The sequence below is a fragment of the Malus sylvestris genome, chromosome 12, assembly GCF_916048215.2.
Source record: "Malus sylvestris chromosome 12, drMalSylv7.2, whole genome shotgun sequence".
Taxonomy (NCBI): Eukaryota; Viridiplantae; Streptophyta; class Magnoliopsida; order Rosales; family Rosaceae; genus Malus; species Malus sylvestris.
In genome coordinates this window covers 14417767-14489855 of record NC_062271.1, presented here as the reverse complement: position 1 = coordinate 14489855, position 72089 = coordinate 14417767, and the positions used below count along the sequence as shown (strand labels likewise).

At 36.7% G+C, this 72089-nt stretch overlaps 4 protein-coding genes, 1 long non-coding RNA gene and 1 pseudogene across 7 annotated transcripts in view; 2 read left to right on the top strand and 4 right to left on the bottom strand.

Moving 5' to 3' along the window:
• The window catches only part of LOC126594320 (uncharacterized), a 2218-nt gene extending 1219 nt beyond the window's left edge, over positions 1 to 999 (bottom strand). The window contains exons 1-2 of one of the 2 annotated variants that reach the window (XM_050260563.1): positions 588 to 999; positions 169 to 293 (exon numbers count right to left, since the gene is read on the bottom strand). In XM_050260563.1, coding sequence (XP_050116520.1) covers positions 169 to 293; positions 588 to 930 — 468 coding nt within the window. In that variant the 5' untranslated portion in view covers positions 931 to 999. The remainder of the gene's footprint in view (positions 1 to 168; positions 294 to 587) is intronic. The other variant, XM_050260562.1, reaches the window with a different exon arrangement.
• A 15644-nt stretch (positions 1000 to 16643) lies between these two features.
• LOC126593690 (myb family transcription factor PHL7-like) lies at positions 16644 to 22543 on the top strand. The gene is made up of 6 exons (XM_050259797.1): positions 16644 to 17139; positions 20684 to 20760; positions 20847 to 20889; positions 20998 to 21055; positions 21220 to 21289; positions 21921 to 22543. Exons 1-6 carry the CDS (start codon positions 16926 to 16928, stop codon positions 22329 to 22331), a joined length of 873 nt encoding a protein of 290 aa, XP_050115754.1. The 5' UTR covers positions 16644 to 16925; the 3' UTR covers positions 22332 to 22543.
• Positions 22544 to 26227: 3684 nt separating this feature from the next.
• LOC126592064 (uncharacterized) lies at positions 26228 to 28711 on the bottom strand. Of its 2 annotated transcripts, none has more exons than XM_050257819.1 (2): positions 28342 to 28711; positions 26228 to 28161 (listed from the first exon to the last, which is right to left on the bottom strand). In XM_050257819.1, exons 1-2 carry the CDS (start codon positions 28654 to 28656, stop codon positions 26575 to 26577), a joined length of 1902 nt encoding a protein of 633 aa, XP_050113776.1. In that variant the 5' UTR covers positions 28657 to 28711; the 3' UTR covers positions 26228 to 26574. The 2 variants fall into 2 exon arrangements, with proteins under 2 accessions (XP_050113776.1, XP_050113777.1); XM_050257820.1 differs by having other exon boundaries at positions 26228 to 28155.
• Positions 28712 to 30565: 1854 nt separating this feature from the next.
• On the bottom strand, positions 30566 to 31222 carry LOC126592171 (uncharacterized mitochondrial protein AtMg00810-like). Its single transcript, XM_050257910.1, has one exon. The coding sequence runs from the start codon at positions 31220 to 31222 to the stop codon at positions 30566 to 30568; it is 657 nt and encodes a 218-aa protein (XP_050113867.1).
• An 11870-nt stretch (positions 31223 to 43092) lies between these two features.
• LOC126593767 (phytolongin Phyl2.2-like) lies at positions 43093 to 44092 on the top strand (annotated as a pseudogene).
• A 4594-nt stretch (positions 44093 to 48686) lies between these two features.
• On the bottom strand, positions 48687 to 50683 carry LOC126593921 (uncharacterized). Its single transcript, XR_007613059.1, has 4 exons — positions 50556 to 50683; positions 50318 to 50472; positions 49892 to 49958; positions 48687 to 48898 (listed from the first exon to the last, which is right to left on the bottom strand). It is a non-coding gene; the product is annotated as an uncharacterized LOC126593921 (long non-coding RNA).
• Positions 50684 to 72089: the final 21406 nt, after the last annotated feature.

The window sequence follows — 72089 nt, the reverse complement described above, 5'->3', positions numbered from 1 at the left end:
TCAACTTGGTACTTTTCAACTCGTGTCACATTGCTCTAGGAAATCATATAGATCGCCAAAATGAATGCATCCAGATACCAGGATAGATGATCTAGACATTTAGTTTACTCCAAACAACAAACAAATGGTAAAGGTATTTAAACTCGTATTGAAACGGCACGGGCTTACCCTAAACCTTGTTTCAGCCCCCCATATGACAAATGTTTCATTGCAAGAATGGTGCCTGTGATTCCCCCTTAAACCGCCAGGCCGGATTTCTCCGAGATGAAGCGATACACAGCTCAGAGCTCCACCTACAAAGGAGCACAATTATTCCGTCAACCTCCAAACTACCACCAAATGCAATTTGTGTGATGGGATCAGATTTGAGTTGGAAGTCCAAGTCAAAGAGAAAATCGATGCAAAAAAAATCGAAAACGAAAACGATGCAATTCATTTTCCTATAACAATATAACTTGATAAGAATGCGAATTCAACTATCAATCTACACAACCAACAAGCTAGAAATTCAATTGCATATTTGGTGAAAAATCGACTCTCTCGACGAACCCAGAAGCGAAAAGTGCAGAAAGAGAAAGGGGGTGTACCTGAAATGCGAGAATCTTTGGCGAGCGAGATGGGGTCGAGGAACCATCCCCTCTTGTCTTTGGCAATCGGGGAAGGAAACCCAGAACCGAACCTCACGAGATTGGCTCTGGAATCGCTCGATTGGCTCCATTTTTTATGGGCGTCGTCTCTGTTGATGGAAAAACGAGAAGGAGAAGAGGAGTGCTGGAGCCGGAGAGAGACCCACGTCAGGAAAAGGAAGATTGAGAGGAGGAAGGGGAAGGCGTGGGGTTTCTTGAGAAAGTGAGTGACTGAAGAGGATGTGAGGGTTTGGGCGTGGAAGGGGTTCTCTGAGCTCTGGGTGTTCCTTCGAGGGTTTGCCATCACTTTTTTCTCCTCTGTCTCTTCAGCCCCCTTAATTCACATCGACATTCTGATGCCCATCTGAATCATTGTCGCTGTATTGCTGCACATTAAATATCGGAAATATCGGTAATCTGAAAACAAGGAAATATCGATGGAAATATCGGGATAATATCGATATCGATAAAATTTACATGGAAACCACGGAAATTGTAAGAAATACTTGGAAATTTTTATTGAAACTTTGCAGGATGTTTATTTAGTCAATTATCTATTAGTTTATCACAAAAAATTGGAAGGAAATGCATTGCATGATGGATTTAACATTATCAAGTTGATTATATAGCGAGCTGACAAATATTGTGAGGGTAGAAAATATGTAGTAATTAATTAAAGAAGTCTAAACACACCATAATCATTTATATATAATGAATTAGTACAATATTTTACACTTTAGTATCATATAGAGTTCCTATGAGGTTCAAATTTTTCACTATCTTCATCATCTCTATGTGTAGAGTGAGTGTATTGTGAAGAGTAGTTATTAAATGATAAATCCCCAAAATAGTTTTGCATGTAATTGTTAACATGCCATCCATATGGATCCAAGATTGGTTGAGGTTGTCCATAAGCAAAATCATTTGAAGATTGAGTCTGGGATTGTTTCCATGAGTCGCTCGATTCCATCCCAACAGGAATGGGATATGAAAGGTAGGGAAATGGTTGGTTATGAGTATAACCATAGTTATTACTTCCCACTCCAACAGAGTCCGAAGTTCTAGATAATGAGTCATGTTCTTGACTTGACAAAATCCCTTTGCCTCTTTCTCTACGAGTATAGTCCTTCCCTATGGCACCAATTTCTGGTCCTGCCCGCCTACTGCCATGGTCATCATCATGTGTTGCATGCGTGAAGTTTGCCTCACCAGTAAAAGGGGTCATAAATTCGAGAGGTGGTCCATAATAGTTTCCATATCCACCACCACTACCTCCAGCTCCATTGTATCCTTCATCATTCCCACCTCCGGTGGTAGGTGAGTCTCCTAATCTTGTACTAGAGCTATCATTAGTATCAGCACGATGTTGTGGTTGTGTAGGATTGGAAGAAAGTAGAATTCCAGTGTTTCTTGGTCTTGGGCGCAAAAGTTCTTCCAAAGAGTCAGCACTGCTAGATCTCACCTCCTCCTCTAATACTCTTTCTACATTTATCCCTTCATTACGTGCTTCTTTAGCAACTTTGGGAGCTGGGTTGCCTTCATCATCATCTAAATGAAGAGGTCTAATTCATTGATAAAGTTGGTTACCCTCTGTATCATCATCTTCACCAACAATATCAAACACATCTAGTGGGTCACCACGGTCAACATGATCTATTTCTGCTTCCTTATCTCGAATTTGAAGCTTCATGTTGTAGTAGCAATAAACTAATTTTTCCAACCTACTATGAGCCAACCTATTTCTTTGCTTTGTGTGTATGGGTGCAAATGTGCTCCAATTTCTTTCACAAGCAGATGAGGAAGCTGTTTGTGATAATACTTTGATTGCTAACTTTCTCACAGTTGGTGCATCGGTCCTGTACATGATCCACCATTCAGCTACAATGAAAAATAATGTTGATAAGCCTAATAACTCGAACAAATTCTATTATAAACTTATAGTGAAATATGTTTACACTCACTAGGAAACATTGTTGTTCGAGTAGCAATTGATGTTGGTTCTCCAAAAGTTCTTCTTGCATCTTTGAACCATGTTAGCTGAATTCAATAAATCGTGTTAGTTTAATCCAACAAAGTAATTATTATAATTTAAGTAATTGTGTACCTCATTTACAAATTGGCCAACTGTTGGTGATGCAGGGTCTAATTTAGAGTATACATTATGTACAACACGTATAAGGGTACCATCATCTCCAACACCGGGTCTGTATTGGTATCGAGGATTCAAATAATATGCTGTTCAAAGAAACACATACTCTAATAAGAGAAATAATACTTATGCAACTAAAGAAATGAATTGCAAATTATGACATAATTTATACCTACTGCATGCAAATCGTGGTATAATGTTTTATACCATCAGTCTTCAATTATCTTTATGACCCACCTTGCACCATGTTTTCTTTCCAATTCATCCTTCACTACACGCATCAACTCATATACTGCCCTAGTAGGATACACTTCTGTGTCAACGATCCGTAAAACTTTGTAAAGAGGTTCAAACACTTGGCACACATGTTCTGATTGAGTCCAAAAAGCATGATCAAGCACTATACTTTCCACCATACGACCTGTATTTGAGCGGCTGAAATTGTGGTTGGCCCAATCGTCACTAGTGAATAGTTGCTTCAACCCTGCTTTCTTCTTAAGTAGGCTATCTAATGCAATATAGTTGGTGGCGAATCGAGTGGTAGCTGGACGAATAATTTCTCCTTTGCAAAATTCACGCATCTTTGCCAACAACCAACCGTGATTGTAAATATAATCTGTGATCGTTCTAGCTCTTTTAACCACACTTGCAACATTCTCTCTCTTCCCCATTGCCTCAAACATGAGATCAATACAATGTGCTGCACATGATGTCCAAAACACATTATGATGCTTCATTAACTTTTTTCCAGCTTTGACAAATGCAGAACCGTTGTCGGTCACGACTTGGACAACATTATGCTCTCTCACCTCCATGATTACATCCCTCAATAATTTGTAAATATACTTGTAGTTCTTTATATGGTCTGAAGCATCAACAGACTTCAAAAAAATTGTCTTTCCCTTGAAGTATACCATGAAGTTTATGATAGACAATCTGGTCGGGCCAGTCCATCCGTCACACATGATTGTGCAACCATTAGTTTCCCACTTTGACCTCAACTTGTTAACATACTCACCAATGTCTTTATACTCCATATCCAAATATTTGTTTCTTATCTCATAGGGAGTGGGAGGTTGTACTCCAACACCGGCCTGTTGACATCTCACTACCATATTTTTGAAATGATGTGATGATGCTTTCTCAGCAGGGACATTTTCATAGATAAAGAACTTGCTAATTAGACGCCCCATTCCCTCCTTCACATTACCTCCAGTGAAATAACTCCAAACACTCTTTTGACGTGCTTTGGATGACTTATATAAACTTGGGGCTATTGGTGGTGTTGGTTGTGATTCTCTAAGACTGCCTCCCCGTCTCAGTTGTGCACCACCACTTGTCCCGGAACCTTGTGCTCTATTAGGAATTTTATGAAGGTGTTCTCTTTCCCATGCTGACTGTTCGGAGGCACGTAATGCTTGTTTCAAACTGCGTCGTTCTTCAGGTCCCATGTCATCATCACATTCGTCCTCATCGTCATCATCATCACTGTCAACCGCTTGGCCAATGACTTCTCCTCGTAGCCCAGCTCGAATATTTTCCATTCCATGTGTTATTTTTTCCTTCGACTGTTTTTTATTTTTTAATAATGTGCTAATGAATGCCTTCACTTCTGGGGGGACATTATCTCATCGTTGGACATTTTTTGCTGGATCTAATCTACTAAGATGGTACTTAAGTCGTGTCACTCCGCCACTCTTCATTACTCGACCACGATATTTGCAAATTGTGCCATGTTTGTTTCCGTCTATTGGGTCTCCATGTTCCCAAGCTGGATCACGTTTAGTAACTCCACTGGACATCTTAAACGTACCTATATTTATTTTTCATGAAAATTAGACAATTATTTTTTGATAAAATAAGAGAACCTAAATAATAAAGTTATTCTACAGAAGAATTAAATACGAAGTAAAGAAAATGATTGTAAAAATTTAAGTAATTATACAAATAATATGGAATAATAAACCCTAATATTAATGAATAATAATCCAAATTGATAAAAAAATAATCCTAATATAAAACATGGTGATGAATAATAATCCAATTTGATAATAATCCAATTTAATGAATAATCCAATTTGATAATAATCCAATTTAATGAATAATAATCCAATTTGATAATAAAAAAAACCTAATATTAATGAATAATAATCCAATTTGATAATAAAACCTAATATTAATGAATAATAATCCAATTTGATAATAAAAACCCTAATATTAATGAATAATAATCCAATTTGATAATAAAACCTAATATTAATAAAATAATAAATAACATTAAACATATTAAAATTATCCTAGGGAATAATTATACAACATTACTTAATTACTTAAAAAAATTAACATGTAATTGTTAACATTACTTAATTACTTACAAAAAGTAACATGCAAGTATTAATTACTTAAAAAAATTAACATACGAGTCCACACAAATTTATTTGTTGTTGTATAAATTACAATAATATAAATATAAGTTTGTAAAACTTACCTTAAATATGGAACCCTTTGTGTTTAAGCTTTGGAATGGATCTGGAATGGCTTTGAAAATGGTAAGGGAAGAAGAAGAAACGAAAATGCTTTGAATGCCTCCGATACTCCACCTCTGATAAGGTGAAAGAATATAATAGACAATGGCACACTGTTCTGCATGTGAAAGAATATCACAGACTCACAGTGGCACACGGTTTCATTATAAAAGCAGTATTATTTGATGTCCATGGTCTCAAATTGCAGAAAGTTATTGACATATTGTGAAATCAGTCAAGCCGCGTGAGTCAGATCTCAGATGAGATGACCCAACCACACACACACACAGACATGACACCACACACGCACACTCACCTCACACGCATACAGTCTCTCTCTCAGACTCTCGAACCTTCTCTCTTCTCTGACTCTGAGCTCCCTTATCCCCCTTCTCCATTCTCCCACAACAAGCACAGATCTCCCACATCTCTCGATCCTTCTCCCACACACACACACACGCACAGAGACCCAAGGTCTCTCGATCCTTCTCCCACTCCCACACACACGCACAGAGACCCACATCGGCAGATCGGCTTCTGCTTCTCCCTCGTCGCCGCCGTCTCTCTCCTTTCTCTCTGCACCGAGGGTCCGAGACCCACATACACACACGCACACCCATCATCATCAGCAACTTCGTCTTTCTCCCTCTCATTCTCGTCTCTGCAACTCGGCGAACTCCGGCGAGGCCGTGGGTGTCGACTCACTTTCCGAACACCTCCGACCGTTTCACGGCAAACTTCATATATAAAAAAGTTCATCTCGTCTTCTATTTCATTTTCATACCTAGATCGGAGTCTAGGGTCCTGTTTTACAGTCGGCCGGAGCTTCTACAGCTCCGGTGTTCTTCTCCGAGTATTCCCATTCCGATATTATCGATAATTTCGATAATATCGATAATATCGCGATATTATCCCGAAAACCATTTGGATAGTGAAAAAAATTTCGGTTCCCCTAAAAACCGATAATATCGACATTTCGAACCATGGCTGCACTTGACATTTCTTATTATATTTTTTTTTTTTTGGAATTTTTGTATATTGTGAAGTGACTAGTCACCAAGTAGAGGCTGCCCCACAAATTTGATTCCAAAAACAAAGTTTTGTATTCTTGCTTAGGACAATCCACACACATTTATTTTTACTTCTCAAACACGGCTTGTTAATTTATATTTTTTAATTTTCTTCAATAGGTGGCCAAATATTGAGGGGGGTTTATGGGAGGTAAAAAGAGGATTGGATAGCACCACCCTAGTCATGTCACACTAGAAATATAAACAAAGAGAGCTTTAATCTTACAACTTTAGATCTAATAACAGTTGGTTAAGTTGTCAATAATTTGGTGATATAAATGATGGGTCATGCTAACCTTTAATCAAACTTGTCGCTCATGAGATTCAAACATAAGACTTTTTCTGTGAGAAAAGAAACGAAAGTCACTTGACTGCAGTATTAAGTGACCAAAATAAAGTTAAAACAAAATTGCAATCTCTAAAATGTAGTACTAAAGTGACCACAACAAAGTTATAACAAAATCGCAATCTAATATAATGGTTGCTGCTTAGTATTACAAGTCTAGTGATATCATTTTCACTTTTAAATGAAGTCATAACTTCGACCTTTGTGCATGATGAGTTTGATACTAATTTATTTTTTAGTCTTTAGTTTAGATATATCATTGTATCAAAAAAATATATAAAAAAATCCTTCAATGATACGTAATATTGGAGTGACAGTTTAATATATACTAAAACTCATTTTACACTAAATCACTATTCAAAAGCACATTGGAGTGACAATTTTACCCTTCTAATTTTCTGTTACTTCAAGTATGTCTGTCTATTTACAAATTATATATGCTGATTTTTTTTTCTTCCCCTTCTCTCTTCGCTCCTCTTTGTGACACTTGAAAAATCTCAAACCTCAAATGAACCAAAACCAAACCCTCTCCTAAAACTCTTCATTTCTCCCTTCTCTATCCTCTCTCTCGCTCTTCTCTTTGAGACTCACTGAGTACAAAATGGCAGCTAGCAACAACTTCGACGATTCCAACAAGGGCGACCTCTAGGTTGGTATGAAACGGCTCTTCATCACCTCAAGTATCTTCTACACCTATTGCGTGTGAAGATATGCTTCAAATTTGTGATTTCTAGTTCAAACCCTAACTACTCTATTTTCTGATGAATTTATAGAGAACCGACGAGCTCAATTCCAAACAGGTTCCGTCAACTTAGGCGAGTTGGTGATGTGAATTTATATCTTAGGTAAATGCTCAATTCCTTTTTATTTGTTCTTTAAATTAGTTCATAAGAATATTGATTTCGAATTGAATTATATCTTAGGTTGATATTAATATTTCGACCATATTCAGCCAGTTAATAGCTGAAACTTAAAATAGAATATCTAATAGTTGCGCAACACTTAAGGCTATACAACGTTGAAGTCACATCTAAAAAGATAATTCTTGATTATGTCACTTAGCATTACAATCTAGTGATGTTCATCTCTATTCTACTTGAAAGTATGAGATCTTTAAGTTTGATTCATGTAAATGGATATTTATACCTACTTGCTACTTGGTAAGAGGATGATCTTAAGTTCTAGTCCCACAAATCACGAGTTCAAGACACACTAACTCATTGTGCCTTAATCAAACTCTTCCACTATCAGTGCACATATATATTTGCTTGATAATTGGTTATTTTCATATAAACCTAAACAAAAGCGTAAAACTGGCGAGCTAAAGAAAGGGAAAAATCCCATCGTCACGAGCTGAGCTTGTGATTGTTGTATGTGAACTAGGTTGCAGTTTTACAAATCTGGTATTGTTGACTCTGAAAGTTACAAAACTTACGTGGTGCACAGGCCAAGTAACTAATTTGATAACTATTTTCTTATGTGGTTGATTGCTATGCGGGCGTGCAAACTCGTTACTGAGCTAGATCGTGTAAATAATATGAATGTGGTCATGTGATGATTAAATGCGTTGTTGACTTCTGCACCGAGCGACTTTGGCCTAAGAAGGAACACTATCAGCCTAGGGTTCTTTAAGCTAAAGACAAGGTTATGAAAATCACTATGAAGTTCTAGATCTTTTGTACTAGGTCTGGTAGTCTCGACTCTATTGGTGAGAATATAGGTGCACCGAATTGGTATCAAGCTGTAAGGATAAAGATACTTAAGGAAATGAATGTCTTTATGGTAAAAGTTGTTCGGCTATTTGAATGCATAACTCTGAATATGACTTGGGAGTAACCAAACATAGAACACTCTATTTGCCAAGAATACTAATGAGTAACCTCCTCAGGTGAAAGAATCAAAGACTTTTCGCCAGCTGAGATTTAGGATAGATAACCAATCGAAAAATGAGAGCTTGATGTTTAACCAAATCGTCAAGAGTCCTAAATTGAGCTGATTTGATGACTCTAGTGTTTAACCAAACTGTCACCTTCACCAGTTGCCTCTAGAAAATTTTGTTTAGCCAAACTATAATCATTCGTTGGCTGCAAAAAAATTTTGCAAGCAGAAGGGATGCGTCAGAAATGTGTTAAAAATGTCGTAAAATTCTTTTGGCGATGACCTTATAATGACGATGGACGTGTTGCAACAAACTTATATTGCAAATGTTTGGACAACTATATACAACGAGACATGACCGTGGCAAATGCTATTTGCAACAACATTGCAACATTATTTGAACCTTCGTTAATAATAGATGCCATGAGTAATAAAAAATCAAACGTTATATTTGATGCCATATACAAATTAGAAACAAATTATTATTAATAATGAACAATATGTAAGTTATGTGAATATATATAAACTAGATATGAATTGTTATATATAATGAACTATAAATTATGTAAATTATAATACATTGTATTATCATATACAAGTACCAACAAAACTACGAAAGCAACATTTCCCTGTTATTTAAAGTTAGTTGAATGGTCGTATACATTATACATCGATAACATTTTTGTCCCAAACTTGCAATAAGTGACATTTTTGGAACCATAAATAGGACTGAAACAAGCTCGAACACAAATTAACTTTGTATTTAGATCAACATATTTACAGAACTCAACATCCTCCACTAAAGCAGCATCTGTCGGAAGTTTCAGCAATCCCTTTAATTTCCTGTTCAACAATTCACTATCAACAATGAGTAGGTACAAATGTTCATAACCACATGCAAACAAAATGACACAAACTGATCAATTTTTGCCAAACTTTTTGAGTCTCACACAAAGTATGAGTTATCAAACTGTAGAGGTTCCTTAGTCAAGGACCATAAAAATCAGATTTATCTGAATGTGCCCTTCCTTATAAAACGAGAGCAAATGACATAGAGTAAACATGTCTATCTAATACAAAGAAGACCATTTATAGATCTAAACAAGGAGGAAGAATTACCAGTGTATGTTATCATTATGCAAGCAAACTATTTTACCACTCTATAAAGCTCATGACACCATATAATATTTAACTAACACTTGAAATATAGTAAAGATAACATTACTATTAAACTCATGCCATCAAAGCTACAATTGCAAATTGTATTGCATGGAAACTTATTCTATGTATATAAAATAGAAGAGATTAGAATAAAAGAATGGATTACCAAATGAAATCCTTGAAATGGTGCTCTTCATTATTTTGCAGTAGAAAAAGCAAAAAACAAGAACAAAATATAACAGAGATGCTATTAGCGAGGTTTTAATCTAGTCTAAACAAAAAAATTTATGAATCACTAAAATGGAAATGCATAATATTTTTGAATTATAATCCAACTAAAATACTAGCACATGAGAAATGTTATAACAGGAAAAAATAAAACTTGAAGAAGATTCTTAGGTATTGGAATAAACCTCGTTTAGCATATGGAAGTCATCTTTCCTTGGGAGAAATTTTAGAATCCTAAAAAATAGTACAAAAAACAAGTGAAAACTTGAAAACAGTGATAAGACACTAGCTATCTTTTTTTTTTTTTTTAATAAGTGATCATTGGCCACAACATACCTTCCTGCTTGGAGAAAGATCAATGGCAGGGCTTCCAATGACTTGATGTGAAATTTTACTAACACATAAATTAAACCCTATTAAACATGTAATTGTAGTATTAAGCAAGTAGGGATCGTTCTAACCGAGGATTAACTAGGGATGCTAATCAACACAAATAAGACTCAAAAACACTAAACTAGGCTCTATAAATTTAAAACTGACTTAAATGACTCAAAACAGTAACAAACAATCGAAAAGACTCAATTCTAGACCTAACAAGTGATTTTGACGAAAATAAACTTAACTTGACTCAAAAGATTAAAAGAAAACAGATTATGACTCAACTAACAAGACTTAATGAATGGAGGATTGTTTTTGACGAATTTAAAACTTAAAACAAGAAACTTTGAAGAAACAAACAATGAAAACAAATTTAAGGTGAATTGAAAAGGGTGAAAGGCTAGTTAGAGGGTCATTCTCCACACATGACATATGCATACAAACCAATTTCTAGTTATTATTCCTTTAGACTATGAATAACAACACCCCAAGTTAACCATGATAGCACAAATTAACCATCAGATTTTTCTTAACTCATTGAATTGAATGGAATACGCATCGCAACCAAATTATCCTTATCAAGTTCCCTAACTATGAAAAGCTTGATAAAAAGACATATTAAAGGTCATTAAGTTCTTTGAAAACCATAAGCATTGACAAACCATTCGTAACTATGAAAAGTATGATACTCCTGCCTAGAATTTACTTAACACAATCATGACTAGTGACTTCCACTACTTGTGAATATAAGTTCATAACGATTAGGTGAAACTCCCTTATACTCTAGCATCAAATTCATGCATGCAAATTAAGTATGCATCTTCAATCAACATACATAAACAAGTTTGATAACTCAAATAAGCAAATCACATTCAAGACTCAAGAAACAATAACTAGATGTAATCAATTCATATAAAACTTATAATCATGGCTTCGAATTCACCTCAACTATAAAGAAATTAGTTCCACATGTCTTTAGAAATTGAAAACAACATTAAAACCAACATTTAAACAAATCTAAGGGTGGAAAGAACCAGGAATGTCCCAGCAACTCCAATGGCAGATTTCGAACCCTCCTTGGATTGCAAGCCACGACACAAAACTCCTTCTTCTCCTTCCTTCCTTGCAAGCACACACAAATCTCCAAGAATTCTCCAAGAAACCTGCAGCACTCCCTCATTTTTCTCCGAAGTGTATCTGAATATATGGGTGCGTAACTTCTGAAATAGGCACACAAGTTTGTATATATAGGGCTGGGCACGACATAAGGCTGAGTAGGGATAGGATTGTGTAACCAAAACCCAAGTGGAATGGGTTAAAACAACCAAAAACCAAGGGGAATTAGGTTAGAAAGGTGCGGCAGGAATTAAAGCTTCTAGAAAGGATGTTTCAGAACAGATTTCTGAACCTAAAGGGACAAGGATACACGACATGGGTTTTAGGGACGGATTACAATTCCTAAATCTCTAAGGGGAAGGCATATATGCGGCACATAAGGGATAAGGGGGGCTCTAAAATATGTATTTTAAATGCATAAGTATCCCTTATAAATGGCTAGAATTAAGGCACAAACTGATTTGGATAAGATAAGATAGGATAAGGCTAGATTAGGAAAGGATAAGATAAGATTTGTTTGGATAATGTTTTAGATAAGGTTAGATAATGTTCATTCTTTGTAGCTGATTCCTTATCTTCAAAACTTCCAATTTTGATTCTCCAACTCTCTCGCACATTCCTAGACATCTTTGGTCTTCAAATTCGTCCATCCATCTTGCTCAACTCATAAGCTATCCATTTGATGCCCAAAGCTGCTTCAAAATGCTCCAAATTGCACTTTCTTGTCAACTTTGTCATTTGGACCTACAAACACGAAAATAACTTAAATCACTATAATGAAAATGCAAGAAAACAAGCTAACTAAGTCGCATATATATGCTCCTATCAAATTCTCCCACACTTAGCTTTTGCTAGTCCTCTAGCAAAACGAAACAAACAAAACATAACCTAGACCTTCCAACATTTGTCTCAGGGATTTCCAATGAAACATGACATGTTAAAAATCACTACTCCCACATATTTTAGTTATCCTTACCCTCGAGCACACACGTAATCGCAGTCACCACTCACTAGCTTGCATTTAATCAATTAAAACAACATTTTGAATGTAGTAACATGCCTTAGAGAATTCCGTCAATTTCTCACCAGATATACTCTCTATTTTCACACAAATTTTCTAACTACACTCCCTATACTAGGTATATGTGAGAAAATTGATGTAAACATGTAGACTAGCACTCACATATGTCATAATCAAAGAAGGCACTTTCTGGAATTATTAATGCATGTATATATATGATCTAGTGAGAATGCCACCACTTAGAAGTGAGAACCAGGGATACCATATGCTCATACCAATCCCAAACTCCACATTATTGAACACACAACACTCAAGATTGAAGCCTAAGGGTTGTAACGGGCTAGGGGGTATTGGCTAACAAAGAAAGGTAAGGATAAACAAATATTCTTATAGAGATAGTAAGCAAAACAATGAAATCAACACTTAGAATTTAACTTTTGATTGCAGTAACTAACTTCAAACACCAAGGGGAGTTCATACATACTTAGGGTCAATTCAAACTTTTTGGACTATTTCTTCAACAACCAATACTTGTGAGTCCTTTCTCACTTATTTCACAACTTTTTTTTTTCTTTTCTTCTCTTTCCTTTCTTTTTCTTCTTTTCACGATTTTTTTCTATATTTTTTTCTTTTTCTTTTCTCGTGCCCTACTCATTATTTGGCACATAAAATGTACAACTCAATAGATTTGCAACGAAATACCTTCCCCCACATTTATTTTCCGCAATATGTTGATCAAAAGGAATTCCCTCTAAGTTATACTTCATTATCCTTTAAGAACAAGGGTATGGGTAGTCCTATTCTAGGTTAGGTAAGGATAATGTGGCTAACAAGGAAAATAGGCTAAATAAGGCTCAAAGGGGTTAAACCTAAAAAACATATGCATGGGATTAAGGCTTTTTGGCTTTGGTGGTAACTAAAACTTCATCTTGTTATATGTTATGCACTCAATCTCATGCTTTGAATGAAACGGACATAAGTTCTAGTATTTGGAACTAAAATGAGGAAAATGCATTCTATGTAGCAACCAAGCAAAGAATGATGAGATCATGCAATGACTTTAGAAAACAATAACATCACAGATTAATAACTCTCCAAACAAAGTTTAGGCTTAAGTCTCTCAGGGTTGTAGCGTTAGTTTGAGTTTCTTCCTTCAAGGCATGTTACAAAAACTAATTTTTTTCCTTTGTGATTACATGTGAATTCGTTAATGACAATTACAACCAAGTATAAACCAAAGAGCATATCAAACTTTCATCCATGTTTGTAATTTTTCTTTAACGGTCATGTAATTAAAAACCAAATCCTCATCATTGTGTTGGAAGGTACCCTAAGACACAAACAAACACACAAAAACGACTCTTTTTGGGTTTTTCAAAACTTTTTCTATTTTTTTTCAAATTTTCGTATTTTTCTTTCAAAACACACTAAAACACTTCAAAACACACTAAAAACACTTAAAAACAGTGAGAAACAACTCTAGAGGGGATAGGTGATAAAAACCCATGAATTTTTAACAAAAACATTTGTTTACCCCCCCCCACTTAAACCAAACATTGTCTTCAATGTTTTAAACATAAACTCACACATAAGCAAGCAAACGACACAGCTAACAAACATGACAAGCATGGCAAAGTAAAAGCAATAACAAGTAGGGTGTAGGAACGCAAATCTGGTTGTGATGCCGAAGCTTCCTAGTTCTTCTTTATTTGCATGGGTTGCCTCTCAAGTAGCGCTTGCTTTAACGTCTTCCAACCGGACGATACCTTATTTTAAGCTTCATTGGAGCCCACGGCCAGGAGGGGTATGTCCTCCACGACATGCTCCTCAAAGTGGTCATAATATGGCTTCAAATGATGTCCATTCACTTTGAAATCGTTTCCGATCTTTAAACTTTGAATTTGGACTGCACCATAAGGAAAGACATTAGTAACAACAAACGGGCCCATCCATTTAGAACGTAACTTACCTGGAAACAATCGAAGGCAGGAATTGAATAGTAACACTTTCTGCCTCACGACAAATGTCTTGGTACGAATCATCTTGTCATGGAATGCCTTCGACTTCTCTTTGTAAATAAGAGCGTTCTCGTACACCTCGTTCCGAATTTCTTCAAGTTCATTCAATTGAAGCTTCCTATGAATTCCAACAGCATCAAGGTCCAAGTTGTCAGAACAAATTGACCATATGGTTGGTGTAATTGAGAGTCAAAATACAACTTTAAACATGGTAAAGGGTTTACAAAATAGTAGCATTGCTGAAGTGATGAAGATAGTTTCATCTTTGCCTGGTGCAGGGCCTGAGATCTCCTTATGACTATTTGCAACTTGATTATTTCTAAAACAAGAGATGAGAGAAATGTTCTTAATTATAGAAGATCTGAACATCAAGCTTCAATTGCTTATCTATGAGCAAGATGAAAATTAGGTGCCCTGTAATGCATTTAGTTTGCAATGTTTTATATTTTGTGGTAGACAATATAATCTAAAATATCTTGGAACTTGAGTTTATATTTTGATTTGTCATTTGGGATGGTTACTTGGATTTCTTTGTGTTTTACTTGGGATTATAATTGGATGGTTGTTATTTTGATTCTCTATTTAAGAATATTATTTTTTTCATGCATGTACTCCTCCTATTTGCAGGAAAATGATGAGATTTTATTTTTTTCAAAATTGCAGATCTCTTTCAAGATATAGACATCTTGCAAGATGAGGAATAGTTAAACCAAACTGAATGCCTTTGTGTTCGTATTATAAAACATTATTATCAAACATATATCCACAAAACACCTTGTATGGATTCTTCTCAAACATGATATAAGTGGTTGATGGAAATATTACGAGGAAATGAGAGGAGTTGTCATAGGATGTTCAAAAAGGACAAAGTGGTATTTATGAGATTGTGTAGTGACTTGCAAAACAAGTATGGATTGAAAGGTTCAAGGAGAACGTGTCCTAGTGAAATGTTAAGAATGTTTTTGTTTATTCTAGGACAAGGTGAAAGAATAGGTTAGCACAATAACGATTTCAACACTTCGGCAAGACTGTAAGCATATACTTTAGTCAGTTACTTGATATTGTATATATTAAGACTATTGATGTTATCAAACTGCTGGATCTTGAGTTTAATGGTGTTCTTGCAGAGATATTGAGGGACTCTAGATATGTGCCCCACTTTAAGGTAAAAAAATAATAAATAGATATGATACTTCTTGCTTTGTCTTATGAATTAAATTATATTTATTGAAAATTGTGTTATAATAATTATTTGCAGAATTGTATTGGTACTATTGGTGGTGTACATGTTCAAGCCATAATACCTTCTAGAGATCAAGTACCATATATTGAGAGGAAATGGACACCAACTCAAAATGTAATGGCCGAATGTAATTTTGACATGCAATTCATCTTTGCATGTGAGGTTGGGAATGAATTGCACATGATACAAGGATATTCTTATATGTATTACGAAATAGTGCTTTAAAGTTTTCTAAGCCTCAAAATGGTAATGTCTCAAACTTGTGCATATGTCTCAAATTTTGCATTTGATTAGGCATTTTTTAGAGTTTTTTTTTAATTTTTAATTTTTAAATTTTTTATCATAGTAGCATGCTTTGAACATTACAGGAAAATATTATCTTGTGGATAGACACATTTTAAAAAATAAGCACATCAATATCAAACTAGCCCTTAATTTCTAGATACTGCTTGATTTGTTCAAAATCTTCAGATATGAAAATTAGGTCTCCTAAGGGCCAAAGCATCCCCATTTCCCCTTAAACATGCAAATTGAGCCTTTTCATAACGGTCCTTACGAATATCGACGTCCTTCTAAGCGCTTATGCAGACATCAACCAATACGTCTCTTATTCTTGGTAGCATTCGTGCAACATTTTATTTTATTTTTTAAAAAGGAACCAGTCGGTGGTTTTACCATGTTTGTATATTTTTTTGGGGTCGGAAAGACTCACACAAGTATTTCAACCTCCGTCCTGTTATCATCGTGCGATTTACTAACGGCAAAAATTAAAACTAGAACATGTGATGTGAAATACGGGTAAAATTTATCCCAAATCACTGGACCACTCCGTGATGATTGATGCAGAATTTGATAGAAGCAAGTTGTAACACCACTTATTACCAAAAGCTTTGGGTGGCCGGGTGGCGTGGCTTTTGACCTTATTTGTGTATCGTCCAAACACGCCGTTTACCAAATTGCAGGCCTCCAATCGCGTCCAGTCCAATTACAGACAGACAAAGCTTACCATTTCCGACTCCCTCAACAGAATTTTATCACTCGTCTATTCGATTGATAGAATTCCCACTCGGAGGGAACCTCAATTTTCTGCACCGCCGGCACCTTCACTCTCTTCCCCCCTCTCTCCGTCTCCGATTGGGTGTTGGTAATTGGGCAGAATCTTTAACATGTATCACGCCAAGAAGTTTTCAACGGCGAGCTTGGTCCCACACAAGCCCCAGAGCTCCCAAGAGCTTGCGAACGTCGGGGTTGTCAGCGGCGGTTCCTCCGTGAAAAGCCCAACGCCTTCCGGCGGTGGAAGCGGGAAGCAACGGCTCCGCTGGACTTCAGATCTCCACGACCGCTTCGTCGATGCCATTACTCAGCTTGGCGGACCAGACAGTGCGTATTTTCTTTTCAGTACCGGTTTTTTCAATTTATTTACTTATTCATTATATTTATGTCCTCTGATTCCCTTGCAATTTTGACATGGCCTTCCTTCAAATTGAACCAGTTTCCTCTAATTTTTACATGATTAATTTAATTGTGCTTTTTGTTGATCCTTTTAATTCTGTACCAATTGGTTTAGAGGGGGCTTCATTTATTTATAAATTAAAAGGTTATAATCAAGATGCTCGGCGAACGAAATGAAGAAATTGTTGGAATCATTCATAGAAATCGTTGATCGAATGTTTCCAAATTTTTCTAATGTTTATGAGTGCACCTATGTGGTTGAGATGGCTTTGGTTTGTTTTTACAAGAATTTTTATTAATTCGGTCTTTGTTTGTTTTCTTTCTGCCTTCTTTGTAGTTGATTTCTAAAAAAAAAAAAAAAGATAATAGAGAAATTGTTTTGTCAAGTTTAACCTCGAAAATGTATTGAACTTTTAGTATGACCACAAGAATTTGTACTCCTTTTCTATCCGTATCAAGAATTCATGCTCTTTTTTTTTTTTTTTATCCAAATCATGTTCAGACTCAGCTACTTAGGGCCTTTTTGATTGTCACTACATTTTTGGTTTTCAGTTATTGTCTTATTAGTTAAAGATAGAGAAGGGCGGGGGGACTGGATGGAAATATAGGGGAAGAGGGAGCAGAGGGGGTTGAGGAGGGACGGAGGAAGGATAAATGTTAATGGAATGTTACACTCGGAAACAACTCCTTTAAGGTATTAGTAACCATTTGGGTACTGACTTTTGTCATCATACTGTTTCATTGTTGGTCTCCTCCTTGATGACAATGGTTTTTGTCTGTCTCTAAAAAACACTTACGATGGTCTGGTGCAAGGTTGAAGGAATCCCTTGCACTGGATGCACCCAATATTTTCCCCACTCAAGTTCTATGCGGAAAAAGAGTGGCTAGTGTGAACTCCACTTTTGTCTTATGGGCGGAAATAACCAGTACAGTGATCATCCATGGGACTTCAGTGATTACTTCCTTCTGGCTGGATCTGAGTAAGATAATCTCTTCATTTAACTGTATCTGTCTGCAGTTATTCCAACGACGTGATGTGTGCACTCTTGGATTTGTCAGTTTAACACCATGAGTGTTATTACCCATTGTCATGGTATAAGAGCTGGATACATTCTACACCTTTCTGACTGAGAGAGATTATGTTTTGTTTTACTGATTTCCAATGACAAAGTGCAGGGCTGTTCACCCTACAGATTCTTTTAATGATTTCTTTTCTAGTCTTGCTCATCTCTAAGCTTACATTTCCTCACCAGGGTCGGGCTTCTCATAAAATCATGGTTATAATCTGGGACGGAGTTGCACTATTGATGGAGCAATCTGCTTAGGAAACTTCGTTTGTTTGACCAGTTATGAATGATTGGCCACATGTCTAGGGAGCATCGTCATTTTTTTGTTTTTTATCATGGCCTCCACTTGCCCCCTCAATGTCCTGCACTTGTTAGTTGTCTGATAGATATTATTAAGAAAGGAACAATACTTACCTGTATCTTGGTGCTCTAGTGGCTCCCCTCATAGTCGGGTTTCTTGGAAAAACTACTAAACTTTTAGTTGTACAAGACTCACGATCTAGAGGTTCTCAGTAAAGGTCTGTTTCAGCCTCTTTATTTTTCTTCTGTCTTGTTTGGGCCCGGGGAGGATTCTGCAACCACTTCCCCGTTGATCTTACTTATTCTTTTGGCGGTTCCTCTTTAAGTATAGCACAACCATCTGCTCTTGTGAGCACTTTGGCATGCCTTTAAGATTAGTACAGGAAAGAAGAAAAAACCACTCTTGAGCAGTGACCCCTGCTATAAGTTCCTGTTGCACTTTCCATCGGACTGTTGCATGGGAGACAGGGTGATGCAAGGTTCCAACTAACTGGCACTGTCAAATGATTCTTACAGAAGTGGACTCTTTGTTCACTAATTTTGTGAAGTTCTATTTTTAATCAATTCTGTTTCTTATAAAGTAAAAGGACATATTCACATTGTTCGTTCTTTGTGAATATCATAACTGAATCTTTTTACTTGTCTCTAACTCTAGAAACCCTAGGTTAGATTAAAGTCAGTGTTTAGGGAGTGGTATTAATTTAGGTTTTGACAGCATATTTTATTTTTCACTATGTGGTAGTTAGAGCTTTTGTTAATTTCTAGAACGTTTGTAGTGAATATCTTGTCCACTATGATGTACTTCTTGTAAAAAGAAAATAAAAATGTAAAAACACTAGAAGCTATACTTTGAACGCGTGTTTGTAACATTTCCACTTTTTTTTTTTATTTAATGCCCAAAGGAAATAGTAATTTTTTTTTTGTTTTCATTTCAAAAAAGCTCAAACATAAGCTCTCATCTGTATATTGTTGTTCTTCTATTAGATGAAGGAAACACAGAAAACTTTTTGGTGACTATTTTTAGTAACTGTTTTTCCGTGAAAGAAGCATATCTGGAGATATCCATTTTTGTAAACTCTAGTGAAGTCTCCTAGTCTGGATCAGTGGTGCTCTGACTTCTATTGCATTGACAGTGCTTTTGGTTGAAGTAGAAGGCCATAGTCTTCTACTGAATTAATTTCTGTATCTTCTGGCCTTCCGTTGATGCCAAGTTTTGAAATTATCCGGTGGAAAATTTGCTCAGGCATGGATTGAAGAAGAGCCAAGGAAGATGTGTTCAATGATTAGTTCCTTTGTTTCTTCCCTTCACATATAATCTTCTACTATATTCTATGGATAACCATCTATACTACTTGTATAGGTGGGGAATATCAACTAATAACCATCTGATCAGTCCACCTGCAAATTGAAATTATGATGCTGTACTGTAAAAGATATTCATTTGGATAGTTAATCGTATAACCAACCCTGTCAAGGACTTCTAGGACTAGTGAGGCTCTTAACTTTTTCACTGGGATGAGGGTTAGTGTTGCTTTCGGTTAATTTATTTAAAGGAATTCTGATTGTTATTGGTATGTTGAATATTTTCCTACACTAGAGTGTAATGATTCTGTGTTTTCTTCAAAAAGTCAATGTTCGATTCCTTATCCACGATTTGCACATTTCTTTTGAGTTAATAAATCGAAAACAATTGAAAAAAAAGGAAATTCTCTTCTAGCTTTTATTCCCCCTATTTTCTTGGCAGGGTGGTTTATAAATTTCATCTACTTTCTCTATGTTTCATTAAATAATTCACTGCTTGGTCTGAACTTTTGGTTAATGATTCATTTGTGCTTAAATTATTTATTTTTGTTGAAGTGGATGTATTTTAGTTTATATGTGATAGCTAGTGGTGCTTTGCAAACCCAGGAAGAAACGTAGGACCGGATTGAATTGTCCAATCCTTTATTTGTGGCATGTAGTCCAATGGACAAATTAGTCCCACAGTACAGGGATTTGATGAATTTTTTTTTTCCATATCTGGTCCCACCCAAACTAGTGTTTCTAATCACATTCATTACCTAATTAATATTTCACAAATGTTTGTTTTTTGCAATTTTACATAGGGGCAACACCTAAAGGTGTTCTGAGAGTGATGGGTGTTCCAGGACTAACTATTTATCATGTGAAGAGCCATTTACAGGTGCGGGTCACCTTGCTATACTATATTACATATTCAGGGACATTTAATGTTCTTATTTTTAACTACGCAATTATTCTTTTGTATAGAAATACCGACTTGCAAAGTACCTGCCAGAGTCTCCAGCTGATGGTAAAGGCGTCTATCTCCTATATATGTTATTTTAGCAATAGAAAACTTGTTTTTACCTTATAAAAATATGAGTTAATTTGAATTTGGAGTACTGTTTCTGACTGATAGGTTCTAAGGATGAGAAGAAGGGTTCTGGAGACAGCCTATCTTGCTCAGATTCTTCTCCGTGGGTACCTTTTCCTTTACCTTTTATTGGTTAAACCTCTGTACGAGGACCACATTTTGTCTCTTAAGCTTTCATGACCAATATCATTATCCCTCTTCACTTGCATAATCATTTGTCTCATGCATATGCATCTAACGTTCCAAAAAAAACATTCAATTGTTCAGTGGAGTGCAAATTAATGAGGCATTAAGGATGCAAATGGAAGTTCAGAAGCGTCTTCATGAACAGCTTGAGGTAAGGTCTCTTTCTCTCACTTCACCTTAAATTGCTGGAAGAGAGATGTAGTCTGCCCTGCAATATCTTTATTGGAAGGAAAGCTCATAGAAAGAAAATTGTTTCTGACAGACGCAGAAAAAGAATTACTCAAGCGCTAAAAGGAAAGTTTTCAAGTTTATGCTGAAAATTATTTTGCAAAAATTGAAAATAGTTAATCCAGCAATTACATAGCCTAGAGGTCAAGGTTTTTGTATGGCATTTTTCTTCTCCGGGGCCTGAGTTTGGCTCTGGCTTTGGGAATATGGATTGGGTAATAATTGTTTTTCAATAAAAATAATGTTGTAGAGATGGGAAAATCGGTGGGTGGATGTTCTGCAAATGCCCATCTTTTTTCTGTGTTCTTCAATTTTTGTTCTTAGATCCGACCATAGTGTTGCTTGTTCATTTCTGCAGTAGAGCATGATTCAGGAACTGTTTCCTGATCTCCTATCCTCTCAGAATCAAGTGCAGGCACTTAATATGATGAAAACTTGTAATGAGCTGTTCATGTATGCGATTTAGGGGGATGGTTATTGTCATTTTGTTCTGGTCAGTGTCTACTCATTGGTGGCTTTACAAAGAATTCACTAATGTCTGAAAATCAATTCAGGTTCAAAGACAGTTGCAAATGAGAATAGAAGCTCAGGGTAAATACTTGCAGAAGATCATCGAGGAGCAGCAAAAGTTTGGTGGTTCACTCAAAGCATCAGAAGCGTTACCATCAGCTGAGGAAAAGCAGAAGCCAGCTCATTTGGAGACAATGGGCGATGCATCGGCCGCACCCTCATCTCCCCGAAAGAAACAAAGGGTGGATGAAGGGCTGGCAGACGGTTGCGCCACATCTAATCTGCCTCTAAAAGCTGACCAGAAGAACGAATTTGTGGGTCAGTGGGATCGAGAAGTGTATGGAAGTGACGGTGGATATGGATTTGGCTTGCAAACAGAGTTTAAAGAAAGAGATGGCGGTGCTGCACAGAAAGCACCTATGGAGTTAGATCCCTTGTGTGGTTCAAAACAATAGGAAGGAATCACCATTGTTGGTAGTCTTTGATGAAGCAGTCTTTGTGCAATTAATTAGAAACCATGTTATGTATACCACGTAAATATACATGCGATCGACTTGTAATTATACAATGTATGAATTTTCCTTAGTGTACAAGTAGCATGTAAACTCCAACTCCCCAGAAAATATGTTTGTTGTTAGTTTAAGTACACTCATCGACGTTGTTCCTACTGTCATGGTTTTGTGCCTGAAGTGAGTGATTTTTATGATGATGTTCTGCAAATATTCACGAAGACATCGTTGCATTCAACTTTGAAAGTATGCGCGTGCTACTATTGATAGAAATCTCTCCGACAGTTTGACTCTCTCTACCCGTCGGTTGATGAGGATCGGAACAACACAGATAGCGGTTACGGTGCTCGGAACAACTTTCATATCTGATAGGAGCATATATATGCGACTTTGTTAGTTTACTCCTTTGCATTTGCTTAGTTCCTATTTATAAGAGTGTTTTAAGCTATTTTTGTGTGTTTGTAGGTCCATGTAGACATCGAAATTTCGATGAAATAAATGTTGATCAATAATTAGAATTTCAACGTTCACGTGTCACATAAATTTTACACATAGCATGTGACTCAACAAAAAATCGAGAATCATCAGAAAAGTCATCAAACATGACACGTGTCAACGCTTGACAGAAATGATTTATTTCATCTGATTATTTAAACCCAAAAATCAAATTTTGGAATTCTATAAATAGGAAGCCAAGGCATTCATTTGGGACACCAATTCATAACCAATTCACCTCACACCAAAACCTTGAAGCTTTGAAACTCCAAAGTTCCTAAGCAAATCCCAAAGGATCAACAAAACTCTCTTTGTTCTTTGTCAAATTTCATTCAAGATCAAGCCCCAACGGACCTTTGAAGGAACTCTCACCAATTCAAGATCAAGCCCCGACGGCCCTTGAAGAAAGCGTTCATCGTTCATCATTCATTCATCTTAAGATCAAGCCCCAACGACCCTTTGGATCAACAACATCAACAAATCCACATATCCAACCGTTCTTCAAGATAAAGCCCAAAAGCCCTTGAAGATCCATTCATCAACTGTTCATCAAGATCAAGCCCCAAAGGCCCTTAAAGATTCGTTCATCAACAGTTCTTCAAGATCAAGCCCAAAAGCCTTGAAGATCCGTTCATCCATCAAACCTTCAAGATCAAGCCCAAACCTTGAAGAAACTTCCCTCAACCTTCAAGATTAAGCCCCCAATGGCCCTTGAAGAAAACTTTCAACCGTTCATCCAAGATCGAGCCTCGATGGCCCTTGGATCAGCATCACAATCCACAAATCAACACCTTATGGAGATCGAATCAGAGGATCAAATTTGAGAGAGATTGTAACCCCTAAATCATTAATACAAAATATTATTTTATACACGTGCTCTTGTTTCGTTTGTTTCAGGAAAATTTCGTGTTTACAGTCCAATTGACAAAGGTGACAAAAAATGGCAATTTGGAACATTTTGGAGCAGTTTTAGATTTGGAATGGATAGCATACGTATGGAGCAAGTTGGATGGACGTTTTTGAAGTTTAAATGAGGCTAGGAATGTGCTACAAATCTGAAGAAATTAAATCAAGACTTGGAAGATAAGGAATGAGCTAAAAAGAAGGAAACCTAAACCAACCTTATCTAATCCTATCCTATCCTTATCCAAACTTACCTTATCTTATCCAGTTTTGTTTTATCTCAACCTTATTTTATCTTATCTTATTATATTCTAATCCTACCTTACCTTATCTCCAGCTGCAAGGGGGATTCCTTATCACATTCAACCACTTCTAATCTGATTTAAGGAGTCCTAAAACACTACAAACAACTCAATCCTTTTCCACCACAAAGTAGACCGTGCCCTAGCCCTATAAATACAAGTTATTGCCGTAGCTTTTAGGGGAAGTTTAGAGAGAAAATTAGTGAGAGTGCTGCAGGTTTTTGGAGGAGAGAAGGAGATTTTGAGCCGTGCTTGCAAGGAGAAGAGGAGCCAATTCTGCCATCTAGAGGAGGAGCCGAATTTGCCATTGCTGAAGTGTCTTAGAGTTCTTTCTATCCTTATTTGATTTCAATGTTTAATTTAGATTTTTTTTTATTTAGTTATGAAGACCATGCGTAACTAAATGTTTTTTTAGGTAGAGATGAATTCAAAGCCATGATCATATGTTTCGTATGAATTGATTACATTCAGTTATTGTTTCATAAACCGTGAATGCAATTTACTTATCTGTTTTATTAAGAACTTGTTCTTGTGTGTTGATTCAGGGTGCACACTTAATTTGCATGCAGGGATTTGATGCTAGAATACAAGGGAATTTCACCTTATCGTTATGAACTTATATTTACAAGTAATAAAAGTCACTAGTCATGATTGTGTTAAGTAAATTCCTGGCAGGAGTATCATGCAGTTCATAGTTACGAATGCCTTGTCAATGCTTATAATTTTCACACAACTTAATGATCTTTGATATGTATCTCTATCATGCTGTTCATATAGGGAACTTGATAAGAATAATTTGATTGCGTCGCTGAGTCTAATTCAATGAAATAAGGAAAATCTGAGAGTTAATTAGTGCAGTTCACGATTAATTTGGGGCATTGTCATTCATGGTTTATAGGAATAATAATTGGAAATTGATTTGTATGCATATGTGTCATGTGTGGAGAAGAATCTTCTAGCTAGCCTTTCACCCAATTTTCGTACCAAACTTAATTTGTTTCTTCAATTTACTTGTTTTAAGTTAGAATTCGTCCAAAAACCTTCCCCCTTATGTTTAGTGTCAGTTTAGCTTAGTTTTCAGTTTTTAAGTCTAATTAGTGTTGATTAGCATCCCTCCTAATCCCTAGCCTATAACGATCTCTACTTACGCATACTACAATTATCTAAAAGAGAGTTTAATTTGTGTGTTAGTTTTTACCACATCAATATCGGACTGGCAATCATATTTTCCCTCATAAAGGAAAACTAATGAAAATGGCTTGAAAACTTTGAGTTTTAACGATAAAGATAAAATAAAAAGTAAAGTGAATAGTATCAGGATTGACTTTTTAGTGTAAAAATGTGATTTTTTGTTAAAGTGAACAGTACCGGAAGTTTTTTATTAAAATTCCCTTGTCATAATTACTGCGGGGTGGTGCAATTTAGCCCTGATCTACTCGATGGTGGTTACGATGGATGCTAGGTTTTGCAGATCTATGTGATCTTAAAGGGTTGTATTGCTCGGATTTGTAGAGCAGTTCGAGATGAGCCGAAATAAGGTGCAACAACTTAGTTCAACTCGTTCTAAATCTAAATAAGGTGCAGCAACTCAATCTGAGATTGTTGCGGGAGTTTGTAGTTTTAGGTGCGGGTTAATAATCCAAATTCCAAATGCCCCTTGTTAAGGAAAAAACAAAAAAGGGTATGTTTTTATACTTGGTGTCCACTCTCAATTGGCTACAAACAAACATAGACAGTGCCCAAAGGGTACCATTTGACATGTTCTCAACCAAGCTAGATTGATTGCTAGTTATTATCTTATCTTATATGATTTATTATTATTCAAACCAATAAAAATGAACAGAAAAACAAATACAGAGCAACTTTAGATTTCCTGCTAAATTTAGTCTTTCTCTTTAATTCATTGCGTACATGGTCCAAACCCTACCTTCTCTCTACAATATAGATTAGAGTAGTATTGCATTTTTTATTATTATCGAAACCAATAAAAATGAATAAAAAAAAAAAAATCAAATGCAGAACAAGTGTAGATTGCATGTTGGATTGAGTCGTTCTCTTCAATCTACTGGGTCCAAATCCTACTCCCTCTCTAGAGTAGTAATATAACATTACTTGCATAAAAAAACCAAGAAGAAGAGCTACTTACACAAAAACAAAAAGAATGAATTATTATGGCATCCAGGAAAAACACACATGCACCCACAACCACAAGACAAAAAAAAGAAAGACTTTCTCTCGAATTAAACAAAGGAAAAGTGAATAACGTGAAGAAAAGAATACAGACGAGAGAGATGCTGGCTGGCTTTAGGAACTTTGGATTGGAGGAGTGGATCCATATAGATGGCGTGCGTTATCTTTATGCATGCAACGCATGTAATATCCGAGCTACGATGATGACGGTGAACCCGTTTCATGTAAATCCTTCTAAGATGGCGGTTGAAAAGGAAAAGACAACCGATCGAGCTGCTGCAACTCCATGCTGTGCCTTCTTATTGTCTAGCTAAGGCTGCGGACCTACTTCCCACATGCATCGTACCTCTGGAGTTGTTTGAACACACTGATAGACTTGTAGGTTCCACTCCTACACCCCTATGTCGACTCTGACAGTAGTCATGATCAGCAGGAGCAGCAGGCATGGCCATTAGTCTCACTGGGTTGGGCCCCACACTGACGGCCTTCTCCCGCCGACAGCTCAACAACCCCATATTATTGTTATTACTTCCCAGTGAAGGCGGCCGTCGTTTGCTGCTCGTCATTACCTTAGTTCCCAAGTCAGCATCATCATGGTGATCATGGTGGTCGTGATCGTATTGGTCGGATCGATCAAAGCCCTCTGCCGTAGTGACGCTCCAGTCGATGCTGGCCTCACTTGGTTCGTAACAGTATTGATCGGTCGATAACGATGCCATAGGCGGGTCATGTTGACGACGATCTAAGCTTGTTCGATGGGAATTGTTATTAGCACTCAAACGTCGAGCAGCAGTGAAGCTAACTGCATCCTCAACCAATGAAAAAGAATCCCGGCGAGTGCGGTAGTAATTTTCAAACATGGATGACGATGGTGGAGGGTAGGTGGGCATATCGGCATTAGTTGCTTGCAGCGTTTGAGTAGTACTGGTTGAGAAGCTTTCGATTTCGAACAAGTCAGAGCTTGCATCGCTTCCCACATCCTCATCTTTATTATTAACATCACCAATTAGTCGGCCGCATTGAACATGATCAGTAGTACTGTTTGATGGGTTCCGGATTGAAGTTGTTGCCGATGGCAAGGAAGTTCCCCCGTCCCCATTGAATTTTAGTATCGGAAAGCTAAATCCGCCACCAGAAGCAGCAGTACTAATACAGCTAGTCGTAGTAGTGGTAGAGTTTGCGGCTGGTTGCACATTGATGGTTGTATTGCTGACTTGGCGTTCCCAATTCCGACGACGTTCATCACCCCAGAGCACATGGCGATTGTCGTCACGAGGCCTTGCAATCGAAGAGTTGTTCAAATTGGCAGCTGTAATAACACTAGTAGTTGGAGCAGCTGGTGGTATCTCATCCTTGGTGAGAATTAATTGGGCCGGCATGTTATAAATATCTCCGCCTCCAACTCTGACTATTGATGATGATGATGACATGCTTGATTTCTTTTCCTGAGCAACAACTTGTACTGATTTCTTGCCCGAGCAGGGGCATCTCGCTGACCTCCTCGGAAAAGCAGTAAGCCATCTTGGACTCAATGACATTGTCTTGGACCATCCTCTTAATTTCTTCTTATTAGTAATCTGATGGTCATCGTGATGAGGACGAGGAGGATGATTTGTACTAGTCCGGCTGCGCAAAGGCACCATGAATGCGACATTACTATTGGTGGCGGTGGTAGTGCAGCGAGGATTGGATAGGAGGCCAGTCTGGCTGTTCCAACTGGCTTCGGAGGAAGCAGTTGGGGTGGCACTGGCAGAAACGACATGGAAAGAACGAGCTCGGAGACGCAGAGGGTAGTTAATAGCAGCATCATCAACTGAAGATACTGAGGGAGAGCCAGCAGCCCAAGAGAATCTCGAAACGCCAGACAGCCCATCAGAAACCTGCACCTACCAATATTCCATACATCCATCGTCACTCAATCATCACATTAAATCCACAAGCATGTGTTATTAATTAAGATACTGCCATTACTTCTCCTTCTTATACAAGCAATAGAAGGAATAGGGAATCAAACTTATGATCTCGAGTGCAGAGGTAAATGCTCTTAACCTGTATTGGCGACCTACCTTATGGCTTTGGCCATCAATGTGGTTGTTGATGCTTAGTTGGTTGAAGTATTTGTGGGCGTCAAAAATGCTGATTTCTTGATCAGCAGTAACACTGATACTAGTAGTACTCGAATATCGATCCACGTCTACATGAAGCTGCTGCTGCTTAATGGTGTTGTCGTTGTAGTAGTATCGCGGTTGTTGATCAACATTTGCGGTTGCAGTTGCAGCGTGATCTGTATCTTTGTCTCTGAGCATGATGATGGTGCTGCTGCTGCTGCTGCTTCCTGATACCGATCTGACACCTCCTCTCGTTACTCTCCATCTCTCCATTATTTTCTTTCCTCTTTTTCTATTTAATTTCGTCAGGAATATTATTGCCTCTCTGCTTCCGTACTTGCTATATAATTATACATATATATATATATATATGTGTGTGTGTGTGTGTGTGTGTTTGTGTATGTATGTATGTATGTATATTCTGGACTGAAGGCCCCTCGCAGTTGAGTACAAAAATGTCCAATCGATCACTCATCTCACAATATCATCAACTCAATCATGAAGCTCTTTTCAAAAACGTCATTTTTCAGTTTTTACCCAAATACTTGCTGTTTGTATCTGAATTTCTTTCTATTTAAGGATTAAACCTGTTTAATTTTACTTAAATTCGTCAGTTATTTTGTTTCCTCGTCATTGTTTGGTGTGATTAATGACTTTAATACTTTTCTAAACTTTCAGGCATTCTAAAGTTTGGAGTTGCATATGATTTTGAAACAAATTAACTGACAACTTTTGTCATTAATAAACTTGATACAGAATTCGACTTCCAAACGTGTCCTTCGTCTGCTGATAATAACAAGGGGATTGAGAATGGAAAGAATCGTTTTGACAAACAACCGTCTTTTTTTACAGGCTATAGATATTCTAGATTAAATTCATCTTAAACTATAGAGAGAGGGAGGGTTAGAACTCTACACAGTGAATTAAGGAAGTTCTTATCCATCAGGATAATCCGCCACTTATATTTAATGAACAACCATTAGACGTAAATTAATGCCAGAGCTAACCAGGAGTGTGAAAACATTTGCAAAAAGAATGTCTCCAAATCCTAACCCATACAGGGTACATAAAATCGTTAGTATTTTTTTTTCGGGTTGTTTTTCCTTTCTTTTTCTTGAGCAAAAGATATTGTAGGAGAGGGGGTGGGTTTAGGCTCACAATAGGTCAGCAATAATGTGGTTCAAATTCGCTTTTGGCAAGAATTGAACCAAAGGCCTCTCACTTACAAGTGAAGAGGAATACCACTAGACCGTAGTACTAAGTGACATTTTTTTGGTGCTTAATCCAGTATGTAATGTTTCTCGGATAAATTTTAGGCAGGGCATATGTGTGTATTTCTATTTTTCTTGGCACGCATGTTCTTAAGAAGATACCAAATGCAACTTATGTAAGACGCCAGCTTATTTTCTTCCAGTTCAATAGTTTTTTTTAAGAGAGAAGGTCTTAACAAGTTCGAGATCTCCAGTTCCATAAGAAACTACTAGTTACCCATGTCAGTATAATCTTCACAAACACAGAATCCCCATTGAAATCTTGTTGGACCTCTCATTAGCAATCTAAACACACATACGCAGTAGGCATTAGCCCGGGGGCCAGTTCATTTGCCGTCCTCCAAGAAGATGGATGTGAAGGTGATAAACCGATTGACCTGCAGGAAGACATTGCTCTATATTATGTTGTTGAAGTTTTGGTTTAAGTTTTCTTTTATTTCTGATAATGTGAATGTACAAGGATACACATATATAAAAGAAAAGAGAAGAAGAGAAGAACCAGTTACATCCAATGGTCCTTAGGCTATACCCTAGAGACCAGCTATACTCCTTAATTGAAGGAGATTACACCAAACACTAGATATCAGCCATACTCCTTAATTGAAGGAAACCAACTACAAGACTAAGAAGAGATTTACACATAATCTGTTAGGAAACACAGAAGGTGCCGTGCAGCCTATGTTGTACCTATGATTTCTGGAATTGCATAATCAGTCCTATGCAGCATCAGTCAATACTCCCCCTCAAGCTGGATCGAGGAGTATAGTCGATCCAAGCTTGCCGAGAAGACGTTGAAAATGTGCAGATGAGAGAGCCTTAGTGAACATGTCTGCCAATTGATCATAACTGCGAGTAAAGACCGTTTGGATGAGTTGTGACTGAACTTGAGCCCGGATGAAGTGACAGTCAACTTACTTGGTTCTTTCATGAAAAACTGGGTTTTCAGCAATGTGCATGGCTGCTTGATTATCACACATGAGAGACATAGGAGTTGTACTCGAGAACCCTAAGTCAAACAAGAGACTTTTAAGCCAAATCAATTCACATGCAGTGGCAACCATTGCTTGATACTCAGCTTCATCACTGGAGCGGGCAATGACTTGTTGTTTCTTACTATTCCAAGTAACAATGTTGCCTCCAACAAATGTGCAATAACCAGTGGTGGATTTTCTGCCGATTGCACTGCCTGCCCAGTCAGCATCAGTGTATGCATGAATCTTAGTGGAATGGTTATTACGCATGAGGATACCTCTATCAATGGACCCTTTGAGATAGCATAGAATCCATTTAAAAATATTTAGATGTTCTAATGTGGGTGCATGCATGAATTGACTAACTAAACTCACAGCAAAGGTAATGTCTGGACGGGTGATAGTAGGATAGATAAGCTTGTTAACCAATCTTTGATAATAGGTGACATTCTTGAGTGCCTCGCCATGAATGGTAAGCTTAAGTTTACTCTCAATTGGGGTGACAACTGGCTTGCAATTGGTGAACTTAGCTTCCTCGAGTAGATCTATGACATACTTACGTTGGTTGAGAAACAAACCCCGTTGAGAGGTTGCCATCTCAATGCTAAGAAAATACTTCAACTTTCCAAGATCCTTGATGGCAAATGTTTGATGTAAGGAGGCTTTCAAGCTCCAATTTCAGATGCATTGTCACCTGTGATAATAAGATCATCTACATAAATAAGGACCACCAACTTCCCACGGGTTCCATTCCGTACAAACAAGGAAGAATTGGCATTACTTTTAAGAAAACCTTCCCTTTCCAACATTGAACTAAGCTTGGCATACCAAGCTCTTGGTGATTGCTTCAAACCGTAGATAGTCTTGTGCAGTTTGCACACCATGCCATCCTTTGCTAGAGAGTAACATGGAGGAATTTGCATGTAAACTTCCTCCTGAAGCTCTCCATGAAGGAAAACATTTTTAACATCCATCTGGTATAACGACCAACCACAATTGACGAAAACTGAAAGTAGCACACACACTGTGTTCATTTTTGCCATTGAAGTGAAGGTTTCTTTGTAATCAATCCCAAGGGTTTGGGTGAAACTACGAGCAACAAGCCGAGCTTTGTGTCGTTCTATTGAGCCATCAGCCTTGAGTTTAGTTTTGTAAACCCAATGACTCCCAACTGCCTTTTTTCCTGAAGGTAATTGAAGGATACTCCAAGTACAATTTTCCTCCAAAGCTTGAAGTTCTTCAGACATGGCTTTCCTCTAGTGAGGGATGAGATTGGCCTCTTGAAAAGTGTTAGGCTCTACAAGATTTGAGACTGCAATAAGAAATGCCACATGAGATTTTGAAAAACTGTGATTACTTATTGCTTCAGAGATGGGATGTCTAGAAGCATAAGTAACGTAGTCTACAAACTTGGCAGGAGCCTTCCTTTCCCGAGGTGGATTCCTTTTAACATCTTGAGAAGGTTGGTGAATGAAGGGTTGAGGTGTAGCCTCAAGATCACCATTTCCTTGTGAGTTGGGTTGAGAAACTGTTGAAGTTGTCGTTTCCAACATGACCTCTTGCTCTTGACTGCCATTGCCTTTTAAGGAATCATCATGATGCAAAAACTCAGTGTATATAGGCAATGGAAACAAGTCCCACAAAAGCTCCCCCTTACATGAAGTAGAATCCTTTTTAAAGAATGGAGTTTCTTCCTCAAAGTGAACATATCTGGATACAACACACTTGTTAGTGACATGATTAAAACATTTATATCCTTTTTGGGTGGAGGAGTACCCCATAAACACGCATTTGACTACCCTAACATCCAATTTGTCACGATGCTGAGTTTGCACATGTACAAAACAAGTGCTACCGAAAACTTTCAAGTGTGAAAGGTTTATTGGTCTGTCTTTAAGGGTTTCATATGGTGATCTGAAACCTAGAACACGAATAGGAAGCCTATTGATCAAATAGGTGGCTGTAAGGATTGCATATGACCAAAACGTTTTGTGTACATTAATATGCACCATGAGTGCTTGAGTCTCTTAAGTAGATCTCTATTCTTCCTCTCGGCTATCCCATTTTGTTGTGGGGTTCCCACACAACTTGTTTGGTGAATAATTCCTTGTGAACTTAAGTATTGAGTCATGATATTGATAAGAACTCAGTGCCATTGTTTGATCTTAAGGTTTTAACAGTTGAGTGAAATTGTGTTACAACCAACTTATGAAAATCTTTAAAAATAGTTGGAACTTCACTTTTAGATTTCATGAGATAAAGGAAAGTGATTTGAGTGTAATCATCCACAAATATAAGAAAATGCTTGTAACCCTCTATTGATTCAAAAGTAGGACCCCATACATCAGTGTGTACCATTTCAAATGGTGTACTAGACTTGGACATTGAAGAACCAAAAGGTAGCCTGGCAGATTTAGAAAAATGGCATGTATCAAACTTAAAAGATGGGTGACAAAACATGGGAAATAGTTTTGACAAAACAACTTCGGATGGATGACCTAGTCTTTGATGCCAAAGTTGTTGATCATTGGGTTTACTTTAGTTTGCTTGAAGAGCTTTAGGAAGATGGGACTTCTTGCAAAAATAATATAGGCCATTTAGCCTTCACCAATCATCTTCTTGGTGATACAATCATGAAATACCACATTAGTTGGTGAGAAAGTGGCAATACATTTTAAAGTAAAGGTGAGTTGCCATATGAAGAGTAATTTAAAAGGACACGATGGAACATATAGAGCACTAGACTCGATGTTTTTTGACATCAAATTTAATTTTCCTTTGCCCATCATCGAAATATTTTTTCCATTTGCAATGGACACTTGAGAAGGTTTTGAAAAAAGATGAAAGTCATGCAAGTTTGAAACTTTATTTGTCATGTGATCAGTGGCACCTGAGTCGATTATCCAACAATTAAGTTCAACACTAGTTTGAAGTGCAGTCAAGTCCAACAATCAAGTTCAACACTAGTTTGAAGTCCAACAATCAGTGGCACCTGAAGCTTTATCAGGATGAACATGGTCATGGTCAGCAAGGACCCCAACAAACTGGCCAAGAAGTGCAATGTGGTTATCATTGTCCACCTTAGGAGTTGGTACAACCTCTCCATGCCCTTTGCTTTGAAGATATGTTGCAAACTTGTTGACAAGAGATAAGAGGTTGGCAGTGAAGTCAACTGAGCCATGGTTGAGCAAGCTCGAGGCATGATTTGCAACATGTTGTGCTTTGTAGGAGGTTATCTGTGATTGACCTAATATTCTTATTGAACTTAGGTTTCAACTTTGGATGTAATTCCCAACACCTTTCTTCCACATGTCCTATAGCATTGCAGTATTTGCACTTTAAGTGTGGATTCCTCCACTTGTACACTTTGTTGTCAGTTTGCCTATAGTTTGCGGCATACCCTCGAGCCTCAGGTAGTTTGTGGTTTGACTCTTGGTTCATCACCCTTCTTCTTACTTCTTCACGTTGCACAGTAGCACAAATATTTTGAAAAGATGACAGTTCCATGCTCATTAAAATGTGACTTTTGAGATCTTCATACTCGGAGCTTAAGCTTCCTAGCAACTGATATATCTTATCTTCCTCAGCACATTTGAGAAGAATAGATGGATTAGTGGTATGAGGAAGATACACATCCAGCTCATTTCACATGGTTTTAAGGACATCAGGATGTTGAACAAAGGTCATTCCTTCTTGTTGAATACATGTAATATCTTTTTTCAACTGGAACACACAAGCATAATTATTCTGATTCCCATATATGTCCTTCACAGACTTCCATAGATCTTGTGAGGATTCAGCGTAGCTAAAGATCTCAGCCATATTCTTCTCCATGTTGTTGAGTAACAAAGACATGACCAGTTGGTCCTTGCAAAACCATGCTTCATGTGCTTGAGTGGAAGGCTCAGGTGCTTTAACTTCTTCATTGATAAACCTTAGCTTTCCTCTTCCACCAAGAGCAAGAGACACTGCTCTAGACCATGGGAGATAGTTGAATTCATTCAACAAAACTGAGCAGAAACACTGATTTGTATTTATCTCAGTGTTTGGAACAAAATTGGGAGAAACTTATAAGTTTTCTCCTTCAAGATTCACTGAGTTTTCTTTAACCATTACTGGAGCTTGAAGATGAACAACAATGGAAAAAAATTGGGCAGAGACAGGTCCAGGATGACACTGCTCTGATACCATGTTGAAGTTTTGGTTTAAGTTTTCTTGTATTTCTGATAATGTGAATGTACAAGGATACACATATATAAAAGAAAACAGAAGAAGAGAAGAACCAGTTACATCCAACAGTCCTTAGGCTAAACCCTAGAGACCAGCTATACTCTTTAATTGAAGGAGATTATACCAAACACTAGATATCAGCCATACTCCTTAATTGAAGGAAACCAACTACAAGATTAAGAAGAGATTTACACATAATCTGTCAGGAAACACAAAAGGTGCCGTGCAGCCCATGTTGTACCCATGATTTCTGGAATTGCATAATTAATCCTATGCAGCATCAATCTTATGCAGTATCAGTCATTATATGTTTATAAAGATACATCAAGTAAAACACCAACAATTAGAAGGTATAGTACTTAATGGTATGTCATCAATCCCAAGTATATAGAGTAAGAAAGAACACGCACATCCATTTGGTCCATTGTTAATCACAATCTTGAAGCCGTCATCAAGACCCTTCTGCGTGGCAGCGTACAGAAGTTGACCAAGAATCTCAGTGTGTCTCTCCTCTACCTGGAAAACAAAAAAGAACCAATAAAACATTAAATTCCTTCAATAAGTCGATTATCAACCAACAAATTACAAGGCTAAACGAGCATACGTTCATACAAAAATTACTTCTTCTTGTAAAAGGGAACTCCAAAATGAAACGTTGATAGATGGCCACAAAACATCCCATTTCACACAACATTTCAGGTAAGCTTAGAGCATGTTTGGTATTCTACTTGAATCCAACTTTTTAAATTAAAAAACAATTTTCAAGTTTTAGGTCTTAAAAACTTGTTTGGTAGGACTATTTTCAAAAACTGAACTCAAGACTAACTCAAAAATATAGTCTATTATCTAAAAACAAAAAAAATGAGTTTTTAGAGTTTTTAAACTTAAACTCACTCATTTCTTTTCTCTCCCTCATCCCCTCTCACTCCAAAGCTATATCTCTCTTTTCTTCTTTCTCTCTCCCCCTTCTCTTTTTCTTTTTTTCTTTTTTACCCCTTTCTTCTCTCATCCAATCCGCTCTCTTCATTCTCTCCGTTCTTTCTCTCACTCATCTTCCTCTCTATCTCCTCCGATCCTCCCACTTCTTTCTTTTTCCTCCAATCATCTCTTACTTTCTTTCCTCCTCTCTCCTCTTTCTCTCTTGACCCCACTCTTTTTGGATCTCTTTGTCTAGTTTAAGTTGTAAGATTTAAATTTTTTAAATTGCATACCAAACAAGTTTTTGAGTCTTAAAGAAAATTGTTTTCAAGAAAATTTCCTAAGAAATGTTTTGAGAAATTATAAAAATTTTCAAATAGGATACCAAACAAGCCCTTATGTTTTCAGTAAATTTAAACCTTGCTAATGGTGTTTCCCGCCCGTAAATAACTTTATACAGATAAAGCATACACTGATTGGAGAGGGAGTGATGCTGCAAGCAGCTTACTGCAGTCAAAGTTTATATCATATTCTATTGTTTCCCCTTTTCGTTTGAGGAACATATTACTGCTAAAATCATTACAAGATAACATTATTTTATAAAAACAATCACTCACATACGAACACCATAATAATGCAAGAAATATATGAATAGTGAGGGGGGCATAGTTCAAACTATTCTACAAGTACAATGCACCACATGATTAAGTGTGAGGCAGCTTACACGATATTTTTTTATCAATTGCTTCGGAGCCTTACATTCACTGTCTTTGAATCTTTTTATATCACCGGATCAATATCTTTAAGTGTATCAACAACTCGTATAGAAAGGCCTACATCGAGCGTTGACAACTGCAAAGTGAAAGAATTTACCCCTCATAGTAAAGGTCTAGCTATATCATTGGGAAAAACTCCAGCAAGATCATAAGAAAAGAATATTAAACCTATCACAATCGTCATCCAATCATAATTTTTGGTCAAATTCTCCATGCATGAATCCAAGAAAGATCTGTTATCGTCACAGAAATCCCATTTTCAAGGACCAGTGCCGAAAGACACAATAAGAATAGAAATATCTAAGAAAGTTTCCCTATGCTGGGGCAGGTAGCCCATAGGAAGCCGTATGTATGTCATGCTTTTGCACTAGACTATAATGAGTAAAAGTCATAGCTATGGTTTATCTTGAACATTGGAGGGCAATGCATAGTGAAAGAAATCAAAGTTTATGTGATTTCTCACTCCATGGGACGATGCTCTGATACAATGATTATAATCGCAAGGAATTTTACGTTACCACAATTGACATACTGATGTAAAAGCTAGGGGGATTGAATGCACACATGGTTTAGTCAAAAGTGAAAAAGAAGAAAGACTAAAAATAGTAGTATTGTCATTTTTTTTTTTGTTGTTGTTGTCCAATGACATGTTATTCAATGTACATTAATTTCCCTTGTAGACTTCTGCACGTAAATGGCTAGAGCATGCAGTGTATGATCAAACAACACAAAAACAATAGTGAAAATAATAATACCAATATCCCTACTCTTTCTACCTGCAACCCCTTGGGTGATACAATTGCAAAATAAAAATGCCATACATTGCACCTGTTCCACTTCTATCTCTAACAAATGTTATCTCTCTCTCACTTTATAACATGTTATCAGCACGACTCTCTAACCAGTTTTCATTTCCTTCGCTGAAAAATGTTTCCAATAAAGATATTATTGTTCATCTTCCTTCTTTGTCTCACCTGCTTTATGTTTCCATGGCAAGAGCTGCTAGCACAATGCCTTCTCCTAGTCCTCAATTTAATAATTACTTATATTTTTTTATTTCTTATTTGGTGTAGCTTCTAATTACTAATTTGTACTGCAATTTTAGATGGTACAGTATAATTGCGCATTAAGAATTGCATATTTAATTTTACTGCAATTTTTTATGGTGCGGTATAATTGCTCATCCTAAACTACGTATTTAATTTCCTGGTGCTTGAATGGTGTGGTATAATCGCTCATTATACACTATATTATTTGGGGTGTGATATTCACACACCCCATTTTACTTCTCACACACCTTTCTAATTTTCGGCCGTCGGATCGGATGAATTGAAGAAGATCAACGGACAGAAATTAACAAGGGTGTGTGAGAAGTAATTTGAGGTGTGTGGATAGCACACCCCTATTATTTAAATAAGAGTGGTGCGGTACAATTGCCTTCCTCATTAATTTTCTTTCTTTATGGTAGTAGTACTCAATACTGATGGCAGTGCCTATGTAGAGAGTATTACTACCTACCTAATAGTTTTTTTAATTACTGTCTAAATTATATAAATCTCGAGCCTAAAGTTTCGAGCTAATTATTTTCACCTAAAGATCAAAAATGAAAAGTTTGTAAGAACCAGAAGTTCTAACACTATATTCCTCTATAAATTGCACATTCTTACACATCTCATGTTTCTTTCAAAAAGAAAAAATGGCAGCAAAGCTTGATTTTAGTGCCCTTGATATCATGGGAAAAACTACCTTACCTGGGTTATGGATGCCAAGATCCATCTGGAGGTAGGAAATCTTGGAGACACCATCAAGGAAAGAAACACTGCTCCTTTCAAGATCAGACAAAAGTTGTGATCTTTATTTGTCGCCAACTCGATGAAGGATTAAAGAGTGAATACCTAACGGTTGAAAACCCGCTGGCTCTCTGGAATGCATTGAAGAATAGATATAAGCACCAGAAAATGGTGATTCTCCCAAGAACTCGTTCTGATTGGACACACATGAGAATCTAGGGTTTTAAGACGGTTACTGAGTATAACTCTTCAATGTTCAGAATTAGTTTCCAAATGAAACTTTGTGGGAGACTATAACTGAGCAAGATATGCTGAAAAAGACTTTTAGTACTTTTCATGCAATGCCGCCTTTTATTGAATTGAAATACAAACTTTAAACGACAAGTTCATACAATGAAGCAAGAGTACATTAAACATAAAAATGATTTAAGCGGATTGATATACTTCATTCTCGCCCCTTTCCGCAACAAAGTCTGAAATATCCAGATGAGTTGAGTTCAATTGACCTGATAATCGACCACTGGATCAAATATATCCATTGGATTAACATGGTTGATGAAATTGGTTTCGGCCATTTTTTCTTTGATGGAGGCTTGATATAGATCTACAAGATGTTTCGGGGTACGGTACAACAAATTTGCCACCACACCTATGGCAAACTCCTTCATGATTTCTAGGAGTGTTATTCATATGAGTTTTACCCTTATGGCGGTTTACATTTTTTAGCTCGAGTTTGAAATATGCCTTAAACCCTGGTTGTAAAACTAGACACCATGATTCTTGCTCTTCTCATTTCATCGGCCTCGCTTGCAGCCACGTCCTCGTTTGTAATTATTCCATGAGAAGAGGTGGTGTTCGCTTCAAGGAAGCAGTATTCATTTCAAGGAAGCATCATTCACTTCTGGGAATGGCACCGACCAGTTGGTTGGGACTGATGATTTTTCATTAAGAGCTCATTGTTCTGTTCATCCACAAGAAGCACTGATATCAGCTAGTTGTACTTTGTAAAGCCTTACTCTCTATAATGCTGTTGCAAGAGCATATTGGAGGCTTGAAAAATACTGAAAGTCTTTTACAATATATCATCTTCAGTGATAGTATCCCACAAAGTTTCATTAGGGAGCTAATTATGAACATTGTAGAGTTATACTCAGCAACTGTTTTAAAATCCTGAATTCTCAAGTGTGTCCACTCATAACGAGCTCTTGGGAGAATCACTATTTTTCGATGATTATATCTATTCTTCAATGCATTCTAGAGAGCCAATGGGTTTTCAACTGTTAGATACTTGTTTTTCAATCCTTCATCGAGGTGGGGAAGAATAAAGATTATGACTTTTGCCCGATCTTGAGAGGATACAGTGTTTCCCTACGTCTGTAAGATTTCCTGCCTCTAGATGGATCTGGGTATTCACAACCCAGGTAAGGTAGTTTTTCCCATGATATCACGAGCAACAAAATCAAGCTTTGCTAAGTTCGCCAATTTTTTTTTTGAAAGAAAAATAAGATGTGCAAACTTGCAATAATATGGATTCTTAAGGAATGTAGCATTAGAACTTCTGGTTCTTACAAAGTTTTCATTTTGATCTTCAGGCCAAAATGATAAGCACTCGAAACTTCAGGCTTGAAATTTACATAATTTAGACATTAATTAAGAAAAAAAAAATTAGGTAGTTAGTTGTACTCACTACACAGGCACTGCCATCAGTATTGAGTATTACTAACAAAAAGAAAGAAAATAATGAGGAAGGTGATTGTACCGCACCACTCTCATTAAAATAATATAGTTATACCACACCATTCAATTAGTAGAAAATTAAATATGCAGCTTAGGATGGGCGATTATACCGCTATATAAAAAATTGCAGTAAAATTACATATGCAATTCAATATAAACGATTATACCACACCATCTAAAATTGCAGTACAAGATTAGTAATAAGAAGTTACACCAAATAAGAAATAAAAAGTATAATCAATTATTAAATTGCGGAATAGGAGAATGCATGGTGCTAGTAGCTCTTGGCGAGGAAACACACAACAGGTTAGGTAGAAAAGGAAAAGGAACATTAATATATTTATGGGAAACATTTTTCAGCAAAGGAAATGATAACTAATTATGGTTAGAGACAGTAGTGACGCCATGATTTTCCGAGAGGAGGGCGAAATTCAAAAGAGTGCAAGTTCAATTGAAATGAGCTTTTCACATTGAAGAGTGCAAATGTTACATCCGGGCCCGGGCCCCCACCACATCCCGGGCTCGACTCCACCGTAGCATGATATTGTTCGCTTTGAGCCCCGGCCACACCCTCACGGTTTTGTTTTTGGGAGCTTACACGAGAACTTCCCAGTGAGTCATCCATCATGGGATTGCTCTCGCGCGAACTCGCTTAACTTCAGAGCTCAATGGAACTTGAAGCCAGTGAGCTCCCAAAAGGCCTCGTGCTAGGCAGAGATGGGAATATACATATAAGGCTTACATGATCCACTCCCTTGGGCGATATAGGATGTTACAGCAAAGTTTTGACAATATTTATAAAAGAAAATGCTCTCTTCATCGAAATAGTTATAAACAATAACATCAATCCATTATAAGAAGTTTAAATTGGCTATGATTAGATTCTAAAAAAATGTTAGGAGCTAGTCGGCCGGTGGGCTGAGACCTAACGCCTAAGTGCGATCTAGGCGGGAGCTTAGACAGATTTAAATGAATTTATTATATGTTGTACAAATAAGTATTAAATGATATGTACATATTTTTTTCATAAGAATAACACTATATTTATACAAAATGTGAGAGTTTAAGATAAATATGATAGGTGTCTTAAAAGAGAAAAATAAAACTTACAAGAATAAATAAATAAAAAAGATAAATGGGTAAACAAGCCACAAAAAATGTAGGGTCAGAAGAGAAAAAAAGGGAAAAAAAGGGTAAACAAATGAGTGGGGCAAAAGAGTTAAAAAAAGGTGGGTCAGTACAGTCAATTTAAAGAAAGTGACCCTTTACTACAGTAGTGGAAATGTATTGAGCCTTTGTATGACGGCTAGAGTTCGAACCCCGTCGGTGGCTAATCTAACATCTAATCTAGGGAACTTTAACGAAAAGATTCCGGTACTGTTCACTTTAACGAAAAACTACATTTTTACACTAAAAAGTCAATCATGGTACTATTCACTTTACCCTTTATTTTGTTCTTATCATTAAAACTCAAAGTTTTCAAGCCATTTTCATTAGTTTTCCTTCTAATCTAATCTAATAAAAATTTATCGTTTGACAAAAAAAAAAGTACAATCAATTTCAAGAGAAAAAGGGCAAAGAAACGATTAGTAGAAGGAAATCCAATTTCTTTTGCCAAACGACGCCGTGCAGGTGTAGGAATATCAAATAGACAAGCCTTCATCTTCTTCACAACTTCCACCACTCTGCAACTTTTTTTTTTCCCTGATTTCATTCTCCAAAAAATAAAACACAGCAACCATCAACGTACCAATGCGCGCCGCTGCACAAGCAAACCCAGAAATCTGAAAAGTTCAGAAGAGCAAAGGGGCATAGTTCTTATTTCTGACGAGCGGAGGGGTGGACGCCCCTCCTTGGCCCTATGTAGCTTTGCCCTTGGTTGGAGAGTAATGCTGATAACGTGTTATAAATAGGGAACATTGAGTGTGAGAGAGAAAACCTTTGCTAGAGAGAATTGGAATGGGTGCAATGTATCGCACTGTTTATTTTTGTAATTGTGTCATACAAATGATGCATATAAAGAGAGGGGAGAGGTATAGATATTATTGCTTTCATTCTTGATCTTGTGTGTTGTTTGATCATACACTGCATGCTCTTTATATAGAGTCATTTACGTGCAAAAGTCTACAAGGGAAATTAATGCATGTTGAAAACCATGTCATCCAACAACAAAATTTTTTTGCAGTACCACTATTTTTAGGGTTGGTTTGGTATTGCTGTGCTTTGAAAAAAAACTGCTTCTGCTGTGCTGTGAGAATAAGTAGCTGTGAAATAAAGTAGCAGGATGTTTGGTAAACTTTTTTGTAAAAATGCCTTTGAAAAAAAAAGTAGTATTATAGTGTTTGGTAAACTTTTATGTAAAACAGATATGAAAAAAAGCCGATTTTTCAAAGCTGGGTTTTGCAGCTTCTTGTTTTTGGTTTTTTTTCACCAAAAACTGTGAAAAAAAGTTGAAGCTGAATGTTTACCAAACACAAAAAAGCTCGAACTTTTTTTTATACCAGCTTTTTTCAAAATCACCTCAGTACCAAACCAAGGCTTAATCCTCCTTACTTTTTCACTTTTGACTAAACCACGTAGGCATTCAATTCCCACAGCTTTTACACCACTTTATTCTGGTCAAATAATGATTCCTAGTCATTTTTTGGGTATTATTGCACCAGGAGACCAAAAACTATTCAGTTTCAAATGCAAAAGATGGTCGTTTGGCTCCCAGAAATTAATGTTTCTAAGATTTACGAGTTATAGCATGTGCAAGCTCTCCTGTTGTGCTACATCATAAGACTAGGGGAGGGGCTACAATGCAAAAAGATGAAACAAACCACAAGAGTTGCAGCACAGAGACGAGGAATATCACTTCATTCGAAAAATCATGCAAAGAGGCGACGTCAAACTGGACAAGATTGCAGCAAAACAAAGACACTGATGACTTAAGTCTTTGCTTATACTGGACATTTATAACAGCCGAAATTAAATAAAGAGCATTATTGCTTACTGTAATCGCCTATAGGGAGAAAGAGACGGGAATCGCATAAACAAAAAGAAACAAAGTTCATTCTGTACTAGCAACTACCTTAGCCCTGGTTTGGTACAGCTTAAATTTTTTTAAAAGCTGGGATGAAATAAAGTTGAGCTCAATATTGTGTTTGGTAACTCAAAAACAAAGCACTTATTTCCAAATCTGCTCTGAGAAACAGTTGGAAATGGGAAGCAGCTATTTGCTACTTTCAAAAACCGGCTTTTTATCATAGCAACGGGGTGAACAGTAATGTTTAATGAAAGTTTTCAAATGGCGATCCTACCCTCACCCCTCGCGTCTCACTTCTCTTCCTTGCTCTGGCATCTCACTTCTTTTGTGTATTTCACTATCTGCGATGCCGATCTCGATGACTCCGAGGCGCTTTCGTTCTTAAACCAGTTGAAATTCGGTTTTGAGGATGTTAGTGGAAGTGGGTCGATCTTGGTTCGGGATAATTTTGCCCCCAGTTGCTTGCAAGTCCAGTTTGATTTGATTATTCGAAAAGTAATGGCCTCGGACTTGCCCAATTCGTCGGCAGCCAGTCGGAATCTAAGCTTTGGTGCGAGTAAAGGGAAGAAAATGGTGCTGACACCGCTGCTTGGGAAGAATCCGAGCGAAGGGTTGAAGAAGAAGACGAGGTTAATGACGATCTTTGCAAAGATGTGACTGCAAAGGAGAAGAAGGTGGATGTGTGTGATGATGCTAATGGCGGCGGGTTTAGAGATTTTCCGTTGCCAACACAAAAGAGTGGTCTTTTGCATTCGGGTGACCGCCAAAAGGCCAAGCAAGTTTGGAGGAGGCATGTTTGGGTTGTTTTGATCCCTGACTTGTTTCTTTGCGCCGTGTTGTTTGGGATTTGGTTGTGGGTTTGCAGGGGATTCAAGTGCATTGACAGTTGAATGGGCGGATTTGGGAGGTTTTGGTGTTTCGGTGTTGTATTGTGCTTTTGCTTTGAAGATGGATGAAAATTTAGTAATTAAGAAAATTAAATTAATGGCACATTCTGTATTATAATTTTTTTGGTCATTTCACACAATCACAGTTGTTTCACATAAAAATTTAGCAAACATTATAATAATGTTAATTTTTTTTTCCAAAAGCACTTTCACAAAAAAATTTATCTAACACTCTGCTGCTTTATTTCACAGCTGCTTATTCTCACAGCACAACAGAAACAATTTTTTTTTTTTTCAAAGCATAGCAATACCAAACCAGCCTAAAGAATGATTAAAATGTGTGTTGGAGCTTGGGTATTAATGTCCCTAAAAGCAAGGACCTGTTCAAAATAAAGAAAAAATCAAGGGGTGAAGAACCCGAAAAAGGAGTAGCGTAAAATCATTAACATACAAGAACCAGATATAAGATTCTTTAGTTCAACATTTTTCAGTCCTAAAAACTTACAACCAAACAGAGAGGAGTATCGGACGGAACGACGACGAGAGCAGCCTCCTTCTCAGCCATGGGGATTGGAGGAGTAACAAAGTGAGAGCTTATTACTGCAACCTGGCTGCTTTTATCACCACTCGCAGCTATCGTACTTTCCTCTTCCTTTTCTATCTCATGCCCTCCCCTTTACTTTCTTCTCTGCCTTGCCTGTTTGTTCACTACCGTCATTTCGTGCCAATTGAATTTTATGCGTCACTAATAACAAATAAGCATACTAATCAATAATTCAATTATTAACTTACATTTCCTTTAGTTTATAAAATAGAGAAATTAGGTTCTCATCATTCATTTTACTACTCCATTGATTAAAATCATATTCCTTTTCAATTTTTGATCAAGATCATTGGGTATTAATAATATCATTAATTATTTCAATAATAAAATATATATTTTTTATTTCTAAATATATTCATTTAATGTTAAAAATGTTACAATTAGTATATTTATATTTATGACTAAATTTTTTATCATATATTTTTAGTTTTAGTTTGTACCCATTTTTAATTTGTAATTTTTTTTGTATTTGTACCCATATATATTTTTGTATTTGTACTTTTTATTTTGCTAAATGTACCCATGCTAATTATATGTACCCATTTATGTAAAACTTTTTAATCTTAAAATGTATTCATTCTTAAATATACCAATTTGTTAAATGTAAAATGTACCATTTTTTTTTTATAAAATCTATTCAATTTTTTTCTAATCCATTTTTAAACTTATATGGGTACATTCTTTTTTCTTTGATTTTAAAATGTATCCATGTCAAGTTTAATCAAAGAAATTTACTAATGTTATTAAGCCTAATATATATTTGTTTTTGTGATTTTGAAGAATGTACCCATGTTTTGATACAATAATTTTTTTGGTTAATTTTGATGAATGTACTGTTGGAAGTATGCCCACAAAGCCACTCATTTGATGTAATAACTTTTTGGAATACTTAATGTATTAAACTTTTATATGTTTAATGAAGGGCAAAGCTTATTGTTAATCACTATTTATTGTATCATGTGTTTAAGTAATAAGGGAATCCAAGGGATGTATTTGATCTAAGAGACAAGTGATCTAAGTGAGTTAGATTATCGAGACCATTCTCTTATGTTCATTCCTAAAACGTTCCTAGCCATAGGATTGCCAATTGGGTATTGACAATCCGCTAAGGTTAGTATGTGTTATGTTGACTCAAGCGTGAGTATGACTAGTCTCAAGTCATTTGGTGTTGGACACTAAGACAAACACATAGGTGCTCGAAAGAGTAATCGAGTACACTGAACAACGATCGAAAGAGAGTTCGAACATACATGTCATGTAAGAACTCAATAGTTGCAATATGCAAAGTAGTCCTTTGACCTGAGGCATCATAGATGTCTAATGGTTAGGTCCTTGATCTTTGATCATGTCAACGGCATTCAATCGGAGTGTCCACGGCATTTTTGGGGTCAAGCTATCTAGTCGTGTGGGCATATGAATGCACAACAAGGGATCTCTAACCTTCCATGGTGGAAGGAGAATACTCTAAGATATGATTCTAAAGTCTTTGGCCAAAGCATATGAATATGACTTAGGAAGTTTGTTCCAAATCATATTCAAGGGAATCATATAGATGTGTATCACATTGGATAGTAGACATGAAACAAACTATCACTTAAACAATGTGATTAAGAGTATTGTATTAGAGAAGGACCGTATTGCATTGCAGTTGTAACTGGATAGGTTCTCCAACCAATTCTACTTAGCTTGGGTAACCATGACATACTGCTAGGTGTCACTCATGGTTTGTGGAAGCCCTAATGATTAGGCAACACTAATCAATAAAGGGAGAATTGAAATGTGGTTTCAATTCACAATCGATCGTTATGAGTAACAATCGCCCACTACCTCGCTAAATGGAACCTAATGGATCATACACCTAGTAAGGGTGATAGTGAAGAAATTAAATGAAACAGATATGCAATTAAATGGTTTAATTGAAGAATGGTCCAGATTAATTAATTAGTTAATTAATTTTACGAAAGGTTCGTATTGGGCTTTTAAGTTGGTTTTGGGTTTCGGGGCCTAAAAGCGTTTTGGTCCACAAGGCCCATTATGTTTAAGTTGCATGACAACTAAAACAAAATGGGCAATAAGCCCAATCACTTACAAGGGGCCGGCCATAAGGGGTGAGTGTGAGACTTTGCTTAATTGCAAGTTTGCCACTCACCAAATGTAATGAAGTATAAAAGCAACTTTATAGCTTTATTTTCATTAGGGTTTTCTTTGAGGCAAAGAGGTGAAATATTTTCTCTCTTTCTCTCTACAAAGAGGCCGGCCACTTTGGGAAGATTTAGCTAGCAATCTTTTCTTCTCTAAGTCATCCATTTCATCTTCACACCTCACCCTTGGTGTGGAGACTTAGAGACACCAAACCTTTGATGTTTTTGGAGATCCTTTCCTCACATCCTCAAGGAGCAAAGGAGCACTAAAAGGGGAAAATCACAAGCAAGATTCAAGGAGCTTGGAGGTGACTTGAAGGCCCTCCACTTGGGTGAATCCCTTGTGTAAACAAGGATGAGCTTCAAGGGTAAAGAAACTCTAAATCTTTACTTCTCTTTAATGTTGTTAAAGAGTCTTTTGGTTCACCATATACTAGGCTTTGAAAGTCATGGGTTTTATGAATTGTTTTTGGATGCATGCCTACTTTAAAGTGTTAATAGCTTGCATATGTATTCAAATGTTCATACTTGTTCTTAGCTAGGACAAAATTTTTCCTTCATGTACCCATGTTTATATATGACCAAGGTATAAAATATCGATGATATCGGAAATATCGGTAGTCCAAAAACACGGAAAAATCGATGGAAATATCGGGATAATATCGATATCGATAAAAATTGAATAAAAACCACGGAAATTGTAAGAAAAACTTGGAAATTTTTATTGAAACTTTGCAGAATGTTTATTTAGTCAATTATCTATTAGTTTATCACAAAAAATTGGAAGGAAATGCATTGCATGATGGATTTAACTGATTTAAGTTGATTATATAGTGAGCTGGCAAACATTGAGTGTAGAAAATATGTAGTAATTAATGAGATAAGTTTAAACACACCATAATCATTTATATATAATGAATTAGTACAATATTGGGAGGTTTTATTTAGGATATTAAAAAAAAAGGAAGTGAATAAAATGATGAGGAATAATGTGCCGAATTTGACACTTTAAATTTCTTATGCATAAGCATGCGTCTAGGCATTGAAGTTCCAAATTATAGTATATCAATTAACGATTGAAAATCAATATGTTGAATAAGACTAAACTTTAATTTGGATGCCGATTATGTTTTTTCAAGTTTATATAAAGTAAAAGAATTGAATTTTGGAAGCCAGGAGTGTGTCAATTGTTTTATAATTCGTCTGAATACATATATCAGGTTGTTACTCAACGTAATTTGAAAGTAAATCTAGTGCAAGGACTTGTCTTTTTTTGTTGATAAGCAAATGGTTTGTAGCTTTTTTTGCTAAGCAGTAGAACATATTATGTTTGTTTAATCTTTAGCATTTGATCGTTGTCCACAAATATAGGATAGAAGGCCCCAAATTAGATTTGGCTCTTACCTAGTTGAAGTCACAAGTTCACATGTACCAGCCCTCGCAGCAAAATGTTTTGGTTTCTGTAATCGCTAGAATCCCACATCGCCCATGCAAGGGCAGTGAGCAAGCAAACAGGCCTATAAAAGCCACATTCCCAAGCTAAGAAAAGCATGCCTTGCTCGGCCCTTTTGGCTAAGATCAAGTGTAGTTATCTGTTGAGACTTCTTAGCATTTTTCGAGTATTTCTGGGTTTTGATCTCGCTATGTTATTGATAATATCGGGATATGTTGCCCATATAATGCATTAAAATGCTGAAAATATCATTTTCCGATATTATCGCGATAATATCGACAAAAATGTCGATATATTGACGATAATTAAGTGGATAAGTATGAAATTATCGTCCTCTGAAAAAAACGATATTATCGACGAAATATCGCCGATAATATCGATATTTAAAAGCTTGTATATGACACACCCCGACCGAGGTCAAGGCATGCTGGCCGTCACGTGAGAGTGACATAGCCATGTGCATAGTGCGGAAGCGATAAATATAGCAAACATACGAATAATTAAAAACCATATTACTAGTGTGCACTTCGAAACAGAAAGTGGTAGGAGTTAAGTACAACAGTAACACTCCTAATCAGAGCATAAAGTCTAGGTGCAGTCTAGTCGGACAAGTACTAATTATACAGTACCAGGAATGTCCTACTCTTATAAGAATAAGTCAGAACTGCCGACGTCCTCTTTAGCCACTAACATCAATCTTACTTAAAACCTGAAGGGGCGCAAAACAGAAAACATGAGTGGGTAAAAACAAATGTTTTACAAAATCATTTCATTTATCAACATACTAACCCTTCTCTGTAAAACATATATTAATTTCCCAGAATCAAGATGTAAGCATATACACATATAAATATCTGACATCATAACCATTCAATTCATGCTTCACATAATCATTTTCATATGTATGCCATGCCAAAATATAATAAGTAACAATCTAGGTAATAATGATTTCATAGAAGGATGACATGTTAGCCGGAACTCCTGAGTAGTCTGTACGGCTGAATTCATAGCTCAAACTCAATCTAGCCGGAGTCACTACTATGACCGATACGGCAATATACTGCACATAAGTTGGAACCACTAAAAAGGGGTCTGTACGACAAGATTTGGGTGAGATACAGTTATGTTCAATTCTAATTTCTCAATACTAGCTGTGCGATAATACGTTAGTCACCTACAAGTCGGAACCACCTATAGTGGTCTGTACAACAAGACTGTGCACCTAAATTGGATCCAATGTGAGCATATGGTGCGGGAGGTGACATAATATACAGGCCTGTGCCAACTCTCTCTGGCTAAATCGCAATCACTTGAGGTGCAGGTTTATGAGCTCATCGTTTCTTAGTCACATCTCATATATCCAACCAACCATGTTTATCACGCTACTCAATTCTTCAAATAAACTTATATCTCAATTATTTCATGTCATATATTGTAAGGCTGCACCTAACATTTCGTTAAGCTGCCTACGTACCCCAAACAGGGATCAAGCCGTTCGTAGTTCACATATACCAAACGTAACTTACCTGTACTTACCTGTGCCTCCACAACACCACAATTATATATATATGCAACCATGAAATGCATATTCAAAATATAATGGCATTTGGCATATTATTTCAAAGCATATTTTCATTTAAAACACATTTTTGGGAATTATATCAAGTATATAATTATATACTGAAAACAAAAGCCCACTCACTGATAAGTCGAAGGGTCGTAGCCCCTTATTCGCCCGTGGATACGCTCGTCCTCGAGATAATTCTCACCTATATGCGAATAAACTATAAAATCATTATTTTAAAACACATAGGCAAAACTAGCTAATAACTTCTCATATATTGCTCAATTTGGGTATATGAATATACGATAGTGACCTACTCGACGTCACGGACGTCGAGATATTTTTTAAATAATTTTTCATCGTCGCACGCGCCCCCACGCGCCGGGAGGGGTACGGTGCTACGCGCCCCCATGCGCATCATCCCCTACCTCTAGACGCCAGAAAATCTCGCTGGAGCCTGAAACTAGGCAAACCTGTAAATGCCGATTTCTCACTCGTTTCTACACCGTTTTCCATGAAATTTTCACCAAAAATTCACAAATTTTGAGAGGAAGAAGGCTATACCTTTTAAAACTTCCAAATCATTCGAAAACTCGTCAGGATAATTTCGCCAAAACCGGCCACCTTCGAACTAGGGCTTCCCGACGTCCAAAACTTCCAAACGAACGTCCCCGAGCTTCGTGGGAACCTCCTAGAGCTCACTATGAGCTTGGATTGTCCTAAAAACCAACCATTACAAAGTTCATGAACAATGCTAAATTCAGAGTTTGATATTTCGACGTGAAATCGAAAGGTTTCTTACCTGAAAATGATACCCCTGGACTCGCCACACCATGAGGAATACAATGGTACCTTCAACACCTTCGATCTGTGAAAATTTAAGGGTCTTTGGGTGTGGTCCGTACGTGAGGGAAGAGAGAGAGAGAGAGAGAGGGTGATAGGGATTTGTGTGGTCCAAAAAGCCACCAACCAAAACTAAGAAGAATCTTAGTTCTAATTGGTTCCAAAAATCCCAAAATTAAGCCAAACATAACTCACACCCAAAATAACGTCCGAGGGTAATTCCTCATTTCACATTTCCCGATGAAAATCTCGGGATGGGCTGTCACAATATACACACACACACACACACAATAGTATATTTATATTTTAATATTTCTAATCCCACAAATTATGGTTTTTTTATTTAAAATCTCATTTATGTAAATAACTAAAATTTCTAATTTTTAATTTAAAAAATATAGTAACGTACATAGAAATAAATGATCACATTAATTTCAGGGACCTCGATCAACAATTAAAAACCAACAAGGTTTCAATCAAAGAATATTCATAGCTAAGGACTGCATTCAAAGTCTCCCTTATAAAATTTAGTCCACAAATTTAGGTTTTCTAGCATTATCGTTATTATTTTAGTCCCTGCAGTGATTAATTAATCAATATCATTCGTGAAATTGATTACACATATTAGTGTCATCCTAAAAACGAAACAAACTCCTCCCTCCTTTGTTGCGAAAATTAAACCAAAATTAGTCTCATTAAGTATCAAATTTTTGTACTCGCAAGAATAAAAATCAAATTATAGCATAGCAAATAAGCACAAATATCGTCCGTCCCACAAAGATGAAATGATTTTAAAAGTCTCACTAACTAAATTGAAACTAGTTTTAATTGAGAAGCTTTAACGGAAAATATAAAAAATTTGAATTAAACTAAAAATTAAATTAAGTAGAAGAAATAATCCTCCTTTTAAAACCGCAAGGCAAGGAAAGCCTACTAAGGCCATCGCTGGCCAGATGGCTCGTTTTAGCCCTTTGGCCCTCCAAGATCCTCCAAGATATTAATATTTTAGTGAACAGTACATGGCCATATTTGCCTCCGTCTCCAACCTAGGGCCAAAGGGCTATAAGGCCAAACATAATTTATTATTTAAAAACTACAACTTAAATTCAAATCCAACGGCTAAGGAAGTTATAGTTTGTATGTTGGTTAATGTTATTTAATGTTGTTTCATGTTACTTAATTTAATTTAATGTTGTATAATGGCTTAGGAAGTTATAGGAAAAAAATATAATTTAAAAAAAAATATGAAACAAATTTTGTGACATAGAAGTTATACGAAAAAAAAAGAATTTAAAATAAAATGTAACAAATTTTGTGAAATAGAAGTTATAAGAAAAAAAAGAATTTAAAATAAAATGAAACAAATTTTGTGAAATAGAAGTTATAGGAAAAAATGGAATTTTAAAAAAATATGAAACAAATTTTGTAAAATAAAAGTTATAGGAAAAAATAGAAGTTATATGAAAAGTTTTGTAAATAAATAATAATAATAAAACTGTACAAAAAAAAAATTCAAATGCAACGGCTAGTCAACTAGCCGTTGCATTTGAATTTTTTCTTAAGAATTCCTATCGGTTATAACCAACATGAATACATTTATATTATTTAGTATAAATGTATTACTTTCGGTTAACAGTAATACATTTGTATTAAGTAATAGAATGTATTCCTGTAGGTTATAACCGACAGGAAATCTGACACATTTAAAAAAATTATGGCCAGCCCTCTAGCCCTTTGGCCCTTTCCGATTCTGTGGGGCCCTCTCAGATTCCATAGCCCTTTGACCTAGCCCTCGGTTAGAGACGGTTTTCGGGTTATTTTCGGCCCTCTGGCCATCTGGACCCTTTGGTTGGAGATGGTCTAAAATCCTAACAATAACGGACTTTAAGCCCTTATTAAAGAAAAAGAAAAATAAACAGAAATTATAAAAATTAGTAATTAAGTTTGTCCTAAAATCCATTGTAACGACCCGTCCCCAAAAACTACAGTTTTTATAATTTTAAAATGTGAAATTTTGAAAATACCCTTCAAGGAACCGGCCAGGTTCCCTTTTGACCCGCGACCCAGGTTGTAACCGGTGGGTTCTTCGGTGAATTTCACCATGTTTCCGACGACATGGGCAGATTCATCATTCCCAATCATCAATTATACTCCTCCTCTACCATTTCCACTTCAAATTTGAGAGGATTGAGTTTGGAATTGAGTGGTTTTGCACCGGTGGGTGCGACGGCTTCGGGGTGGCGATCCACCAAATCCGAAGGTACCTCAGTCAACCACCACCATCAATAGACTTCCCTTGAGGCCTGGAACAAAACCCATGCACTGGTTGGGGCGTCAGAGTTATTTTGGAGTCGAATAAAAGAACACCTAATTTTTGGGTTTTCAGCGGATTGAGGATGATTAAGGTGTTTCCCAGCCAAATTAGACTTGGCCACAGGTATAAAACTTACTCATTGAGATCTTTATTCCTGTAAATTTTGGTAATTTTTAAAAATAGTTGAAATTTTCCGGCAAGTCGGGGCGGCCGACTACCACCCACGGCAAAGCGTGCCGTGGTGCGTGGTGTGACAACCCGTCCCAAATTTTACAATTTTATAAATTTTAAAAGCGTGAATTGACGAAAAATACCCTGGAGGCGAGGACTTTGATTTCTGTTGATCGTCGTCTAGAGGAACGTATGACTTATTCTTTTGGTGTATTTGTATAGTAATCGTTGGTTCGAACGCATAGGAGAAAGCCGTTTGCAAGTCCGGATTATAACGGTATAGTTACAGATGTTTGAAATTGGTTAGTTAAAGTTTAGTTTAAATTATTAGAACTTTGATGTGAAAAATAAGTTAACACACAAATTAAACCCTCTTGTTGACAATTGTAGTATATGTATAAGTAGGGTATCGTTCTAGGCCGGGGATTAGGAGGGATTGCTAATCTATTCTAAATTAATTTAAAAATAGTAAATAAGACTCAAGGACACAAAACTAGGCTAAAAACTCTAATAACTCGAAACACACTTAGAATGACTCAAAATAATGAAAACAATCAAATTAGACACTAGGAATTGAAATGGACGGAAATTGAATTAAAAGACTAACAACAATGAAAACTAACTAAATAATATAATTTAATAATGGGGGGTTTGGTTTTGATGAAAAGTAAATTAAACTTAATTAAATTACAGAATTGACAAAAACATAAAATTAAGGTAAAATGATAAATGACGGACTAGCTAGAGGGTTCTTCTCCACACATGACACATAAGCAACCTAAATTGATTTTCAGTTGTTCTTTCAATAAATTGTGAATTTCAATACTCCAGATTAACCGTGAACAGCACTTTTTTTAATCTTCAAGTTTTCCTTAAGTTATTGAATTGGACGGGAAAACGCATACAACAATTCAAAACATTCTTCAAAAGTCCCCTACGTGAAAAGCACAATAGAGATACAATCAAAGATCATTAAACTTTGTGAAAACTATAAGCATTGACGAGGCATTCGTAACTATGAAAAGCATGATACTCTTGCCAAGAATTTACTTAACGTGATTGTGACTAGCAACCTTTACTACTTGTGAAAATAAGTTCATAACGATTAGGTGAAATTCACTTATATTCTAGCATCAAATTCATGCATGTAAATTAAGCGTGCACTCTCAACCAACATACACAAATCAGTTTTTATACGAACGGATAAGTAAATTGAAATCACAACTTATGAAATCACAACCGAAGGTAATCAATTCATATTACAAATATATTCATGGCTTTGAATTAACCTCTAGCCAAAATAAATTTAATTACACATTATTAAAACAAAAATAAAATAGAAGTTTGGAAAGATTTAACCGAAAGAGGAAAGAGTGAAGGTTTCTGTGCTATTTCTGCGCCTAGCAAGTCCCTGACTTGCCCTCCTTCCAATTCCCCGTGTCTTACGCTGCTCTCACGCTGCCAAAGGCAGCGTTCTCTCCGTTCTCCTTTCTCACGGCCAGCTTCTTTTCAAACCTGCCCTCTATTCTATTTTCCTTTCCGTCAGTCTACCCGCGTCAATCTCTCTCTCCCCTCGTTTTCTCTCCGCAGCTTCACGCTGCCCAAAGGGCAGCCCTCTGCCTTCCCCCCCCCCAATTATTTTTTTGTTCCGCGCCTCTTATCTCCCCCCGTTCTCACCCTGCTGTAAAGACAGCCCCATGCTGTCCTCCGCACTACTTCCTTTATTTTTTATATTTTTTTCTTTCTTTTTCAGCTGCTAAGGCAGCTTCCTGCCTTTTTTTATTTTATCCCGCTGCCCAAGCAGCTCTCCACAATCCTCCTTTCACGCTCGTAGATGTCTCCTTGGATTCTTTTTTTATTCTTTTTGTCTCTTCAGCTGCCAAGCAGCTGTTTTTATTCTCTTTCAGCTGGTCAACCTGCCAATCCCACCGCGGCTTGCTTTTATTCCCCTTAGCTGTCTCCTTTTATTTTCATTTAGTTTCTAGCAGCCCCACATAGCAGAAAAATAAGTACTTCGATCATGTTACTCCTACAAACACAATATATCAAAAGTATTATAAATACTTAAAGCTTCCAACTAAATTAGACAAGAAAAGAAATATAAAAGGATGAAATATATAGTTTAAATATTGGTTTATCATTTAGCGTCACAATGGGTTAGCAATATTGTAATTTAAATTTGCTTTTGACGAATTTATTACATAAAATTTCACTTGTTCTATTTTTATTTTCTTTGCATAACAAATTCTATAAACACAAAAAATAACGTAAATAGCTTAAAATATAAAGAACTAACTAAGAAAAGATGAGTGAATTCGAAGTAAAAATATATATAAATATGATCCGATCAAACTCCCACCTTGTGGGAGTGGCCACCAATCATATTTTTTTAAAAGGTTAGGAGCTGCCCAATCAGGAGGAGGAGAAGGATGAGGGACCCGAAATGGTTCATTTTTAACTCACGAACCACCATTTTTAACCTGGCCATATCTCCTTCATATAAACTCCGTTTTGGGTGATCTTGGTGTCCATGGAAAGCCCTTGATGAGCCTTACATCTTGGTAGTGTTAGATTTCCCAATTTCTTTCCCATTTTTCCTGTTCGACACCACAAACCCACGAGTGTTCGGGCGGCTTTATCCCTCTTCCCGGTGGCTCCGGCAAGTTTCACCGTCCATGACCACCACTAAAAGACTTCCCTCAACCCCAGGAACAAAGCCCAAGTAGTGTTGGAAGCGTCGGAGTTCAATTGGAAGTCGAATCAAAGCACACCCCTTTCTAGGGTTTTGGCGGGTTTAAGTTAAATTGGAGCCTTTCTTGGATAAATTGGACTTGGCCACAGGTATAAATTGATTCCTTATGTTGTGTAGATGAATTTTCATGTTTGGATCGTGTGATTTGGTGGAGAAATGAGAAAGTTATAACGATTTAAAGTTTGCCCAGTTTCCGGCGACCTCCGCCACTTTCGAGGAGTTTTCCGGCCAAATCACTGCAAGATAGCCATCGTGTAAGGTTGCCCAGAAATTCCAGTGAGTTACCAGTTGTCCCGCGTACAGCCATATTTCAGACTATTTTTCGGCCACCTCTGGCCACCATTTGGACTCCAAGCTGGCGCTAATCATTCGAGACACCTCGATGCACGTGCTAGAGAATCATAGCATGGACTCCAAGTGAGTGGGTCTTTTCCTTTTATCATAGGTATATAATTGATAGTTCCTTAAACGCTTCTAAAGTGAATTATGCATGTTACCCACAATTAATTATTGTGGACTACGAATGGCTTGATCCCTAATTAGGGTACGTAGGCAGTGTAACGAGACGTTAGATGCAACCACATAATAAATGAGACTAAATAACGGAGACAATAGCCTTGTTTAGGGAATTGAGTAATGTGAGGGACATTGGTGGAAAATATAAGATTTAACCTTATGATTTGGTGGTTAATTATTGGTCATAAATTAATGTATGAAGAATCAGGAAATTGAAGTCAGGAAATGTAAGTAATGATAGTTAATTAAACTAGTATCTAATTGGGCTTATCATTGATAATTATCTTCAAAAATAAGTAGTTCGGGAGTAAGGCGTTATGGATTATGCATTTTATGACATATTATATATATATATATATATATATATATATATATATATATATATATATTTAGGAATACTATGTTATAGTTGAGTTTTAGATTGCATCATGACATATTCATATGTGTATTACTTGAACCTAATTATTGTGAATGCTTCAGAGTGCTAAATGATGCCGCGGACGCCCAGGTAAGCTTCAAATGAGTACATGTTAATGATAGTGATGGTAGTGAGTATGTTGATGAGATATTGATTGGCTAGCATGTTGATGAGATATTGACTCAGCCGTACAGGTCACGTGAGGTGACTCCGGCCAATATATTGATGAGATATGGATGATGAGATATTGACTGGCTAGCATATTGATGAGATATTGATTCAGTCGTACAGGTCACTAAAGGTGACTCCGACTTACAAGCTAGCATATGTGATGAATATGTGATAAGCTAGCATATATGATGAATATGTGATGAGCTAGCATATGTGGTGAATATGTGACGAGCTAGCATATGTGATGAATATGTGATAAACTAGCATATGTGATGAATATGTGATAAGCATGTAATGAATATGTTATGAGCTAGCATATGTGATGAATATGTGACGAGCTAGCATATGTGATGAATATGTGATAGGCTAGCATATGTGATGAATATGTGATAGGCTAGCATATGTGATGAATATGTGATAGGCTAGCATATGTGATGAATATGTGATAAGCTAGCATATGTGATGAATATGTTATGAGCTAGCATATGTGATGAATATGTGACGAGCTAGCATATGTGATGAATATGTGATCAGCTAGCATATGTGATGAATATGTGATGAGCTAGCATATGTGGTGAATATGTGACGAGCTAGCATATGTGATGAATATGTGATAAGCTAGCATATGTGATGAATATGTGATAAGCTAGCATATGTAATGAATATGTTATGAGCTAGCATATGTGATGAATATGTGATGAGCTAGCATATGTGATGAATATGTGATAAGCTAGCATATATGATGAATATGTTATGAGCTAGCATATGTGATGAATATGTGACGAGCTAGCATATGTGATGAATATGTGATAAGCTAGAATATGTGATGAATATGTGATGAGCTAGCATATGTGGTGAATATGTGATGAGCTAACATATGTGATCAATATGTGATAAGCTAGCATATGTGATGAAAATACGATAAGCTATCCTAAGTGATGAAAAATGTGATGAACTAGTATATGTGATGAGATATGGGTAAGTTGTACATGTCATCATAGGTGCTCCGACTTGCATACTAGTATGAGTTATTAACCACATGATTATTTGATATTGCCGATGAGATGTTGTCTGGTGGTATAATTATGATATTTTTCTGGAAATTATACTGGTGTTTTAGCGAGGGGTTATAATATTTTATATGGTTTCTAGTAAAATTATATTTGCAGGGCCACTCACCTTTGTCTTGTCTTCGCCCTCCAGGTTTTATTAGCTGAGCTTCCATATCGTCGAAGATTCGTGGTGATTCTTAGTATTGGAGATTATTTCGAGGGTACGATTCTTAATTCACTATTCTGTACTTGCTTATGCTCTAATGTCACGTGTGAAGTGGGTTCATTCCCACTTACCGGTGCACTCTGGTATTTAGGCACTCTTAGGTTTAAATTTATTCACAATTTTCCACGTCATCACACTTTATGGCTTCGTCACCTTCCAGGTGTTGGCCAGCACAGCTCGATTCGGAGTCCCAGTGGACATTTCGGGTCGGGGTGTGTCATGTGGCCAGAGAGTCGTTGATGCTATTTTTAGGCTAAATTAGATGTCTTGAATTTAGTTTTGATATTCGTATGACGTAGGTTGATCTTTTGAACCTAAATTATTACGATAGGTTACTTGGTAAAAATATGAATCAACAATCCGACAGTTTGATCGTCACCAAACTTTAATATGTTATATTACATAATATTTGAGGATCATAGGAACTTACAGATCAAGAATCCGACGACGGATCTTCCGAAATTGGATTTGTAAGTTCATAAAATGAAACGTTGACCGCCACTTGGTTTTGGCAATTGACGAAGATCCAACTGTTGGATCGTAATGAAACTTTAGTATGATGTTTTTTAGAAGTATAATGTGGATATTTGGAAGTTACAGATTAGAAATCCGAGGTACCGATTTTCTGGATTGAGTTACGTAGGGTGGTGGACCCTACCGTCGATCTTTGATCGACGGTTGAGTTTTGGTCAATGGGTTACAAATCATTGTAGAATGTCCTTGGGGGATCTATTTTATGTAAGTTACATGTTCTATCGATAAGGATTCTGAGATGTGGTTTGATAATTGTTCTAGGTGCCGATCGTTCGTGACGCCTCGATGTTGTGCTAGGAAGTTGTAGCGCGGACTCTAGGTGAGTGGGCTTTTGATTTTCTATACACACACATGTATATATGCTTTACATTTTCCCAGAAACTGTTTTGAAACGAGAGAATTATTTTAAATGCCATGTCATACTTGCATTTCATTTTATTATATGCATTGGTATGTGTATGCAAACTATTGTATGACACTGCGGAGGCCAGGTAAGTTTCAGGTGAGTACTGTATGATGTTAGTGGTTGTGTTGGTTATGGTTATATGTAGAGGCATGTAGAGCTCATTATCTTGCACCCCGGTGTTAGTGCTCCCGTCTGTGGCCAGGGCACAATCCTTCATGTGATGTTCACCTCTCGCACCGCACGCTCATCTTGGATCCAAGTTTGGTGCACAGCCTTGTCGTACAAACCACATTAGATGGTTTCAACTCATAGGTGACCAGCGATTATTCGCACAGCCTTCACGTGATCGTACCACTTGAGCGTACTTATTTACACCCAGCCCTGTCGTACAGACCACAATAGGTGGTTCCGACTCGTGTGCAAGCATATTGAGCTATAGGTTTAGTCGTACAGGTCACGTTAGGTGACTCCGGCTGTCATTTCATTTATATTGATTTATTTCACCTGGATTACTTGTTTCATTGTTGAGATACTTGACATGGCATATACTTGGTTTTCATTACTCTCGAGCATGACTTCTAAATACGTATGTATTATTATTTTCTGGGAAATTATACAGGTTTTACGGCGAGGGGTTATTATTTTTGGAAAGAGAAATGATTTCAAAAAACTTTGTTTTTGCCCACTCACATTTTTTGTTTTTCGCCCCTCCAGATTTTAGCTACTAAAAGTTTGTATCGACGAGGATTCTTGGTGAATCTCAGTTTAGGTGGCGACCTTTGATGGTATGATCCTTACCCACCTACTGTACTTTACTTATACTCTGACGTCGCGTGTGAAATGGGTTCATTCCCACTCATAGTGCACTCTTGTCTTTAGACATTATTAGGTTTAAATTTATTCACATTTTTCACATCACTATACATTATGGCTTTGTCGTCTTCCAGGTGTCGGCCAGCACAGCTCGATTCGGAGTCCTAGTGGACATTCCGGGTTAGGGTGCGTCATCCATTAACAACATTCCCATGTTAATTTGATTTTCAAAATCGTTGTATCTCATCTTCTTATTGTAATGCATATGCCTTGACATAATTAATCAAAATCTTATTCCATTGAAATTACTCTAGACACCCAAAATCGTCATTTTCTTTTCATTTTGCATGTAGTTTTCACTATCGAATGCTTAGAGATCAAAACAATGTAATTTCTCACTATTTGAGAGTACTTATCTTTGTCATGAGAGTCTATTTCCATTCCTATTTCCTACTTGTTTCACTCATTCCACTCGCCTAGTTAATACCCATAAACCCTCAGACCAACTAAGTTTATTCCTTGTTCCACTTAGTTTCTTCCTCACGAGATTGTTTGTCCTCTGTTTCTCAAGCCATTTATGGTGGGAGTAATGAGATAAGACATCCTTAACTACATGAGATGTTGCTTATTCAGAAAGAGTTACCATCCACCACCATATTTTCATTAATTGTCTATCTTTACTCCCAATTTTAAGTCAATCAAACTACTCTCCACTCTGTTTACAACGCAAACTTGGCGTTTATGCAATATCTATTCTTTGGGTTCGTATCTTATAAGGCTTCAAGAGTCTCCACCACCTGGAGAAAGTAAGGTGTCAGAGTGGATACAAACAGACAATTTGAGGGCCACACTAACTATCTAGAAGAACTACTTAGATAACAGAGGAAGTTGAAATCAACTAGGTCTAGGATAACACCTTCGTCATTATTGTTAGGGATGAAGAGATGGAGAACAAGATTCTTAGGCAGTCATGAGCCATAACTTTTTAGTGAAAAGATAACCCAATGACATAGCTTTGGAGGAAGTGAAGCTAAACATGATCCCTTTATGGGACCAAATAAAGGGTGTTCCCTTAAATCCGAACATAAAGGCAAAGGAACTAGGCAAGTTTGTGGAGTTTGAAGATATGACTTAAGCTCAGAGATTCCTAAGGGTCAGGATCTTGGTTGATAAAAAAAAAATACCTTCGTAACTGGATGTTGGCTTCTACTATCGGGGAATATTGATTCTTGGATTGAAATTTCGGTATGAACGTCTCCAAGACTTTTGTTATCGGTGTGAGAGGATCGGCTACATCAACTCGGATTGCTTGGCCTAACCGTGGAGGTATAATAGGTTATGGAGAGTGGACTAGGACGAAAAAAGTTTGAGATATGCAAGAAAATCTGCAGTGACAAACCAAGGTGAATGCCAGCATGCTAGGGCGGTAAGGAAGTACCACAAAGTAGAGTCTCAGAGGAATGGGGGTAACACATGATCGGATGATCGCATAGGGAACAATATTTGTAGTTGGGGCCCTACCTGAAGAGTGAAGAGGCAAGTAGTGGCTCAAAATTTGAAAAAAATTTCTCCTCGAACTGTTTTTGTAGGTACCAACAACATGAGTGACAATAATGATCTTTCTAAGTCATCATAGAAGGCTTGCATCACTTAGTATGCACCATCTCGTTGTGGAAAGTGCGATACTAGAAAGCTAAGCCTTGCACTTTCTTGGGCATTGGATTGAAACAAAAATCAGATAAAAAGGAGAAAGGTAGCTATTAATCATGCTAGAAGAAAGCGAAGAAGGGTGAGGGTAGTTCCTCAAGAGGTTGAGGGAGCGATGCTTAGAAGTTGAGTGGAGTTTATTTGCTGAAGATGACCTACAAAAGGTACCGGTCACACAAGGTGAAGATATAATGGCCTATCTTGAGAGAAATTGTGAACGCAGAGAGTGCTCCTCTACAGGCAAGAAGTGCGGGTAGGGAAACCCAGGATAGTAACAGCTGGCCTGAAACAATCGCAAGATATGATATACTTACTATGGAATGGTTTTGGGTCAGACACGGCTCCACAGGCTCATAAGACAACATAGAACCTCTGTGGTTTTCTCCCAGAAACAAAAATGAAAAGCCATAAAATCGAAGGTGTAAGATGACGAATGGATTATAACTATGGTTTTAAGGTGCCTCATATTGGTGCGACTGGTGGATTAAGTCTCTGTTGGAACGACCCAATTGAGGTAATGATATTAGTTTTCACAAAAAAAAAAATATAATTCATACAAATGTGCCAGTTGGAAGTAATAGTGATTGGATCCAAGCATCATGAATGTATGGTAACCCTTATAAAGCCAAAAAGGGGATTTTTAATGATGGCTCATAGAGGTCTTGGAGCCGATTAGTTCACCATAATTTTGTAAGGGAAGCTGGAATGAGTTTTTATGGGATTGCGAGAAGATAGTGGTAGTGAGGAATCGAACATTTGTCCTCAGTTTTGGCAAGAATTAATGAAAATAATGGAGTTAGTTGGTTTAGGATTTAGTGGGCCAAGATTTACGTGGCGAGGTACTCGGGATAATAGTCCGGTTCATAAGTGCTTTGATAGAGGCCTACTAAACGAAATGTGGCAAGAGTGTTGGCCAAATACTTCTGTCATTCATGGTGCAGTGAGGGGTTCCAACCACTGTCTGTTATTTGTCAATAATGAACCAAGAGCTTTTAGAGGGAAGAAGCTGTTTAGATTTGAAGCTTTTTGGCTGGCGGAAGAAGGATGTAGGGAGATTGTTGAAAAGAGCTGGAGTATTTAAAGTAGGTGTGGATGGTTGGAGAAGTGGCAATGAGAATTAAACTATTCTAGAGAAAATTTGATGAAAATGAGCAGAAGAAAATTTAACCAATGAAGGGAGGAAATTGATCATCTAATGCATTATTTGGGTTGCCTCCAAGATAATTGGGAGGAACATGGTGAGCATATTAAGGCCTTGATAGAGTGTATTAACAAATTGAAAGAAAGAGAAAAAAAGTTTTAGCTAGGTCTCGAATCAAATGGATGCAGGTTGGGGATTCTAACTCAAAGTTCTTTCACCAGACCACCACTTTTAAGTGGTATGGATAGAAGAGGCAAATGTTACATTGCAGACAGTGGAGGAGCATTTCATCAACTTGTTCATGTCCAATGGTTAGCAAGATTGGGGGGCTATCCTTGACTATGTTATCCCAATAATATCCGAGAATGTGAACCACGGTTTTACAAAGCCAATTAGTAATGAAGAGATCAAGTGTGATTTGTTCCAAATAGGGTGTTTAAAGGCTCTAGGCCTTGTGGTTTTGAAAGAGTTTTTCCCCATTCCTTTTTGGATATTATCTTGGAAGAGATCAATGGCCTAGTTCAAGATTTCTCGAGTAGGGGGACAAGCCCCAAGCACCTTAATTCCACCCATACTGTATTGATTCCCAACTCTTCAAATATCAAAATTGTGGGTCAATTCTGGCCTATTAGTCTCTACAATTACTCTTATAAAATCTTATCCAAGATCCTAGCGAATCGTCTAAAGCCCTAGTTGTATGATATCATCTCCCCAAGCTAGAACACCTTCGTGGAAGGGAGATAAATCTAGGACAATATGTTCATTACCATAAGGCCTTCCATTTCTCAAAACTTAGTAAGGTTAAGCAAAAATTCAAATTAAGAATCAAGATTGACATGAACAAGACTTATGATTGAACCAAGTGGGATTTTTCAGAGGATGTGATGAAAAGAATGGGTTTAGATAAAAGTTAGATCTAATTGGTGATAGGTTACGTGATGACGGTAGAATTCTTTGTCCTTATCACTGATCAACTGGGCAATAAGTTTAAACCCACTAGAGGTCTGAGACAAGGCTACCCCATCTCGCCTTATTTATTTCTTGATGTTAGTGAAGTTATTTCCCTGCTTATCCAGAGAGTTGTTGATATTGGTTTTCTGGAGGGTATGGAACATAGCATGTATTGACCAATTCTGTATCACATTCTTTTTGTAAAGATATTTTAGTTTTCCTTAAAGCTTCCACTATCAACTGGCATAATATAGTTCGTCTTCTCGACACCTATTGTCAAGGGTTTAGTCAAGAAGTTCGTTTGCAAAAATCCTATGTCTACTTTGGCGTCAATACTCTGGAGAATGTGCGAGTTGACCTGTGTGAGATCTTGGGCATGATAAAAGTGGAGGACCTTGGGAAATATTTTGGCATTATAATTCTTTGCAGAACATCGAAAATGGAGGCTTTGGCTTATGTTAAGGATCGAATAATGGCAAAGATTTAGGTTGAAAGCAAAAATTTCTATCCCAAATGGGTAAGAAAATTTTGATAAAGGTTTTCGATCAAATTGTTCCTACCTATTCGATGAATACTTTCCGCTTCCCTGATAATCTTTATAGAGATATTAATGTAGCAATCACAAGGTTTTGGAGTGGGGTGAAAAAAGAAAGAAAAGAAAAAAAAATCCACTGGTTAGTGGGAATCTATGAGAGTAGCTAAGAGTGAAGGAGAGGGCCACATGGGCTTGATCGAGCTTATTGTTGGAAATGTGCCCTAAAACCAATCATATGATGATACTTTACGGACATTTCACATGTTAAACTAATCTAGTTTAATATAAAGGGCAAATATTATTGTTTGAGCCGTCTCATATAAATGTTATATGCTTAAACGATAAAGTCCAAGGAATATGTGATTGGGAGAATGCAATCTAAAGAAGTTAGATTCATGAGACCATTCTTTCGTAGACACATCCTAAACGTTCCTGATCATAGGATTGCCAATTGGGCATTGACAGTCCGTTAAGATCAGTACGTGTTGTGTCTTCTCTCAGGGAGAGTGACTAGTCTCGAGTCATTGGTGTGTGTGACATCAAGACAAGTACGTAGGTGCTCAATAGAGAATGAGTTCACTGAACACGATCAACGAAGAGTTCTCATATTCATGTCACATGAGAACTCATGGTTGGGATAATGCAAAGTAGTCCTTTGACCTGAGGCATCACAGTTGTCTTGTGGTTAGGTCCTTGATCTTTGATTATGTCAAAGTCACTCCATTTGGAGGGTGTCTACGGCATCGTTGGGGTTAAGCCACTTAGCCATGGAGACAAGTGAATGTGCAACAAGGGATCTTTAACCTTCAAACCATTTGAGGGAGAATACTCTATGATATGATTTGGAATCTCTGGCCAGAGTATGAATGAGATTTAGGAAGTCGTTCCAAATCACATTCAAGGTAATCATTTAAGCACACGAATCACATTGGATAGTAGACATGAATAAATAAACTATCAAACCAAACAATGTGGTCAAGAGTATTGTATTAGAGAAAGACCGTATTGCATTTGTAATCCTAAACTGAATAGGTTCTCCACCTCTTCTGATTAGCTTGGGTAACCATGATATGCTGCTAGGTGTCACTCATGGTTTGTGGAAGCCCTAAACGTGTGTAATCACTAAAGGGAGAATTGAAAGTAAGTTTCAATTCACAATCGATGTGAAATGGTTTTAATCGCCCACTGCCTCGCTAAAAGGAACCTAATGGATCGTACACCGTGTAAGGTGAAGATTGAAGAAACAATGGAGATGAGTAAGAATAATTAAATGGTTTAATTATTTATGGCAAGGATTAATTAATATGTTAATTAATCAAACGAATAAGTTCGTTAAAGACCTCGGGATAGTTTTGGACCTTAAAGCCCAATGGGCTTCGAACGTCAAGCCCATTAACTTAAGTTGTATGACAATTTAATGAATAAAGATTCACAAAGGCCCAAAAGCCCAAATTCCCTATATGGCCGGCCACATTAGAGAGAATGGCCTTTTGGTTCTTTAGGTCACTTATTTGAAGTGACTATATAAAGGACTTTATAGCCTAAATTCATTAAGAGTTTCTTTTGGAGAAAATTGGTGAGAACTTGTCTCTCCTTTTCTCTCTAGGAGGCCGGCCCCCTTGGAGGGTGCATCTAGCAATCCCACTACTCCAAGGTCACTTATTTCTTCTCCAATCTCTCCTTGGTGTGGAGACTTAGAGGTTCTCAATTTTGGGAACTTGGAGAAACCTTTTCATCCATCCAAATCCATAGGTTTTAGATGCAAGGAATGAAGGCCCTCTCTTTGGGTGATTAGCCTTTGCTTATGCAAAGAGGAATCTACAAAGGTATAATTTCAACTCACTTTGTTTTGAGTTGAGTCTTGGTTCACCAATCTACTAGGCTTTGAATATCATGGTTAATGTTTTGTTTTTAAGTGCATGCAAGCATGATTCCGCCTTTAATTGTTAATTGCATGCTTATAGATGTTGCTTAAATGAACATGTTTTTCACAAAATCATCCTTCAAGTGGTATCAAAGCCTAGGTCTAGTAGTTGGTGAATCCTTTTGGGTTTTGTGGTTCATAGTTTGTGATTTAAAAGTTGTAATATGTTACAAGCTTTATTCTTGTTTCTTTGAATGTAAATTTTGTTAGAAAATTTGCCATCTCAAATGTTGTAGATGTAGTTCCTATGAGCATGAATATTGAAGCTAGTGCCATGTTTTTGGGAATTTTCGGCCAAATCCAAAGGGTGGATTTTTGGGTTCTTGTTTGACTTGTTAAAAGTGTTTTCAAGTGACTTTTGGAACCCCTATGTACCCTAGTTTGGTTATATGTTATTTCCCTTAAGTTTGAATGGTTTTGGGATGTTTTTGGATGAAAAATGTTCATGGAAATTTTTTGGGTTTTTCATGAATGTTCTTCATTGTTCTTGACATTTTTGCCAAGAACAAAAAGTTTTGTGTTTTGATTCAAAGTTTTGATTTATTTCATAAAGTTTATGTTTTATGTTTTTCAAATGTTTAAATGTTTTAGATATTTGTTTAAATGGTGTAAGAGATGTAAGAGATATTATGGTGGGTGTGAAAGGATTAATTCCCTTTCACACACACACTTGCACCACTTGCATGCTTTATGTCAAAACTCACAAATCAACACACACATCACTCCATTTCTCTTCCAAAACCGGCCCTCCCTCAAGTGGGAGTACTTTTGGGACTTTTATGCAATTACATAAAGTTTTGATACTTTTGTGTATTTGCACTTTGGCCCAAAAGTTTACGTTTTTACGTTTAGGTCCAAAAACGCTAAAGGAAAAATTGTTTAGATCCTTTAATGAAGTTTTTGCATTGTTTAAATTTTGGGTTCTAGTGTAATTACATGAAGTAGTGGACTTTTGTGTTCTTACAAAGTGACCCCAAAAGTTTATGTTTTTGCAATATTGCCCAAAGGTTGTGGTAATTGCATTTTGGCCCAAATTAGGTTGAGAACAAAATTGCTTTGTCTCTTTAAATGAGAATTGGATTTTCATTTCATTTAGCTCCATTTAAATCAATTTTATGGATACAAAAACCAAATGAAAATGTTGCATTCAATTTAATTAGTTAAAGTGTTAATTAATTAAAAGGTGATTATGAACCTAAGCCTAATATAATTGAGCTATGTGAAAGGCCGTTTCAAATTTGTTTGAACCATGGGAATGTGTAGATTAGATTTTGGTTGTAATTTGATTTGATCAAATGTTGTAAAAGGGCATAAGCCCTTCTTTACTTTAAGGTAATTTGTTTTATGCAAATGTTGTAATGAGCATAAGCTCACCTTTACTTTGAAGTACTTCTTTCTTGCTTTATTTGATATGCATGAAAATGAAGTAGTTGGGTCCAACGCCCCTAAGACAACACGCCTTAATGTGATTAAACGCGTAACTAAAATCAATCACCATCCCTAGACCGAGATTCAACACAAGGCTCGTGTTGGATCTAATTAAAAGGTTCATAGTCATCCTAAGGCCCTAAGGCAACTATATAGTCCATCAATGAATGCAAACCTTATGTTAGTAGTATCATATACTCTTGCTTTAAAAACGTTTTATAAGCATAGTGGGAGTACTATATACAACTAAAAACAATCATATGGACCAATAGTTGTAATAGGACCAAAGTTGTTTTAATAGAGATTAAAATGTATGTTTATATGTGATGAGACCTAAAACCCTCAACCAAACCATTATTAAGTTGATAAGCGTGAGAGTGCTTTGAACATTCTTTTGTGGCCTTCCACCGTGGTAGGCTCCAATCATTTATGACTTGTACACCGCCTTCACCCTATCATGGGGGAGTGCAAAGTGCATGCTTATACTCAAGAGGAGTCTATATACATACTTGATGAGGTGAGTGTAGGCAACGAGGATGGCCGACATCGTATCATCGTGAGGCTATTCTTGAACCCCTTCATGAACTAAGCATGGTGGGAATGACTTAACTAAGTGCAATGGAGCCAACATCATATCATTGTGAGGTGACATTCTCTAGAGGCCAAATAAGATGGGTACTTGCAAGTGATGCAAATGAGTAAGCGTACTCTCTCATTATTATTAATGCTAGCCAACATCATATCATTGTGAGGTGGGCTTGGTAGTAGTGAGTCTCCCATACCCTACTAAGAGTTTCATCCAAAACTCTCGAATTCCAATGAGGGATATGGAATTTGCCAAAAATAGTGGGTGGTGCTATTGATTTAAAGACCCGAATCAAATGGCTTAAAATCAATCAATTTATATTCGTTATGTATTTGTTTACCAATATATTTGCAAACGCTATCCAACACTTGACAAATAAAAACCGAAAGTTTAGTTTCCGTACTTGGTACTACAAAACCATAGATTGTCTTTAATGGCTTGTAAATGTACCTAAGTAGTCTCATCCTCACAATCTTCCTATTGATAATGTATCATTGGAAGAGCATGTTAGATAAGGTCTATCATAAAGAGGACAACACTTTTAATGTCATAATTCTTCAATTACAAAATGTTGTATGAAGAAATAGGAGTTGCTTTGAACAACTCTTAGTCAATGCAAACACTTAGTGCTTGTTTCTTTGTTACATGAACAAGGAACTTGAGAAGTAAGCACAAGGGCATGGACACTTTATGTGCCATGATTCTTCACTTACAAATTGTTGTATGAAGAAATGAGAGTTGCCTTGTACAACTCTTGAAAGTTTGTAATTATGTTTAGAACATAATGGTTGGTTGACAAAAATAGTCCATCAACGTGGACTTATGATGATTTTGAATCATTGAGTGTTGAAGTTATAAACCACTTAACGAGACGGAAACTAGGCAAGGACTTCACCTATATGTCCCTATCCTAATGGTTCACTAAGTTTATTGTAAACTATGTAGTGAACAATAACCACATGCTCTCCAAAATGTTTGATGTGTATAACACAATTGAAATAAGTTTCAAGAGAGATAGTGGGAGTTTAGGGACCATGACTAAATGTAGTCAAAGGTGGAAGTCAAATGAAGAAGATAAAAATAACCCCAAGGGAACAAACTTTCTTTATGAAAGGATGGACATTGGAAGGGGTATTTGCAAGAAATGTCTTGCAAGTGTCAAGAACACACCTTTCGAAGGTGTTGTAAATTGTTCTTAAATAGTTCAAAACAGTTGGTTCTTCTACTTGAATGCTTGATTCCGTATTAGTAACTATGTTTTACAATCGTTGTAAAATTGTGACTAATAAGAAGTAGAAGATATATGAGAGAAGGAAAAGGTGCTTCACATTCGGAACGTGAATAAAATATAGATCTCTGCGAAAGCAGATAGTACTTACTTCCTCATATGAACTACCAAAGAAATTGGAAAAACTAAAGATTGTCTTTACATTCCAATTTTAAGGAATTTAATTCCGTCACTATAGTAGAGATGGATGAATGTTTTGTTTGACAAAACATTGTTCTTTACTAATCAATGATTGGATTATAGTAATCTAATTGATTGTCTCTATAGTAGAGATGATATGGTAGTGTTAGCTGTTTAGAATAAAATGATGTTTAAAACCCAAAAGGTTGTAAGGTAGTGACTAATCCCAACTAAAGTTGTGATACCTCTAAAACATAAATTACGAGTTGGTCATAGATGGATGCTTTGGATCGTTAGATCCGGATCCAATACCTTCTTGTTAAAATTGTATAGAGGCGAAATGTTCGAATCTTTATTCTTTTGGAAAGAAGAAAGAATCACAAAGTTGTTGAGGTTAATTCACTTAGATGTTAGTGGCACTTGTCCACAACATAATACTACTCATGTTGGATGACATTCACCGAAGATCACTCTCGGATGGACTATAGTTTATTTTTGAATAAACACAAGTCCGAATACTTTGTAAAATGTTTCAAAGAATTCAAGTAATGTGAGTTGATGAGTAAGACGTCTAAAGTAATTACCTCCTTAGATTTGATCCAAGATAAGGTAACACTTTAGAACAGTTTCCTTGAAAGATATCAAGGAAATAAGCATCATAAGATAATAGATTTCTCCATTAGGAGAAGAACGAACTCGAATAAGATTTAGTTCGTTAGATGTTATCTATTACCCATATATAGGATATATACTTCTAAAAACAATATGATTGTCAATTAGAAGATCTTCCAAATTTTTCATGACTCCATAAGATGAAGTTGGAAAGAAAGACAAATCTTAAGCATTTTAAGATTTGGATATCACTTCTATAAACCAACTAACAAATGTTGTTTGTTGGGTAGTTCATTGTAATCCTACACTAGGATTTGCCCAAGATAGAGCAAATGAACGAGGGATAGAACTCAAAGAATGGTTCTTTAAGAAACAAGATAGTAATCAACAAATATAAACAACCTAGTTCCTATACCAAAAGCTCCAAGGTAGTCGAGAAGGATTTATAAACCGTCTCAGTTGAATGGTTTTGAACTTTATGACTATGTCATAGAGTTGTACCTCTTAATTCGAAAGAAATAAGAATGAAAATCCTTATGACTACATTGAGTGTATATATGATATATACTCAAGGAAATGGTAAAGTACCATTTGACCCGAAATAATGAAACCTTAAATAGCTAATTGGTAGCTTAAGGTGACTACAATCAAAGAGAATGGTTGACTTTGAAGAAACCATCTTTGACGTAGTCTTGTTTTCAATTAATTCGAAGATTGCTAACTACAACTAAATGGTGATTCAATGTTTGGACATAATATGGGTTTCCGAAACCATTATTAAGATAGTCTTGATAATATATGTCTAAAACTATGAATCACAAGACATATAAGTTGTAGAGATCCATCCATCATGAATCTTAGCAAGCTAGTGGGAGCTATATGCATCTTATGAGAGAAAGTTCAAATTGTTTAATTTCTCATAAAGATGTAAATGAATCTTAGCAATCATGTTCCTAAAATTTAAATATATATGATATATTAATTTTGGAAATGAAAAGAATACTTCTTCGTTAAAGTTATGACTTTAAAACATTATATGAAGATAGAATGTATATGGGAGACATAGTCTATATACATGGGATGTAAATCTATAATGATAGATTTTAGGATATAATTGGATTATATCAATTCCTAATAATAGACAAAAGATGATAGGAAGTTTCTCATATGATGATGAACTTCAATCAATAGGACAACTCTAGTGAGACTAAGAAGTTGATATTCTCAAAGAGAACGTACTCTTTGACTCCCAAAGAAATAATGCGTAAATAGAATCCTTTATGCGTATGCATAAAGGGGATTTATGTATTTCATATTGTATGAAAACCATTGATATGAGTTGTACCTAGAACGGTACAAGACGATATCAGTGCAAGCCCAGGATCAGAACCATGGCAGCTGTCAAGTGAGTCCTTAAGTATTTAAGAAATACTAAAGGATAGATTCCTCAAAGAATGAGGAAGAATTAGAGTAACGTAAAGGAAGCGTAAATGTATTAGATTATGAATCTAATCCATCATTGGATGTTTCTTCATTATGAATGAAGAGATAATCAGATATCTCTTTATTATGACTAAAGAGATATTTGGATGGAAACATTAAAAGTAATGACTTTAGTGTGTTCCATTATGAATGCAAAATATATTGCCATATAGAAGCTTACAACAATGTTGTTTGGATGGGAAAGTTCATTTATGAACTCTCTATTCGGTTCCAACCAGAAAGTGTATCTAGTGTACTGACACTATGACACTAATGGGGCGATAGCTCAAGCCAGGGAATCAAGGTCTCATCAAGATCCGAACTCAAATGAGAGACTGAACCACAT

Excerpts from the sequence above, each read along its gene's own strand:
- LOC126592171 (XM_050257910.1), bottom strand. The coding sequence starts at position 31,222 with ATGGCAACCTCTCAACGGGGTTTGTTTCTCAACCAACGTAAGTATGTC.
- LOC126593690 (XM_050259797.1), top strand. The coding sequence starts at position 16,926 with ATGTATCACGCCAAGAAGTTTTCAACGGCGAGCTTGGTCCCACACAAG. Across the intron at positions 20,761-20,846 it reads ATGTGAAGAGCCATTTACAG|AAATACCGACTTGCAAAGTA; the intron begins GTGCGGGTCACC and ends TCTTTTGTATAG. Across the intron at positions 21,056-21,219 it reads TCTTGCTCAGATTCTTCTCC|TGGAGTGCAAATTAATGAGG; the intron begins GTGGGTACCTTT and ends TCAATTGTTCAG.
- LOC126592064 (XM_050257819.1), bottom strand. The coding sequence starts at position 28,656 with ATGGAGAGATGGAGAGTAACGAGAGGAGGTGTCAGATCGGTATCAGGA. Across the intron at positions 28,162-28,341 it reads TTGATGGCCAAAGCCATAAG|GTGCAGGTTTCTGATGGGCT; the intron begins GTAGGTCGCCAA and ends GAATATTGGTAG.